Consider the following 72,089-nt stretch of genomic DNA (forward strand, 5'->3'; position numbering starts at 1 on the left):
AACCATATTATAAGCCTATATGAGCAATGAAAAATCAATTTCGGAGGGAAAAATGTTCATGGCTAAATGCATGATGTATAGGTCGAGTATGACTGGTTGATCAGCCTAAATTATGGCACAAAAACTACGTGCAAACCAATACCTTAAGTTGACTTTATAACCGGAGTGCATGCATCACAAGAAAAAATAATTCTGTCTTAGTTAGGATAAACGAATAATCATTATGGCTCAAATAGTTAAAAGCAAGGAATCTATGAATATATCTTAGGGTCGGCTTATAAACTAATAAGGCTTCGGAGGCCTTTGAATTGTAAGGCTGGGATATTGAGTTAGTCAAAGCTGAGTAAGCTAAGTCGGCATCAAAATCACTAGGTATCTTGAGTAAAGTCATATGGTACGTGTCAGTTTGAACATCGTCAAGGTCAGCAAAACTCATTGCTATGTTAAAATCTGAAATAGGCATACTAAATGTATTACCTATCGTCAGGGGAATTTCTCTAACTAAGTTTTGTCAAACTATGAAAGGTAGTTAATGCCATAGTCTTAAGACAATTTAAGGTAAGTTATGTCGAATTAAACATAATTTTTTTTATATTATTAAAATCATTTTGAGCTCTCGTACGCTACCCTACCCTAAGTCTGTTGATTACCTAAGAAGGGAAAATAATTGGGTGAGCTTACAAGCTCAATGTGTAACTTAACCCATACAAATAGAAAAGATTGCAAAGTCACAGAGAAATTAGAAATCAAATAGAATACACAACATGACATACTATGCAATGCAACATAATAATCATATCAGATACAGATAGCAGGACATATCATGTGATGCAACACTTAATACAGAACATATACAGATCCTAACCCCCCTTCGTTACACACCATATCTGTCCATCTCAACATATCATATAGGGTATTAAATACCTATCCAACCCTACGCACCAATAAGTGAGTGTTTGTCACTATATAGAAAAATGTAGTCAAAGTTACTAGAAATAATGCGATAATCCACCAGAATCAGGTAAGTGTGGTCAAGCCACCAAAATTGCAATCAAGTTGCTAGAACAAATATGTGGTCAAAACCACCAGACAAGGCATATCATTAAATTGCTAACACTTCCTTTGTCACATAATTATCCCACCCCAATGCACATGCAATAATAGCATAACCAGATATTCAGATGCACATAGATCAGACATGCATACATATTGGAATCATGCCAATGATATACTCAAAATTTTCATATCAAATACAAAATTACTTCAATTACCTTATTTTCATAAAGTACTCATACAAAGACAAAACCACATATTCATATACCAAAAACATGAATATCACTGAACAAAACCTATAATATTATTGACCTCAAAACACACTTTGAAACGTGACCCTAACTAAATTTTACAAAAAATGGACCCACACACCCGTGTGGCCTACACAGCCTACCTAGCCAAGCCCGTGTGGCCCACACAACCTGTCACGCGCCCGTATAGCGTACACAACCTACCTGACACAACCCATGTAGCCCACACAATCGTGTGGCTCACACAGCCTATCACATATTCATGTGGTGTCGACAAAATATTTTTTGACTTCGCGTCGTTTTCTATTTTTCTGGACTGAAGGTACACACTTGGCTGTTTCTGAAAAGCAACGCAACAGCACAAATCCAGACCCATAAAATCAACATTCAGAATGTACTAATTAGTGAATGTCATGCTAAATTTGACCACAAAATTGGTCGTAAACATTATACATTTGGTTTTAACACCAAGATATGGTCTTAACAAGACTCGATCACTCACCCTAATAGAAGAAGAATTCTTAACGCTTTTAATTTTCCAGCTGATTAGTCACTTCCAATTCTTCACCTAAATCTAGGATTTCCAACCATTAAAACTATTATCACACAAAATAAGAATAATATTCAAGCATGTGAAAAAAACTCCTTTACAAAATACAAGTCTTAAATCAACATCCTTACCACACACTGCCAGTAATCAAGATTAACAAGGATGTTGTTGCAAAGTAACTCAACAACAGAAGAGATGAAAAGTAAAGAGATGGTAAGAGAACAGAACAATAATCGATAACACAAGGAATTGGAAATGTGAGAATAATGTAGAGCAAACGTGGAAGAAAGAAAAAGTAAGAAAAAAGAAAAGAAAAGAAATTAATGTGAGCAAGAAGGGGAAATGGATGGTAGGAGTGGGAGAAAATTTAGGAGCACACTACTCAATTATTTTATTAAAAAAACTACCCACTAATTCCTAACTTATCAAATTTTTTAGAATTTGAATTTAACTCAAATTCTGACCATATGGGAAGCATGGACAGAGAATAGCACAAATATTTTTGTTTTGCATGCATAAGATTCAAACATAGAATATCTAGGTAAGCTAAAGCCTTATCACTGAACCAACAAACTCATTCTTGTTAGCAGTTGAGCAAAATTAATAGATAAGCTTAATATCAAAGACAGGGTTTGGAGAAAAAAATAATAAAAATTCAAGGGAAGGGATTTGAAGGGATTTGAACACAGAACCTCACATACAAAAACAAAACACTTAACTACTGAACCAAATTAACTCACTTGACATGTTTTAACAATTCAAATACAAGAATTTTGGGGCATTACACACATATGGTAAGAACACCCAGAATCTAGGATCCACTCAAATGTAAGGTTAGACCTTTCAATCATAGAAAATAGCAACAAATCATCACCCTTGTTTTCGGCTACACTAGCACCAGTTAGATCAACCTTCTATTTCCCTTTTCATCGCCCTCAGTAGTCTTTCTATTTTTATTTTACAGCTTATAACACTCCACCTTAATGTGACCGAACCTCTTGCAGTAGTCATATGTCTTGTCTTGATTCCTCGACTCAAATATCGACCTAGACTTGCCCTGACCTGAATCCTTAAACTGTTGTTTGCTTTTAGAAACCAAAATCGAGGCTTATTGATCCTATTTTCTACCTGAATCCAACTCATTATTGAGTTTTTCTTTTCTAAGCAAGTTACCCTTCACATCCTTAAATGAGAGCTTACCTCTACTGTAAATTAGAGTCTCCCCGAAAATCTTATATGAAGGGGGCAAAGAGCATAATAATAGCATAGTCTGATCTTCATCATCTATATTAACTTCTACATTCTTTAGGTCATTCAAGAGAGTAAAACATTCATTGAGATGGGCCCTAATGGACACACCTTCAGCCATACGGAATGTATACAGATGTTTTTTCAACACCAATTGATTAGCTAGAGACTTTGTAATAGCCCGTTTTTAGGTCAAATCGAAACAGTGGTTTCAGGACCATAATTTTAAATTCAAAATATTTATTTTATTATTTTAATAAGGTTTACAGCATGATATATTAATTATGTGAAAGTTTCATAAAGAAATTTTACTGTTTAAATGCTTAATTCAGTAAAAAAAATAAATCGTGTAACGCGTAAAATTAGAGTTCTGTTGTTTAAAAGCATTATATGGCTATAGCTTGAAATATGAGAGTCCTTACATGTCAATTAAACCTTAAATAGCATAGTGGAAGTTGTTGGCTTGGTATTTTTGATATTATCAAATGTTTTAAAGGTTAATTTGGTAAATAGGTAATTATGTTATAATAATAATAAAACAAAAACAAATTTTAGTGTTATCATCTTCACTTAGCCAAAATTTAGCAAGAAAAAAAGCCATTTTCATAGCTTCCATATTTGGCCATTGTGTTTTAAGTGCATATGTCCATTTTTTAAGTTAATTTTTAATGATTTTTATGTTTTTGAGCTCATTGCAGCTTAATCTAGCTAGCCCGTACCTTCGTTTTTGAAACTGTTATAGATTTTGAGATATGCCATTGTTGCAAAATTAGGTATTTTGAAGTCTCTTATATATTATTGATTGTTGTTAATAGATATACAAGTTTTATAAAGTGATTTTTGCCAAAAATGAGAATTAGGGATTAAATTGTGAAAGACAGAAATGTTGTGGTTGAAAATATGAATAAAATCAAAATATGGTTGTTAAGAGGTTATATGAAATTTGGTTATACATGGGCTATGGGTAAATTGCATAAATTTGCCATTTTGTGTAAAAAGGACTAAATTGCAAAGTAGTTAAAAGTCTAGGGGTAAATTTGTAATTTAGCCAAAATGAATGTTTTAGGCTAAATTGAATTGAATGAAAGTTTGAATGAGTTAATTTGATATCATATAGATCAAGATAAGCAAATATCAGAATTAGATCGAGGGAAACAAAAGGTAGACGAGTAGACGATAGTTATACGAGCAAATACGAGGTAAGTTCTTGTAATTAGAATCAAACTTTTCTATACTAGTAATTGTTGAATTGATTGTATTTAATTGAAATATTTGAAATACGAATGCCTTGATGATATATTGTATTCCTTATCGAGCCTTGTTTGAACTGTTTGAATTCATTGGATACGAGTGACATGTTACTGGAATTACTGTAATGGTCGAGCTCCTGCATTTGTTACGGACTCACCATAGCCCGTAAGAGCTTACTATTTCAGCTCATTGGAGCTTACCGATTCAGCTCGAAAGAGCTTACTGTTAGCTCAATAGAGCTTACTGTTTTCAGCTCAATAGAGCTTACTGTTTATCAGCTCAGTAAGAGCTTATCGACCATGACTCGAAAGAGTATGTATGATAATGAATTAATGGATTATTGACATTGTTCACTTGTTTATCCTTTGAAGTTCTAATAGATTCAGCCAGCCTAAACAATGTTATATGGACAAGTTACGGTCTATGTACTAGTTAAATGACTAACATGTGATGATTATGTGTGATTAGGTGATGGTTAAATTGAATTGTTGGCATTTTATTATTTCTTTGGTTACTTGAAATGGTAAGTTTAATTCTGACGTATGCGGGCTTACTAAGTTTAGAAGCTTACCCTATTTCTATTTCTATGTCTTATAGAGGTTTATTAGCTAGCTCGTTTCGAACAAGTCGGAGTTGCACGTCACACTATCCAAATTTCTGTTTGGTATTTTGAACTTATGAACTGATGTAAATATGGCATGTGTAGGCTAGTTTGATAGTAATGGTTATGTTTTGGTATCATGGTTTGAGAATGAAGTTGTATATAAGTTAAGCCATGTGATTTGGCTTATTTTGGTATCACATTTGGATTGCATATATGTGCTTAATGGTGGTATGTTTTGATATGGTAATATTTGAATGAAATTATGCAAAAAAATTCTTGATATATAGATGTTAGATGAATGAATTGTATATGTGGTTATATAGGTATATGGACATGTAAATGGTAAGTTTGGATATGGCTTATAATGTGTATGGAATTGATTAATTCAGTTGCCAATTGAGTTGCTTCATTGTGGTCAAATATGAATGTAAATGCATATGTTTCAAGGTGGCAATTTGGCTTTTTAAATGGCGCATTTTTGTCCTCATGGGCAGAGACACGGGTGTGTGTCTCAGCCGTGTACGACACACATTCATGTTGCACGGTCGTGTGTCCCCTGGGGTACCCTACAATTGTAAGTCAGCCTTAAGCACGGCCAAGACACATGGGCGTGTGGCTAGCCGTGTGACCCAAGTCAGTTTCGACTACGGCCAAGGCACGCGGGCGTGTCTTGTGGCCGTGTGAGCAAGTCAGTATGTATGCCATGTTTTGACACGGCTTAGACACACGGGCGTGTCTAATGCAGTGTGAGGTACACGGCCTGTTCACACGGGCGCGTGATACTTTAAAAGTTGAAAATTTTCTAAGTTTCTAAAACTTTTATATATTATCAATTTAGTCCCTAAATGCATGATTAAGACCCTGTATGATTGAATTAAGTACATTTTGAATGTGAATGAATGAAGGTTATTGAAATGAGAGATAATTGTTAAATGGTTATTTTGAATTGAGTTATAGGCCTGGCAACGCCTCTTAATCTATTCCGGCGACGGTTACGGGTTAGGGGTGTTACAGACTTTGTCATATAAAAGGATTCTAACTTCTTCCATAAGACAAATGTCAGTTTCTCCATAAGTGCAACATATTATTTGTGAGGCACAAGTGAATTGTAGACAGAGTCTTCTCATCAAGCTTATCCCATTTTGACGAATCTAAAATTTCGGGCTTTTGACCGGAAATGACCATCGTCAAGCCATTCTAAACTAGGATTATAGTAGTCCGAACATGTCACAAACTGAAATTTATGATCCCATTGAACTTCTCGAAATTGAATTTCGTTGTTGCCATCTCTAAATGAGTCGATTGTGGAGCCCTAACAAAGCTTTAATACCAATTTGTTGGGAATCAACCCAAATAAATAATAAAAAGAAATAGTGGAGAAGATCAAGCACACAAATTTATGTGAAAAACTCCTCTGATCGATACAACCAAGAGAATAAGAAACCACGAACAAAGTAGGCTTCAACTTTTCACTAATGATCAAAACAAACGAGAATACAAGATAGAGAGGAAATTGATCTCAATGTACAAATCCCTAATCCAAAAAATAAAACCCTCTCTCGAATATGAAGTTTTCTTTTTACTACCTCTATTAGGGTTATAATGGCCCTTTAAATAGGCTAAGATTAGAGGGCTAATATGATTAAAATATCCTTGGAGTAATCAGAGTTCGTATGGGAGAAAAAGTCTTGCTTGGCTGTCAAAACCCGACTACGTTATTTGAGGAATACGTCGCGTCGTTGTGACGTCACATGCTTCCTTGTCACGACATCGCCTCTGCTTTCAAAAGGATGCGTCTGTCCTCGATGTTGCAATACAGGCAACGACAAATGTCTGCAAAATGTTCGGAAAATGTGAGACACACTCCACAAATAATTTAAATTTTATAAATAAATAAATGAATCTTTTTACAAAATATCTAAATTGCCCTTATTAAGTTTTAATTCCTCAAATATCCTTATATATTTTTTATAAGACCTAAAATATCCCAAATACTTTTTATATTGTCTAAAACGCTCCTATTAACTCTTAAAGGGTCTTCTAGAAGCTGGTTTTATAATACTAGGACTTATTCTGCGGGTTGCGCATATCATGAATTAAAATAAAAATTAATTGATTTAATTATGTTTAAAATAAAATAATCATTTTAGCATTCTAAGAATTTTAGCATATATCATGATATTCTTATGAAGTTATTTTGTTTTTAAAGTACAAATACATTTCACAATTATAATTAATCTATCCCTATACAATGCACATATTTAGAATCAATAATTATGATGATAATCAAACTATTTGCATCTTACAAACTATAAGATTGTCTTTTTGTCTCTTGAGATACTTCAAACCAAATATCTTATAATATTTTTAATTGAGATTATAATTAAAAATGCTTTAAATTATATTTACCTTCTAACTTGTAAAATTTTAATTTCTCTTACGCTAAAAGGAATGGAAATCCAAATTTAAAAGATATAAATCCTAATTAGGTGTGATATTTGTAGGTTATTATTCTAATATTTATTATCAACATATATTATATTAACTTTATTTAGTATTTTTAAAATTTTAAGTTAATTATAATATATAGTAAAATTCAAAATAAATTTAATCAAATTAAACATGTAATAATAAATTTATAAAAACTATAATTAATTTTAACTTTTTCTAAAACTATTGAATTATCCACATTTAATCAATTTTTGACAAATATTATACAAATATATTTAGTAATTGTTATGCAAATAAAAACTGATAAATATAATTTTTTGAAACATTTATAAATATCCCATATAAAAACAATAATAGAAATATATATAAGAAGTAAATGTGTCATTTATAGTAACAATGAAAAAGTTTAATGTTGAGATAGAATATCAACCATTATGAAATTTCGTTAGTTAATATAGATTATGTTAAATTAATATTTTATTTGATTTTTAATGAGAATAAATAAAATGTTTTGAATTGAAATTGATTCTTGAATTTTTTTAAATAAATAAAAATAATTTAATATGACTGCACTCCCAATAAATGATTACAATAATCCTATTTATTCCTAATGATTCTGAAAGGAGGTAGTTTTATTATTTTAAAAATACCCATAAATTGATGAAAATAAATAAGCAAATTTCTTTGATAGTTCAGCCAAGTAAAAAAAGGGTAAGGGAAAAAGAGAAATTTTACCTAAAAGAGAAGAGTGAGTATCAAGTGGCGAAGGTCGAATTTATAGAATGAATATTTTTCAATTATAAAAATATTACTTAATTAATGACTTTTTTTAACATTTTTAAGCAAAAATAATAATTTAAAATCACAACAATATACTTATTTACTCTCAACAACTTATCACAATACCCTAGTTATTCTTACTGGGTTCTCAAACGAGTTGGTTTTATTATATCTAGATATATAAGATAACTATATTACATGTCCTTGGAATAATATTTGGTCCCTCTATTTAGACAACATCTGAAATTTAGTCATTATATTTAAATAGTTGAAAATTATATTCTTTTAATTTTTATTTAAAATTTTAATCCAATCATTAATATTATTATTATTTTCTATCAAAATTTGCAAACTCAGCATGCTAATTAGATTGCCCTCTTATGACATTGCACATGATGAAAAAAAATAAACATGTTAAGTTAACAAGTTTTTACAGAAATTACAAAAATATAATGGTTAGACTAAAATTTTTAAATTAAAAAGCAAGAGGCTTAAAATTTTAACTTTTAAAATACAGTAACTAAATCTCAAATTCTAGATAAATATAGGGACTACAAGCATATTTTAACAACAATATTATTATATAACCTTATTTTGCGAGGGAAAGACTCTCTACATGCAACTATGGAATTTATTCTTCATAAATTAAAGCCAAAAGACATACATCCCTCATTATGTAGAAGTAATATCTTTTGAAGTTTTGGAGAACAATTTAAATGTTAAACCTGAGTTATCCAATTTCTCTTGAATAAGTTTCTCTAGACGTACAACCATGGAGGGTGTGAGATAATTGCTCCAATCTCCCATTTTTGCTTTTCTAAAGAAAGCTTCACATGGAATCTCAAAAGTCATTGCTTTCCCTAAGAAAGTTTCTTGTGGATTCCCAAATGTTTGCACGCCCTTCATATTATTAGCATAACCTTACAATAAGATAATTATATTACATGTCCTTGGAATAATATTAGGTCCCTGTATTTAGATAAGATCTAAAATTTAGTCATTATATTTAAATAGTTGAAAGTGAAATTCTTTTAATTTTTTATGTAAAAATTTCAATCCAATCATTCATATTATTAGCATTTTTCATCAAAACTTGCCAACACGGCATGCTAATTAAATTGCCCTCTTATAACATTGCACATGATTGACAAAAAAATAAAAATGTTAAGTTGACAAGTCTTGACAGAAATTACAAACAATGATAATGATTAGATTAAAATCTTTAAATTGACAAAGCAAGAGTCTTAAAATTTTAACTTTTAAAATACAGTAACTAAATCTCAAATTCTGGATAAATATAGGGAATACAAGCATATCTTAACCTCAATATTATTATATAACCTTATTTTGCGAGGGAAAGACTCTCTACATGCAAATATGGAATTTATTCTTCATAAATTAAAGCCAATATACATACATCCCTCGTCATGTAGAAGTAATATCTTTTGAAGTTTTAGAGAACAATTTAAATGTTAAACCTGAGTTATCCAATTTCTCTTGAATAAGTTTCTCTAGACGATCAACCATGGAGGGTGTGAGATAATTGCTCCAATCTCCGTTTTGCTTTTCTAAAGAAAGCTTCCGTGGAATCACAAAAGTCTTTGTTTTCCCTGAGAAAGTTTCTTGTGGATACCCAAAAGTTTGCGCGCCCTTCTTATTCACTTCCAAGTCTTTCATGTTCTCAAAGCTGCAATTTTTCGCTATTTCTTCAACAACTCCTTGTTTCTCTTCTTCCTCAGTGAAAGGAACCCCCAAAAACATTGCCAACTTTTTTAGGTGAGAATTGATGTCTTCCTTGAGATCTTCATACTGTAAAAACAATATTTTGCTCGATTTTTCTTGGCTTGCCCTCCAATACCCTAGCACATGATCGAAAAATGGTCCAAATTCATTGATTCCTTGGCAGAACATCTCAAAAGCTTCATCTAGTGATACTGGCTCAAAGCCTTCGCCTCGAAGCCTGGAAAAGAAAGACCAAAAAGAAATGAGCGTGTCCATGGGGTTTCTACATAAGTAAACAATCTTACAGTTGGAATCTTTAATGGAAGTTGGCAAAGAAGCATAAGGCAAGTGGATAGAAAAAAGTCTTGGCTGATAAAGAGTACAATTTTCGAGATCAGGACAAGTATCGTTCAAATAAAAGTCATAATCAATGAAGCGAACCAGAGAGTGAGGGTTATAGGTGAGCAAGGGATTGTTTTCCCTTGCGAACTGACTGCGGTACAAAGTGGCGAAAGTCAAAGCTTTAAGCCAAGTAGTGCCACATTTTGGCAAAGTGGCGATGAGAATATCAGAATCAAATGCTTGGAAATGTTTCTGACAAGAAATCACTGCTTTTAAAACAATTGATGGGCACCAGAAACCTTGGAAGAAGTAAAGATTCATTCCTGTGAAGCTTTTATCTTTAGGGAGGGTTTGCACCAGTTGTTGGAATTCATCATCCCAAGACTCCTCAACATCATGGGATGTGGAAACCATGCTGGAGTTGCACATATCTGTTTTCTCCATGGTGAAACAAGCAGCTGGTCGAGAAAGGGATAAGAAAAACAACATTCAAAACTAGTTTTCTGTTATATATAGCAAGTTTTGTGGAGCAGAACAAAAAGAGACCATATCAAATATTTTATGTTTTAATCATTTATTTTAGGGTAAACGTCCCAATTTTCAAAAGTTTTATTATACGCATCCGAAAAAATAGGTACACGTGTTGGATTAGTTTAGTCACTCCGATTAAAATGGTAAACAGGGATCTAACCTGAAATTATTTGATTTTTCACGTATTTAAATAAAATAAAAATGTTGATTTTAGTTCCAATCTTTTTATACAAACGAGGTTTACCTCTCACCTTAACAAATTGAGAACAACAACCATATCCTCTGTGAAAAATTCACAGTAAATTCCAATGTCCTTAGGGCATAAATAACATGCTTTGCTTCCTTAACTAGTAATAATTGTAGCATATAATAGTTAGGGTTTTCATTGTTCTTATGCAAATATTAGAGGCATGGGGGAATTAGCAACCATTCAAAGCACTTAACAACAGTCTCCAGAAAAAATAACCCATGCCTAAAACTTAAATCCTCAAAGATATAAAAATCCTGAAATTTGTATAAAAATTCTAGCTTTACTATTACAGCTATTACAAAAAAAAAAAGAAAAAGCATAGATTTTAAAAGAAAATTATTTGTAAATCATCTTGAAGTGAAGAGGCGAATAGTAGATTTAAAATTTTCAACATTATCTTTAATATTTTCAATTTTTTCTTCTTTTGAATTTGATGTTTCCATGATTTTTTTTCGATCTTTTGTCACCTCTACTACCAAGAGTCAGCATCGACGGTGACGCATTGCTCTAATCAACGAAGCAGATGAAAGAGGAGGCCATTTTTCATAGATGATGTGGTTGTAATTCCTGATTTGTTAAGAAGAGGTTAAACCTCACTTATATTAAAGGATTAAAGATTAAAATGGTAAATTTTTTATTTTTATTTTTAAATTGTGTGAAAAATAAAAATTTTAAAAATAATTTCATATATATTGTCATTTACAATTTAAACGGAAGTAGTTAAAATAATCAAAAACTTTTTTTTTTTTATTACCTTAAATAAAAAGGTTTAAAAATTGGGTCATCATCTCCTTTATTTTATATTATCAAATGGGAGATGCAATCAAAATTTAATGCTGTGGGATACGGAAGATCTTGCACCACTGTAATTATCTTCATCTTTAGCCGAAAACGTTGCATTATTAAATTTTAATGCTGAAATTATCTTCATCTTTAGCCAAAAGGTTGCATTATTAAATTCATTTGTGCAATGATTGTGATATTATTTGTTTAATAAAATTTGTTTTATATTTTTAACTTTTAGATATTGACCTTAATTATTAATTAAAGTGTTTTAGTTAATTAATAAAATTTGTTTTTATATTTTTAACTTTTAGATATTGACCTTAATTATTAATTAAAGTGTTTTAGTTTATCATTCAAGTTTAAAAAATTATTTTTGTCACTAATGCTAACCTACCGCATTTAATATTTGGATTATTATTCTATTAAATCAATAATAGTGTGTAAAGTGTTTTTTTTATAAAAGGAAAAAATATTATAAACAAGTAAATGTGATGTATTGGAAGAAGGTGAAGAGAAAGACTAGAGTAAATCTAGTAACACTGAACATAACAGCAGGTGGTGGTTGGTAGAGTATAGAAAGGAAAATCGATTGATGATAAAGCTAAACAATATAACAATAAGTTGAGAGGATTTTAGATAGAGCTCGAGAGTCAAATTTCTAAAATATCCAAAGGTCTCTTCACTAGTTGTGGAGGACTCCTCTTTATAGATTTTAAAAAAATGAAGTTACAAAGTTGGATAATTAATATACACAACCAATTCAAGCATCACACGAAATACAAACTAATATATATATATATATATATATATATATATAAATGCAAGATTATATATATCCTTTTAACTTGCAAATCATTATGGCTTATGTATTATTATAGCATCTTTGCTAAAATAACAATGGGTAACGATGTAATGACTAAATTGTTATCAAACGATAATGTCTATGACTTTTATGTAGCACTTGAAAGATAAATGATCAAAACGTAAATTTAAACAAATATAAGAAATCTTTACACTAAATTTTAAAATTTTGATGAATAAATTAAAACATTAAGATGCATTGTTTAAAATATTTGATATCTATTTTCACCAAATTAAATTTAAATATTTATCATAGATTTCATCGATATATTAAAAAAAAACAAAGCATGAAAATTAATCAATGTCAAAAACATTTATAATCATTTTAGAGACTAATTTATCTATAAAGGCCCATTTCCAAGTATATTTACGAGAATGGGCCAATTTCATATATTTACCGGAAATGACCGATTTTGGTAAAATGCGTTCATGTAGGAGCATTTTAGGGTGAAATTTCAGCAAAACATGTCCCGAAGAGAGCAATTTTGCCATGTCAGCACAAAAAATTAATCATGAAAATTAATCAATGTACAAAAAATTTATAATCATTTTACAGATGACCAAATCGTAAACTTTCAAAGTTAAATAAGCTATATAAAAATTTCTGAAAAACTAAATGACTAAAAGGGTAATTTAATTTTTGATATTTTTAATAAAACTCATTATGATATTTTTGCAGTGATGTCAATCAATCATTATGACTATGACAATAACTTTAAATTTGATACTTAAATTGATTATTTCGATGATTTGATGGTGAAATCAATTTTGGTACAGAGTAAAGTGATCATACAGGTCATTTACCCTTTGTTGTCAATTATCATATACTGCAAACATATTAATGGCTTACCACCATTATTATTCACAATGAATTATCATTATATAATCATTGATTTCTAAATTAAAACCATTATCAATTTTTGCTATTATATTTTCAATTAATTGATACATATAAAAGAAATTGAACGAGTAAGTTTATCCTAAGATTTGAAATCATAGAACTAACTTGCCAAATTGATATAATTGTAAACCAAAATTGATGTTACAATAATGCTAACATTTGTAAATGTGTAAAAATTATGCAAAATTTTACATCTTATGATTAGTTTATAACTATTGTATTGTTTATCATAATTTATTAATTTGTTATAAATTGTTAACTACTATGTATAATTAATATGTCCTGCCGTCTTCTTAATTATTATTTATTAATTTCAAACTCTTGCTGATCGAGTCTTAATTCAATTGGTATAGGCATTGTTACCAATATAGGAGGAAATAGGTTCGAGTGTACTGAAGTACATTGTCCTCCTATTTATAAGTTTGAGAGATTATGTCAAAAAAAAAGAAAGATACGAAACTAATATTGGACTGGATAGTAAAATGTTCAACAGAAACTAAACAGATCCTAAGGGTGGCCTAAAAAAAAATAGAAACGGACCCAACCAATAAAACAAAAAAAAAAACCGAACAAACAAAACCTATCCAGTCAAAAGTGGTAACTGACATCATCATCAACCGCATTTATCGCCCATTACTATTCTTCCAACTTGTAACACCTCTAACTTTGAATTAAATGGCGGAACGAGTTAAGGAGCATTACTAGAGTTTACAAGTCAAATAGATAGCAAATGTAAACATTTCATATCATATAGCATTCATGTCAAAACCAATCAAAATTATACATATTGCCCCTTATACAAGTCCTCGAGGCCCAAAATGTGCATTAGAAACAAGTCAGAATAAATCGAATACTCAAGAAATTTTTGAAAAACATTGAAATTTTTCAAAGCTGTGGGGTCTGCAGTGGTGTGGCTGTCGTATGACTCACACGGCCAAGAGATACGTTCATGTCTTAGACGTGTGGACATTCGAAATAGGGACACACAACCGTGTCCCAGCCGATGTCCGTACCCTTGTAACTCCTTGACTTGGGCCACATGGCCAAGCCACACACCCGTGAGCTAGGTCGTGTGAGCATCTTGACTTCATAATTTAAAGATACAAGGGACACATAGCCATTTCACTGGTCATGTGTCACATACTACCGAGACACACACCGTGTCTCTACCAGTGTGGACGAAAATAGGCCATTTTCCAAGCCATATTTCTCACCCAATTTGTTACCAACCTAAACACAACAATTTGCACATCAACAAGCCATAACAGGCATTCAAAACAAGCCAAAATCACGTCTTAAACATGAAATATCACCAGTTACAACCAATACGCCCTTAGACACCTCAAATGACAACTTAAAGACATGTCAACAAGTATTTCAACTTACCTAAGTGACCAAATCCATAAATGCATATTCAAACCACATTTTACTTTCTTTCATTCTACCATATCAATCACACATCAAACATGATAAGGTCACTTTTATATATACATCAAAATATACCAAACACAAGCCATATAAGTGGCTAAACTCAACAAAACAATTATATGCCAACATTGGCCAAATTAACCTATACATGCCAATATAACCGGAATTAATTTACCGAAAGTACCAAAAAGACCAATGGATAGTGTGAAATAGCTTCGACTAGCATCCAACTCGTACAAGTTTCCGAATTACTATAAAACATGGAAAATAACACAGAGTAAAAGCCTAAACACATGATTTAGCTTAGTAAGTTCGTATAATGCAGAATTTAACTTAACATATATCCATAAAATAGGTAAGTAAAAAAAAACATATCTCAACCAATTTGACCAAAAGCCTAAACACATGAATACCAACATATTAGCCATGAAAATCACTTATAAGATCCAACACACATGGTTGAATTCATCAAATAATCATATTTCATGTAAATACTAGTAATAGTTCATATCGAACTCATATAATCTCATAATAGAACTATGCCCATTGAACCATTTAGAATATCATTGGATACACTGGTAGTACACACGAAGTGTACTTAACTGTAATCCGTCAATTCATGTACATGTATGCTCATACGAATTGTAAACGGTAAGCTCCTCTGAGCTAAATAATAGGAAGCTCATGTGAGCTGAGTATTGGGAATCTCATAAGAGCTGAAATTGGTAACCCTAATGACATGTCATTTGTATCCTACGGATTCCTAAGGTTCAAACGGCGCTCGGTAATTGTCGAATGCTAACCTACCCGCATTTAATATTTGGATTATTATTCTATTAAATCATTAATAGTGTGTAGAGTGTTTTTTTATAAAAAGAAAAAAAATATTATAAACAAGTAAATGAGATGTATTGGAAGAAGGTGAAGAGAAAGACTAGAGTAAATTTGGTAACACTGAACGTAACAGCAGGTGGTGGTTGGTAGAGTATAGAAAGGAAAATCTGATTGATGATAAAGCTAAACAATATAGCAACAAGTTGAGAGGATTTTAGATAGAGCTCGAGAGTCAAATTTCTAAAATATCCAAAGGTCTCTTCACTAGTTGTGAAGGACTCTTCTTTATAGATTTTTAAAATAATGAAGTTACAAAGCTGGATAATTAATATATACAACCAATTCAAGCATCACACGAAATACAAACTAATATATATATATATATATATATATATATATATATATATGCAAGATTATATATTTCCTTTGAACTTGCAAATCACTATGGATTATGCATTATTATAGCATCTTTGCTAAAATAACAATGGGTAACGATGTAGTGACTAAATTGTTATAAAACGATAATATCTATAACTTTTATGTAACACTTGAAAGATCGATGATCAAAACGTAAATTTAAACAAATATAAGAAATCTTTACACTAAATTTTAATTTTTGATGAATAAATTAAAATATTAAGATGCATTGTTTAAAATATTTGATATCTATTTCACCAAATTAAATTTAAATATTTATCATAGATTTCATCAATATATCAAAAAAAAAAACAAAGCATGAAAATTAATCAATGTCAATAAAATTATAATCATTTTAGAGACTAATTTATCTATAAAGGCCCATTTTCAAGTATATTTACGAAAATGGGTGAATTTCTGCATTATTTACTGGAAATGGCCGATTTTGGCAAAACGCGACCATGTAGGAGCGTTTTAGGGTGAAATTTCAGCAAAAAATACCTTGAGGAGAGCAATTTTTCCATGTCAGCACAAAACGCGCTAACATGGACACACTTTACCTTGTGTCAGCAAAAACACACTGATGTGGACGCACTTTTGCTCATTCTGGGATTAAATTTTCAAAAAATGTCATTTTTTTAAAAAAAATTATAAAATAGACCAAATTTTTTTTGAAAACTTATGAGAATAAGCCTTTATAAAGACCCAAAGTGGCAACACCAATTTTTTTTTATTTTAAGGTGTCACCAGTTAATATGAAAATAAAACTAACAAAACAGATCTTTATATAAACCTAAAGTCTCATTTCCCTTGTTTTCTTAAGCAAAGTGGGATATGAGACATGTGTATATATAGACTCATGAATAGGTTTGCAACTTATTCCTAAACAATATGGGATTGCTTTAACTTTTAACTAACAACATAAGTTTAAAGGCTACACTATATTATATTCTTTTAGTTATAGAGTTTAAATTTTTTACAAAAGTTAACATTTGTTATATTATAAATAAAACTTTTAAACTCTATAAGTAAAAAATTATAAAATATAAAATGAGTACGCTAAAATATTAAAAATAAATATTTAAAAATTAATAATAATTGAGTGATCATTTTGTAAGTTTTATAATTCAATAGCCAAAAATCATAGTTAAGTGACTACTAATGTAATTTAATCTAGATATAAAATTATGAAAATAATTATTATATTTTATGTACATTATATATTTCTATAAAAAAACTTATTTAACATAATTATATACTATGTTTAAATAGATTATCTATCTAGTCAAAATACATCTGAAATAAACTTATCAAGATTCATTAGGTGATGAAAATTAAATTAAAATTAGGATTAAAAATTAATGAGTATAGTAAAATAATAAAAACAAATAAATATTTAAAAAGATATATCAATTTTTAAAATTACAAAAGAAAATATATTATTTGAGTATCAAGTACTCACCATTTATTTATTAATCAAACATTCATAATATAAAATAAAAAAAAATAAAAAAAATTAAAAGTTTAACTTCTAAATTTAAATAATGAAAATTTATTTTTAAAACTAGAATTGCATGGATATTAACTTCTAAATGTAACATCACAAACCCGACCTAAACGTTATAGTCGAACCCGAAAGTGTCACATAAAATGGATTGAAAAGCTGTTGTTGTTATATTAAAAACCCCTTTCCAGTTCATTAGCCTTTATCGCTTTTATTAATTTCAAAGCTCTATTTCATTTGATCATTTAGAGACAAAACATATTTGAAGGATATAGTGATGATTTATTTATTTATTTATTTGCTTTTTTTTGAGTCCTTATTTGAGTAGAATTTTTTGCATGTTCTTTCAAGTTTTGACCTTCTAATTTCTAATTTTGTAGATTTTTATATTTATTTATTGGAGTAGGTGTGATTCTATTTTTTACTATTTTGATTGTATTGGTGTTGGAAAATAATTATTGAGTGATGAATGATAAATTGATTAAACAATTGTATTTCTTGGTTTAATATTGCCTTTTTTTCATATAGTTGTATCTTTCTAACAATTGTACCTCTTGGTTTAATATTGCATTTTTTTTCATTCATTTCCGCTCCTCTATATAAAGCCAAGTTAGGAGATTTCAAGAACACATCATTAAAAAACCATCAATATCAAAAAATTCCTTCTAAATTCACTTCTCTTGGTAATAGAGAAAGGCAAGATTGTGTTCGATTGATCACTGTTATTGTGCTACTACGGTGATCATTTGTTGTTGTATCCTAGGAGATAGACGTCCAACGTTACTCAAAGCATTGAGGAGAAGTCTAATCTATATTAAGGAAACTGTTCATATAGGCCTCAACAAAATTCTTCTTCTAATTTGTATTTGTGTTTTTTTTTTAAATTTAAAGGTATGTTTTGTTTAACGATAATCCGATGGAGCTCCGACACCAGTAAATTTAATGGTTATTTCAGATGCCAATTATTTATTTGGTAACGGGTTCAAATTGGTTATGTAAGTGTTTCCGTTGGTTGTGGTAAGATGGTAACGACTTCAAATTGGTTATGCAACCAATGTGTGGATTATTTGGGATTCCCTAAGTCAATGGAATGTTTGAAGGTTAAAAGGAATCCTAAATTGAACTGCACGGTTAAGATCATCAAGATCGACAGCATTCGAGCTACAATTTAATAACATCGAGAAAGTCGCTTTCGTTACGGTTAAACGATTTATTTTTCAATTTGTAAGATAGAATGATGTCAGTTTTGAACAAAATCGTTTAATTATGTTTTTTTTTTGTAAGACACAATACTGTCGGCTTTGAAAAAAATTATTTATTTATTTTTAGTATTAAGAAAATTGCTCGTGTTGTAAAACAATATATTGTAAGTTAAGTGAAACTATTTAGAATGTTTGAAATGTAAAATTATATTTTGTAAAATATATTTTTGAATAATGTAAATTGATAGTTATTTTGTGAAATATAATTTTCATGTAAATAATTTATGTAATATGAAATGAGGAAAATTAAAGGGACATTTTTAATAGAAATAAAAAACCGGAGAGCCAAAAATAAAAAAATTTAAAAGATGAGAAAAAAAGTAAAAGTTGAATTGATTGGGACAAAAATAAAAAGGATTTATTTGTTAAAAAACTATAGCTTTTAAATATATATATATTAAAGAATTAGAAAAACATATCATGATTGGTCACATTGTGTCGGTGACATCGTGATGAGACTGGTCAATGAGTTTATAATGTTAATAATTGTTAGTTAAAAAAATATATAGAAAAGGAGAAGAAAAACCAACGTCTCTATTTAAAAATGTGAGGTTTTAGTCCCCCTTCAAATATTTTGTATTTTGTAGAAGAAGAGAAGGAAGAAAAGAGAAAAAAAACTCGTAAGGAAATTATAGTTTGTATTTTGTATTTTGTATTTATAGTTATTGTAATATAATAAATTAATTATGTGTAATTTATGTAAATTTTTTTAAAAATTATGCAGATATCAAAATGTTTTCTAGAGTAAATACGGATCACACTCCATCAAGGATCAACGAAACGGTAAAATTAATTATAAATTAAATAAAAAAATTCGTTTTAATTTCTTGTTTTTTCTTGCTCAGCGTTACTTTACTCAACGTGTTTTGATTGCATAAAACTAATCTCTAGTCGGTTGTTATTAACCCTTTTAACTCCTTTTTGTATGAAATTGATCTCTATGTGTTAATAATATCTTTTTTAATTTACGACACATTTATAAATTTATATATTGATTTTTTTTTAATATGATGACCTTTCTGTTTAATTTTACATTGTTGTTGTCTTGGTTCCATTTGTGGGGTACAAAAAAGTTACATTTGTCTTCTACTAAATTGACATCACCTAAATAAAAACTAAAAATCGCATTCAAATGAGGAAACTTGGAATATATATTAATTTGACTTCAACTAATCTATATATCATATTATAAGTGTTCAAATCAGATTGAATTAAGCTTGAAATTATTAGAGTTACGATTAAATTTATCTTTAACGAGTGATTTTTTTTATAAAAGTTCTCGCTAAATTTTTGAGTTTGAATATGCTTGGTTTATATTATATGTAAAATCTATGTATTATTATAGATATTGATTCAATAAAATAAATCTTTTTTATTTTATATTTACCCATACCACCTATGTTTTTTAGGACATTATTATTTTTTGTTTGATGTACTTTTTTAGTTATATAGTTACCTTTTGTTTTAATGTTTAACTATGATTATTACATAATAATGAAAGAGAATTAATGGTGCTTAAGCTTTAAAGAGATTTGGAAATGACATTTGATCTTTACGTGTTATTATTAATATTTATGGTAAATCTTCATTCTTTTATTAATATTTTATTACTCATTTAATTTAACTTAAATAAAAAATACTTAGAATGATTACGTTGGTATAATATAAGTGTGATGTTTTTTTCTCAAGCTTTCAGTTTTACTTTTCAATATATAATTTTATGTTTTAATTATATAGATAATTGATTTATCAATTTTTTATAAAAAAATTTACCATACAGGATGGGTATTGGGTTTTGAGGTCGCGGTTTCATTTTCCCAAGTACGGTCCAGACGAGCAAATCATGTCACACTTACAGTTGGAGGGATCTGGGGACATCGCATTGATCCAAAGGTTTGACTTGAGGGAGAACTTAATATCTGTCTTGGTTGAGCAGTGGTGTACGAAGACCTACACCTTTATTATGTCGCACAGGGAGTGTACTACCACACTGGAAGACACTGCTATGAAACTTGGGTTACGAGTTGATGATGCTGTGGTCATGGGCCAAAGAAAAATGTTAGAACCTTCAGTACTATGCCACAGATTGCTTGGATGATCCCCTAGTGATGGGGAATAGAATTTCACAAGCTTGACATTGGCATGATTGAGAGCAAACTTTAAGGAGTTATCGAGTACCGCCATTGAGCACAAGGTGATATGTGCTACTCGAGCCTATACTTATGTTGAACAACACATCTAATAGGGTCCACTTCAAGCTCTTGGCTCTATTGGAGGATTTTTCTCGTGCCAGTACTTACAGCTGGGGATCAACAGTGTTGGCCATATTATACTGTGAGCTTTTCCAAGCAACAAAAAATGGGGTTAGTAACATGGCTGGTTGTGTGGGTCTACTGCAGTCCTAGGCTCTATACAGGATGTCGTTTCTAGTGGCTGTTAGGGACCAACCATATTCGTGGCCACTTGTAAATAGGTAAAAACAAAATTATACTTAACATTAACGACTCATAAGTGTCGATAATATTTTCCCAAGTTTAAGTGCTAACGTGTTTGTTTCAATTTCAGATGGGCCACATCTCTAGGAATTAGTGCGACCCAGACTCTAATCATTTACTGCCAAATGATAGTGGTGTCCACCAGAGAGAAAGTAATATATATTAATATGGTGTAAGTAATGTTGATTTAACTTATCCACTTGCAACATGTGATGTGACTTGACTCATTATGTTATATTGCGTAGTTCTTGTGGATACCATATTCTGCATCGAGCATTGCAACCCTTATTCCTTAGTGGGTTCACACCGAAGCCCATGTGTGGTGCATTAACACGTTGGTGTTCAACTTCTCAACCATTGAGTGGTACAATGTTGATTGAGTTATGCGATAGTTTGGGTGTAGACAATATCCACAACAATTTACTGATGTCCATGGTAAGACTATGAGAGGGGAAACATACAATAGATTGGAGCATGAAACATCAACGTTACGTAACACTATGGAATGCTCATTACGATAGGTGGCCTAAGATGCACTCTTGCATGTTTGACTTCAGTTCCTCGATTGAATACGTGTAGTGGTACATGACTCGATGACACGTTTATTTATATGGTGGGCAACTTATGATAGTACTGGATCATGGCTACAGACGTGGAAGTCAACCTATGGGGGAGCTTGGCCTAGAGGATCAACATATGGTGGAGGCCACCTCGGGGGACCAACCATTGAACACATAGAACCAATGGGTTGACCTTTTTTTGTGATGGGTAACAGAACAGTTCATATCACCCGAATATGGGCGGTTCGAGTTCATATCACCCAACGCAACCATCGATATCATTTAATATGTTTGGTAATAACATGTACTCTACCCTGCCTCAGGCCACATTTGATTTAGCTACTAATCCTCCTAATGTGAACAATACACCCCAACATCCACCCGGTCAACGGAGGCTCGTAAACTGCTATACCCCGAACGACGATACCACTTTCGATTCATTCCAATTTTGATACAAGTAAATTTCAAGTGTTATGTAATATTTGTTGTATTGGTTTATAATTCCACAACTTATGTATTAGTTTTTTTGTATAACTTATAATATCTTTTAAAGTATTAAAAGTTACAACAATTAATTTTAAATAAAATCTTAACACTAAACAATACAAACTTTATTTCTATAAGACCATAAAATGCAAATATCGAGTACAACATTTAGTTTTCTTCAGACCGTGAAGATTGACCAGTATAGACGTTTCTATGGGGACACTCGTTCCGATTGTGACCAACTATTCTACATATGGTACAATGCTTTAGATCAACCTATTTTCTAATATCCATGTCATTTTGAATCCTCGTTGTTGTCGTCGACCTTTGACTTTTCTATATAGCAATCTATCTGGCAACATTTTGAACACTTTGAGACTAGCAATTCGTATGAAAAAATTGGGAGGAATTTCCACTGAACCATAATGGGCCATAAGGGAAAAGGAAAGACCAGAACACTCCATCTCCTTAGGAAGCTCGACTATAATTTGAGGACAAGTTGAGCTTAAAACACTCTAGCTATTCATTTTCTCCTTGTTAGACCACTCTATTGGAACATGATCTCTCAAAACAAGCATATGGTAGTTCCTCGATGCAATAGCTAAAGAAGCATGTAACACCCTAAACCCAGCCTAGAAGTTATGAGGAAGTACATCAACTTGTTCAAAGTTTTTGTTTTAACCAAAATCAGTGCATGTTTCAAAAGCATAAAATTTTGGCAAACTCTCATAGATGTTTAGAAAATCAAAGTTTGAAAACACTTATTTAAAACCCAGAATTCAAATTTAGAGTTGCGTTTTAAAAGTACTTACATTGGAAAATCATTTCCAGTACTAACACAAAATTCATTAAAACCATATATTTATTTATAGAAAACACTTAAGTGATTACTTAATCTTTACAGCAGAAATTTCCAAAGTTTTAATTTTGAAAATCGAATTTGTAGTTTGATAGATCATACTGTAAGAACCCAAATTTACCCGGGCCCAAAACCATTAACTAGCCCAAACAAAAAAAACATAAAAACGAAAGCCTAAATACAAAAATTACCAGTCCAGAGTCCAAAACACAAGTCCAAATTTTTGCAGACCCAAAACTAAAAAACTTAGCCCAAAGATAACAAGCCCATGTATCTAAACATTTTTTACAGAAGCCTAAACCCTAATTTTATGTACGTCGCACCTATGCCCTCCTCGGCCACGTCGCCCGCACCTCGTCCCGAGGCACCTCGTCCTAAGGCTCGTCTGTAAACTTGCACCGAAATGGAAAAAGAAACCCTTCTCCCTTTCGTTAACTAAGCGCCGGCCTTACAAAAAGAGGAAAGAGAGATAGAAACAAGGATAATAGAAATAGTAGCATAAACAAAATCATGAACAGCACCAATAGTGAAATAAACAGTAGAATAGGAAGTTTTTATTCGGCTATAAAAGCCAGAAAGATGAATGTATTTTGGGGACATTTTTTTAAGCAATCAGAAAGCAAAAAAACAACAACAAAAAAGGTTGAATCTCATCTTTTTTCTGTTTTCTTATTTTTGTTTTCGGTTTCCAAATTCCTTTTTAAATATATAAAAGGGGGAAGAGAGAAGAAGACTTACCGTGATCCCGGAGTTGCTTCGTCGGAGTTCCTGCTCTGTCGTTGAAACCGACTTTAAAGTGGAAAACGGGGTCTCTGATCTCGAGCTCTAAGGCTAAGGAAATACGGCCTTCGTGTGCTTCAAAATTGGGGTTAAAAAACCCCTTTTCGCACAACCCCAACCACCACCCACGGTGGATCAACGGTGGCGGCGATGATGGTTTGGTACAAACCCTAGTAGAGGATAAATGAAATGGGGGGTGTTTTCAGATTTTTTTTTAAAAAAAAACAAAGAATGAAGCAAAAATTAAAAAAAAAAATCTGTAGGTTTATATACAGACACGAAACGGTGCCGTTTAGCACCTAGATCACCAGCGTCAAAATGACACCGTTTTAGGCGATCCGCGTGCAACCCGACCAGCTCTACGGGGGATCCGTGTGTTTCCCTAAAAAGGGTTATTTACAACCCAGGTCCCTCATTTGTTTCAGCATATTTCATTTAGACCCTCGACAGCCTATTCTCCGTTATTTATAATTTATACCTTGAATTTTACTGTTATTTCAACTCAATCCTTACTTTGTTTAATTGATTTATTTATTTGTTTTTTTTTCGTTATTATTATTCATCAAGTTTCCATATTATTTATTTCAAATCACTTTATCTTTAATTTTCCTTTTCACATATCATTACATTATTTATTTTAAACTATTATGTCTTATTTACTTTGAAATCATCTATATACTTTAAACTTATATATATATATACCTATATGTATATATTACTTTGGATTATATTTATATGTTTTCATTGAAACTGTTTGTATATTATTTATGTTAAAATTTTCTTTTAAGCTTCTTATATATGTCCTTTTAAAGGGTCTTTTTTGTTACTTTATACATTACCTTAAATTATTTTACATATTATTCGTTTTAAGCTCTTTTACATTATTTTGGACTTTTACATATTATATATTTTAAGTTTATACATTATGCGATCCAAATTATTTTACATGTTAGTTGTTTTAAACTTTTATATTAATTATTTTAAATTGTTTATACATTTTAATTTTAAATACTTTTATGTTATTTATTTCCATCCTTTTATATATATTCTCCATTTTAAATTTCTTATATGTTGCTTGGTTATATTACTTTACATGTAAACTATTTTAAACTCTTTTACTATTTATCGCAAATCTTTCGATTGTTATCTTAAGATGTCGTATGTTCTTGAACTATTTGGTGAATGTTTTTTATTGTCTTGTCATTTATTTTAAATTATTCGTATTATTTATTTCATTTTTCTCTAATTGTTGATATTGGTATTTAAATAATATTCATTTTATGTCGCCTTTGCATGCCTTAGAAATTTTTTGTTAGTATCTTCATTGACCTTCATTAACACAGCATCTAATTAATGTATTACTATTCCATGCTCTATATTGCCTTTCATTTTAACTAGTTTAAATCATATCGTGTGTGAAAAATTTCATTTTAGTTCAAACAAAATAACACTCATTGTTAAATGTCATGCCCGCTATATTTCAAAATAAATTTTCTAAATAAGGCAATATTTGGCGTTTGGAAATTTCGAGAAATCGTGCCCTACGTGCTAGGTTTCGATTTATCGTTTGACCGAACAACCGAATATCCTTTTTAAAATTTCAATGCATAAGTTTTGGGAATCATAAGATGATTTTGGTATTGAAGGTTTAAAATATCGTGTCCTACGTGCTGGATGTGATATTTTATTTCTTTGAAACAATATAATCTTAACTGTTTCAAACTATTGCATTTTTATTCGAGATTTTTAAACAAGGCAATATTTGGCGTTTGGAAATTTCAAGAAATTGTACCCTACGTGCTGGGTTTTGATTTATCGTTTGACTAAACAATCGAATATCCTTTATAAATTTTCAATGCATAAATTTTGGAAATTATGAGACGATTTTGGTATCGAAGGTTTGAAATGTCGTGTCCTACCTGTTGGATGTGATATTGTATTTCTTCGAAACAAGAGAATCTTAATATCCACTTCAAGTTTTCCAAACATTTGTAAAAAGGGATCATATTTCAAAATTTATTTTAAATCTTTTCAATTTTTGACATTAGGACATTAATTAATCAATTAGGTACCAATTTTGGGCGTTACGAGGGTGCTAATCCTTCCTCGTACGTAACCGACTCCCGAACCTGTTTTCTCAAATTTCATAGACCAAAATCGTTGTTTTAGTAAACCAAAATGTTTTATTAAAATGACCAAACTTCTTGGTGATCCAATCGCACCTAAACAAAAAAGTATTAGTGGCGACTCCCAATTTTCGTTGTCTTTTCAAAATATAAAGTCGATCCCCGTTTTCAAAAAAAATAGTTTCAACAGCTTGACGACTCCACTGGGGACTTCGAGAGTCGAGCCATAAATTGATTGATTTTTGTCCTTTGTTGAAATTTAAAAATTCATTTTGAACTTGATCCCTTCATTGCATTTCATCCGTTCCCCTACAGTTTTCATTATTTTATTCCTATTTTCTTTATTGCTTCGAGTTTTTCTTATGCATATATCTTCGCACATTGCATTGCATGACCATTGTGGTCACACCTCTTAAGTGGGAGTGAGAAACTATTCCTTCATGAGGTTTTCACCTTCGTGTAGGATAGCGGATCGCTTTCGGGATACATCCGTACCAATGTCTTCATGAGATTTTCATCTCCGTCTAGCCATAGAGAAATGTGTTCCCCTAAACTAAACTCAGTCTATATGAGCCTATAATGGGTGAGGATCGATGAATCTGCTAGTTCGGGTACCCTTACTCTAGAACCAAGCCACATATAATGAACCCTAAGAGCCTACCCTAGGTAGAACCACACCAGACCCTAGTGATTATCCGAATAGGTGCTTGATATTTCCTGTTTGCTTTGAGTTCTATTACATAATACTGGCTTGCTGTGTTTTGCTATTATTGTATGGCATTTCATCATAAAAAGGTGTTGATTCTTGTTCGGTTACTAAGTAGAAGAGCTTAGGATGGAAAAGGGGTTTCTTGATAGAGTGGAGGATAATGCGGCGGTCCGAGTCTGGTCCGAGACGACACAACAAGAGAAAGGTGATAGTTTGATCGAAGGATATGAATCAGAATTGTGAGATTTCACTCACATCGGTGTGACTCAAAGTGACCTAGAAGAATTAAAAGAGATATGGAGTCAATGAAATGATGAGGTCAAACAACTCTTTTATTGTAATTACAGTGACCTACCCTATTTGCTCAATGCAAATGTGGACAAGCATCTGTTTCGAGCCCTCGTGCAGTTTTGGAATCCCGCCTACAGTTGCTTCACTTTCAGAAGAATCAATTTGGTACCTATTGTGGAGGAGTACATAGCTTTACTTCGTTGCCCGAAGATTCAGGTCGACAAAGCCTATTCAAGAGCTACTAATGTCACGGCTTTCGTGAAAAATTTAGTGAGTATCACGAGGATGAGCGAACAGTGGGTTACAAGTCGAATTAAGCATAAAGGAGACAGTAAATGTATTCCTTGGAAGAACTTAAAGGATTTAATTCTAGCACATTCGGATATGAAGAAGAGGGTTGACATTTTTGCTCTGAGCATCTACGGTTTGGTTGTCTTTCCTAAGGCTTTAGGATATGTAGATGAAACGGTCTTAGACCTTTTCGATCGACTTGATAAAGGGATCACACCCATCCTAGAAATTTTAGCAGAAACTTTCAGATCCTTGAACGCATGTCGGAGGGCAGGTGAAGGAAGATTCATATGGTGTGCTCAGTTATTGTTGGCTTGGTTTCATAGCCACTTTTGGAGAGTAAAAAAGGTCTCCTATCGAGTTTTCTCTGAGAACTACTCCTCACTGAAAGAATTAGTGGGTACGCCAAGACGGGATGACCTTTCTGAAGAGAAGTAGATGGCGATTGTCCAGAATCTACAAGTTGAAGATATCGAGTGGAGGGCCCCATGGATGATCCCTGGTGAGATTTTATATCGGTATGGGGACTTTGACTAGGTCCCCTTACTTGGGATATGGGAAGCCGTTGGGTATGCTCCACTACTTGTTTTAAGACAGTATTGATCAAGACAGTTCATACAGCGACACAGGGGTTAGCTCAATGTGAGTTCTCTTATAAGGGCAACAATTATAGGAAAAAAGTTTGTGAGATGTCAAATGCTTGGAAACAAACCCGAAGAATGAAAGGATTCACGGCAGGTCCAATGACGACCCTCGAGTATGATCGGCGGTGGAGCAAAAAAGTCAACGACAACATCCCAATGCCAAGTCAGAAAAATGCCCGACCGATAGAAGAGCATTTACAAGTAGTCCCATCCTAGTTAGAAATCATCAAGCAAGACTTTGAGAAAAAGAGCTCAAAATTGGGAAAGAAGATAGAGCAATTAGAGGAAGAAAATATGTGGCTAGGATTAAATGTCGACATCTACAAGCTAGAGGCTAAGAAGCTAAGGAAATTGAAGAATAAAGATAAAGAGGACTTGGATAATCTGAAGACTAATTATAAGAAGCTGCGTATGTCAATAAGAACTGCCGGTTTGGGTAAAACGTCGGATCAGTGGCGTCAAGAAATTGAAAAAGAAAAGGCTAGAGCCGATCACTGGGAGAAGAAGTTTCAAGATGTTCGAGTGCGGGAAAATGTTTTGAAAAAGAGTTTGTCGGAAAGCTAAAGTGAAAAAAAGAGGTTAAAAGCTCGAATAGCCAAATTGGAAAAATAGCTACATCTGCATCGTAGTCGTAACTCTGTAACTGAGTTGAAGGCCAGATTAAGCCAGATCGAGGAGTTAAAAAGGAAAATTGAGGAACTCGAGACCGCACTACGAGATAGCGAAATTCGGGTGGAACTCCTTGAGGCAAACAATGAACATTACAAAACACAACTTTACCACTCTCAAGATCAGATTAGAAATAGAGATTATGTCATGGGTGAAGCCATGGCTCAAGTTAAAGAGATAGCCAATAATTTGCAAACCTTAGCAGTTCAAGCTGATGTATTAAGCCTAAAATACGAGTCAGAATTAGATCGAGGCCGAGACTTAGCTTAGCTTCTTAGAAAAGTTAAGGTTTTGGGAATTAGGGCAAAGTCGTACATATAATTATCCGTTCTATGTAAATAAATTTTGCTTCTAACAAAGTTGTTCTAATGAAATTGAATCAGAATCAACGCCTTTTTTTGCATTCATCCATTTGCATTACATTACATCATATGCATTAAAGGCCATAAAAAGATTCTAATTAATTGAAAATGTTTCAGTAATCTGAAAACCTACAAAAATCTTCCAAATACACATCCCTACGGTACAAGAAGAAAAACTAAAGCGATGGATAAAAAACTAGAAAGACTGGAGCAAATACAGAAAGAGATGCAAACACAAGTACAAGAATAGTTAGCTAAAATCCAGCAGGAAATAAGGGACGAGATGCTAGAATCACAAAGAAATTTGATGTAAGAGCTAACCCGACTACTGACTAGTAGGCCGGACAAAGAAAAGGGCCCTATGGCCGATATGGGAAATAATAATGGAGATTCCCTTTACCCCCCTGGTTTTACCCCTGCAAACGCTCAAATGCAATATGAGACACACACACAGAGGCCATCCATTACTGAAGATCCCGTCTACCCCTCTGGTTTCACCTCGACGAATGCTCAAACGTAACCCGAGCTGCACACACGAAGGCCGTCCGTTACAATCAGGCCTCAGCAACTTCAGGCCGATATCTCGATGCCAATAACTATCAAACAGGTTCAGCTCTAATCCAGGGGATAACCCTATTAACCCTATAATCCCTGATTTGGATAACATGGCTGAAGAAGAGAGAGTGAGAATGGGATTCTCGAAAGAATTGGAAGACCGATGCAAGTGGTTAGAGGAAAAGTTCAGAGTGATGGAAAGTGCAGACTATCATTGTAGGATCGATGCTAAAGATATGAGCTTGGTTCCAGACCTAATCCTTCCCCTTAATTTCAAAATGCCAGAATTTGAAAAATACAATGGAACTAGTTGCCCAGAGGCTCACATCACCATGTTTTGTCGAAGAATGGCAGGGTACGTTCACAATGATCAACTATTGATCTACTGCTTTTAAGACAGTTTGGTCGGGTCTGCGGCCAAATGGTACAACTAACTAAGTCGCGCTCAAATCCATTCATGGAAAGATTTGGCACAAGCTTTCATGAAGCAATACGGCCATATAACAGACATAGCACCTAATCGAATCACATTACAAAACATGGAAAAGAAACAAAATGAGAGCTTTATGCAGTACGCCCAAAGATGGAGAGAGGTGGCGACGCAAGTCCAACCACCTCTTCTGGAGAAAGAAAAGACTATGCTCTTTATCAACACTCTAAAAGCTCCATTTATCAACCACATGCTGGGAAACACTACTAAGAGTTTCTCAAACATAGTAATGTGAGGGGAGATGATAGAGAACGCGTTAAGATGTGGGAAGATCGAAATAGGGGAAAGTGCCAAGAAATTAGCTCCAAAAAGGAAAAAAAATGAGGTGAACAATACGAGCATATGCAATAAGAGTTATTCCAAGCCAGTCACTGTGAGCCAATCGAAGATAGTGACTACCAGCCATTAAGGCTCTGCAAGACAAGATTCAAACCTGAGGCCTAACACGGAAAGAGTCTAGTTTATGGCTATCCCAATGTCATACAGGGAGTTGTATCAGAGTTTATTCGATGCCCATGTGGTGTCACCTTACTACTTGAAACCCTTGCAGCCTCCAGTCCCTAAGTGGTATGATGCAAACGCTCAATGTGAATACTATGCAGGAATCTCGGGACACACAATTGAGAACTGCACTGCCTTTAAAAAGGTAGTCAAATGGCTTATAAACATGGGCGTTGTGAAGTTCGATGAGCCCACAAGACCTAATGTGGCAGGGAATCTGCTACCTAGTTATTCAAACAAAGGGGTAAACGCGATAATTGGAAATAGAAGGAGGAGATGGAATTTTACGAAGAAATCGAAGGATCAGAAGAAGGAGAGGTTTACGCCTCAGAAGAAGGAACAACAGAAAGGGTCCAAAGAGTTAATCATCCTGTGGTTATAATTTTGCGACCAAAGAACAATGAAGTAGGAGTACAAATAGTGCTGAGAGTCATAATCCAAAAGCCGGTATCCTTCCCTTACAAGGATAGTAAAAGGGTTCCCTGGAATTATGACTGCAACGTGACGATCCCAGGTGGGGAAAACCCGGCTAGCACTTCAAGGAAGAACCAATATATAGGTTTCTATACATACAGCGGGAGACGTTATGATTCTGCGGGTACAGGAACTGAAACTGTTAAAGGAAAGACCCCAATAGACGAGCGAATGAAGGAAAGGACAACCAGATTTGAATCACCAGTCAATGAGCCGGAGACTGAAAAGGAGGCTAAATAATTTTTAAAGTTCTTAAAGCACAATGAATATAGCGTTGTAGAATAGCTACATAAGCAGCTGGCTCATATCTCAGTGCTAGCCTTACTGTTAAGCTCGGAGACATATCAGAGCGCGTTAATGAAGGTACTAAACGAAACCTACGTTGCGGATGATATCTCTGTCAGCAAGCTGGACCGTCTCGTTAATAATATAAGCACCAGTAATTTCATATTTTTCAATGATGATAAAATACCGCTGGAGGGAAGGGGTCATCAAAGGTGTTACACATCACCACCGCTGTAAAGGACATACACTACCGGGAGTATTGATTGACAATGGGTCTGCACTAAATGTCCTACCCCTATCCACACTGAATAGGTTGCCAGTGAATAGTTCCCACATGAAGACGTGACAAAATATAGTAAGGGCATTTGGCAGCACCGAGAGAAAAGTAATGAGAAAGATTGAAATACCTCTTTTAATCGGTCCAAGCACGTACAAGATAGATTTCTTGGTAATTGTCATTAAGCCCTCTTATAATTGCTTATTGGGAAGGCCATAGATTCATTCAGCGGGGGCAATTCCGTAATCACTGCATCAAAAGCTCAAATTGGTAATGGAAGGCCGATTGGTGACCATAAACGTAGAAGAAGATATTATTGCATTCGCTACCAGCGACGTACCATATGTGGGGATAGATGATGAAGCAATAGAATGCTCTTTTCGATCACTAGAATTTGTGAATGCAACCTTCATCGTCGAAGGGAACAAGGTCCCGGTGCCCAAAATCTCCAAAACTACTAGGATGGGCGTACAACTGATGGTTGGGAAAGGAGCTTTGCCCGAAAAGGGGCTTGGAAGAAGCTTACAAGGAAGGATCGAGGCACCCATGCTCACAGACAAACGAGACCGTTTTGGCTTAGGGTACAAACCAGATGCAAGGCAAAAAAAAAAAGGAGATAGAGAAGAGGCAAGAAAGGAGAAGAGCGCGTTTAAATGGAGAAGAGGTCAAATGGGAGCCAATGACCTTTCCTCATATATCCAGAACATTCGTGTCGGGAGGGACCATTTACTCTCAAGGAAAATCAACAAAGAAAGGGTCTGCTTTGAGTGGTAACGCCATATCTGAGGAAGAGATGAGAGAAGAGAATCAAGTAGGCATTTGCCCATACGTGCCTAGGAGCGTCTTGAACAATTGGACCGCGGAGAAGATCCCTGTAACTTTTAAAATTAATTCAGAGTAATGTCCAAAACAAGCTTATTGCTCTAAGCCTAGGGGCAATAAGAATCTTTTTGTAAAATAGGCTCTTATCCAATATTGTTATTTCACTAAAAATGCATATTTGCGTATCATCTTAAGCAAATATTCTTTTATTCTTTCCATTTCATTCATAATCATACTACCAATAAATATTCTTAGATTCTTTTGTTCTTTGGACCTTTCTTTATCCCTATAACAAGTCTCCAGATATCAACGATATGAGCAACGTTGCCACTGACTCAGAGTCTCCTTTTGAGCAAGATATGTGTACGAAAGATTCTCAGGATTTTGGAGATGACCGAAACTGTAACTTATCTCCAGATTTGTTAAGAATGATAGAACAAGATGAGAAACAAATCCTACCTCACAAGGAGTCAGTGGAAATCGTGAGCTTAGGGGAGGGAAAAGATGTGAAGATTGGAATTTGTATTGCAGAGAAACAAGGCGAGACCTCGTCGAGTTACTACAAGAATTCAAGGATGTCTTCACATGGTCATATCAAGACATGCCTGGGTTGAATACTGATACCGTGGTACACCGACTCCCCATAAAGGAAGGGTGCAAGCCAGTGCAGCAAAAGCTCTAAAGGATGAGACCTGATGTTCTGTTGAAAATAAAAGAAGAGGTCAAGAAGTAATTCGATGCCAGTTTCTTACAAGTGGTTAAGTATTCAGAATGGGTAGCTAATATAGTCTCTGTCCCTAAGAAAGATGGGAAGGTGCGAATGTGTGTGGACTATCGAGATCTAAACAAAGCCAGCCCAAAAGACAATTTTACGTTGCCTCACATTGATACATTAGTGGATAACACGGTAGGTTACTCACTTTTCTCCTTCATGGATTGCTTCTCGGGATACAGCCAGATAAAGATGCACTCTGGAGACATGGAAAAAACCACATTCGTGACCATGTGGGGAACGTTTTGTTATAAGGTGATGCCATTCGGACTGAAGAATGCAGGAGCGACATATTAGAGAGCCATGGTAAATCTGTTTCATGATATGATGTACAAGGAGATCGAAGTTTACGTCGATGACATGATTGCGAAATCCAGGACAAAAAAAGAGCACATACAAGTCTTGAAGAAATTGTTCTTAAGGTTAAGAAAGTTTCAATTAAAGCTCAATACCGCAAAATGTACCTTCGGGCCAGGTCAGGAAACTTGTTAGGATTCATAGTCAGTGAAAAGGGGATCGAGATCGACCCAGATAAAGTCAAAACCATACAAGAGTTACCTCTGCCGCGTACTCAAAAAGAAGTTCGAGGCTTCTTAGGAAGGCTAAACTATATCACCCAGTTCATTTCACAACTAACGGAGAAGTGTATGGGATGAGGAGTGCCAAAGAACTTTTGATAAGGTCAAGCATTACCTGTCCAATGCCCCAGTACTAATGCCACCTTGCCCAAATAAGGTACTGATATTGTATTTGGCAGTGTTCGAAAACTCCATGGGATGCGTGTTAGGCCAACATGATGAGTCTGGAAGAAAAGAGAAAGCGATATATTATCTCAGTAAGAAATTCACTAAATGTGAGACAAGATATTCTCCAATCGAGAAATTGTGTTGTGCTTTGATTTGGACAACCCGGAGACTGAGACAGTATATGATGTACCACACAATTTGGCTCATCTCGAAACTAGACCCTCTGAAGTACATGATGGAGTCAAACGCTTTGAATGGAAGAATGGCTTGTTGGCAAATTTTGCTCTCTAAGTTCGACATAGTCTACGTAAACCAGAAGGCTATAAAAGGGAGTGCAATAGCAGATTTTCTTGCCAATAGAGCTCTAGAAGATTATGAACCTTTGAGCTTCGATTTCCCAAACGAAGATCTAATGTATGTTGCAACCACTGAAAAGGACTCTCAAGAAGATCATCCTTGGAGGCTGAATTTTGACGGAGCCTCAAATGCTGTGGGTAACGGAATCGGGACAGTTCTGGTATCCCCGAATGTAGATCATTATCCCTTTACTAGTAAATTGGATTTTGATTGCACAAATATCATGGCAGAGTACGAGGCGTGCATCATGGGAATCTGTGCGACCATTGAACATAAAATCAAGATGTTAGAAGCATACGGGGATTCGACATTAGTGATCTATCAGCTCAAAGGTGAATGGGAGACCAGAGACCCTAATCTGATCAATTACCAAAGGCTGGTTCTAGAGTTAATTGAGGAGTTTGACGATATCACTTTCTGTTACCTCCTACGAGATGAAAACTAGATGGCTGATGCCTATGCAACTTTAGCTTCAATGATCAAAATAAACAAGCAGGAGGATATAAAGCCTATCCAAATAAGTATCTATGAGACTCCGGCTCATTGTTACAACATTGAAGAAGAAAAAGAAAAGAACGATCACCCTTGGTATCAGGATATATTGCGATACGTAAGGAATCGTGAATACCTAGACCAAACGACAAAAAATGATAAAAGGACATTGAGAAGGCTAGCTAGTGACTATGTCTTGGATGGAGAGATCCTATATAAAAGAAGGAAGGATCAGGTACTCTTAAGATGTGTGGACGTTGTCGAAGCTAAGCAGATATTGGAAGAGGTCCATGAGGGTGTCTGCAGAACACACGCTAACAGTTTCACAATGGCCAGACAAATCATGAGATTCGGATATTATTGGTCCACTATGGAGGGAGATTGCATCAACTATGCCAAGAAGTGTCATAAATGTTAAATTTATGGAGATAATATTCATGTACCACCTTCACCTCTTCATGTCATGACTTCTCCATGGCCTTTTTCTATGTGGGGCATGGATGTCATAGGGCCGATCTCGCCAAAAGTAGCTAACGGGCACCGATTCATCTTTGTGGTCATTGATTACTTCACCAAGTGGGTAGAAGCCAGTTCTTATGCCAATGTCACGAAATCAGTAGTCAGCAATTTCTTAAAGAAAGAGATCATATGTCGATATGGAATGCCTGAGAGGATCATATCAGACAATACGCTGAACTTGAATAACAGTATGATAGCAGGAGTCTGTAGCCAATTCAAGATCAAACACCATAACTCGTCACTATATTGCCCAAAAATGAATGGCATGGTGGAAGCGGTCAATAAGAACATCAAGAAAATCGTGGGAAAAATGACTGAGACTTATAAAGACTGGCATGAGAAGTTACCATTCGCCCTTTACGCCTACCAAACATCAGTCAGAACCTCTACCAGGGCAACACCTTTCCCTTTGGTTTATGGAATGGAGGCGGTCCTACCTATCGAGGTTGAAATTCCTTCTCTACGAGTGTTGTCAGAATTAAAGTTAGATGAAACAGAATGGATCCAGTCACGGTATGATCAGTTAAACTTAATTGAAGAAAAGAGGCTGAAAGCTATTCGTCATGGTCAAATGTACCAAAAGCGAATGATGCGGGCCTATAACAAGAAGGTCTGCCCTAGAGAATTACATGAAGAAGACCTTGTTTTGAAAAAGATCCTCCCCATACAAAAGGATTTTAGAGGAAAATGGATGCCAAATTGGGAAGGACCATATGTGGTGAAGAAAACTTTCTCTGGAGGAGCTCTAATTTTGATCGAAATGGACGGAAAAAGCATGCCTAATCCCATAAATTAGGATTCGATCAAGAGGTATTTTACCTAAAAAAAAAAGGAGAGGCCAAGGCGAAAACCTGTAAAAGGGCGCTTTGAGACTAAAGGGGTTTTGAGTTGAAAACCCAAGAATGGGCAATTCAAATTTTTATCGAAGATGGGGCATGCAGTAATTTTGTCTTTTCTGAATTAACAAGAAGGTTGGATGCTACATCTTGGGGCATCAACAAAGTACTATTGGTCTTCTAAACGCATATCAAGTTCAAAGGGTCCTTAAGAGGTTTTGGGCAGAGAAGCTCATGCTATGATATCTGGGGCACCTATTTTTATTTTTTATTTTATTCATTTTGTATCTTAGCAAAAGTTGCTATCTTCATTATCTTATTCATTTCGAGCTTTTTCTCAATAATATTCCATCCTGTCCATTGCGATAATCTTTTTCAAGCATTTTTCATTGAAATAACGATTAACAGACTAATGACATTCAAAAGGAGTTCTGCATATTACTCTGAAATGATTTTAAATTATACAAAGACCTAAAACGGGACTAATTAGTTTGAACTACCAAAATTCAAGGAAACATTGGGAAAAGAATAGCCTAAATTGTGATTGTTCTTCAAAAGATACCAGCTGAAGGAAAATGGGAGAGTAATACGTCAATGATAAAACCTCGATGAACAGCAAGTAATATCAAATTAGGCATTAAAAATAACATTTTTGCATTGACGCCAACATCATCCATGCACATCTAGTTAGGAGCATTTGATTCATTCATGACATCCTAATCATTTGGCATATGCATAGGCTCAAGAAATTGATTCTACAGGTCATGTCCCTCAAAGGAAGATGTAGCAAGATCGATTGTAATTACGAATTTTGGAAAATCTTATCTTCCTGAAGTTGCAGTGAAGCAGATCGAAGCCACTAACCTTATCTCTCTGAAGATGCAATAGAGTAAGTTGAAGTTGCAAGTCTTATCTCCTTGAAGTTGCAGTGGAGTAGACTGAAGATGGCGAATCTTGTCTTTTTTAAGTTGCAGTAAAGCAGATCGAAGCCACTAACCTTATCTTCCTGAATATAAGGTGGAGTAGGTTGAAGTTACAAGTGGTATCTCCCTGAGGTTGCAGTGGAGCAGGCTGAAGATAGCAAGTCTTATTTCCCTGGAATTGCAGTGGAACAGATTGAAGCTATAAATTGCAGATCTTATCTCTCTGAAGTTACAGTAGAGCAGATCAAAACAAGTCTTATCTCCTTAAAGTTGCAGAGGAGCGGACTGAAGATAGCAAATCTTATTTCCCTGGAGTTGCAGTGGAACAGATTGAAGCTATAAATTGCAGATCTTATCTCTCTGAAGTTGCAGTAGAGCAGATCAAAATAAGTCTTATTTCTCTGAAGTTGCAGCGGAGCGGGCTGAAGATAGCAAGTCTTATTTCCCTGGAATTGTAGTGGAACAGATTGAAGCTATAAATTACAGATCTTATCTCTCTGAAGTTGCAGTAGAGTAGATCAAAACAAGTCTTATCTCTTTGAAGTTGCAGCGGAGCGGACTGGAGATAGCAAGTCTTATTTCCCTGGAGTTGTAGTGAAACAGATTGAATCTATAAATCACAAATCTTATCTCTCTGAAGATACAGTAGAGTGGATTAAAGCTATAAACCTTATCTCTCTGAAGTTGCAGTGGAGCACATTGAAGATACTTGAAGAAAAGAAACGCCAAGAGAAGTCGAGACTAGGCAGGTCCCGGCAAATTTGGCCCTTTTTATAGTCTTTGCTGTATTCTTGTTGCACGAAAATGAGCAAAGAGGGGCAGTTGTAAGAACCCAAATTTACCCGGGCCCAAAACCATTAACCAGCTCAAATAAAAAAAAAACATAAAAATGAAAGCCCAAATACAAAAATTACAAGTCCAGAGTCCAAAACACAAGTCCAAATTTTTGCAGACCCAAAACTAAAAAACTTAGCCCAAAGATAACAAGCCCATGTACCTAAACATTTTTTAGAGAAGCCTAAACCCTAATTTTATGTGCGCCGCACCTATGCCCTCCTCGGCCACGTCACCCGCACCTCGTCCTAAGGCTCGTCTGCAAGCTTGCACCGAAATGGAAAAAGAAACCCTTCTCCCTTCCGTTGACTAAGCACCGACCCTGCAAAAAGAGGAAAGAGAGACAAAAACAAGGATAATAGAAATAATAGCAGAAATGAAATCATGAATAACACCAATAGTGAAATAAACAGTACAATAGGAAGTTTTTATTCAGCTATAAAAGCCAGAAAGATAAATGTATTTTGGGGACTTTTTTTTTAAGCAATCAGAAAGCAAAAAAACAACAACAAAAAAGGTTGAATCTCATCTTTTTTCTGTTTTCTTATTTTTGTTTTTGGTTTCCAAATTTTTTTTTAAATATATAAAAGGGGGAAGAGAGAAGAAGACTTACCGTGATCCCAGAGTTGCTTCGTCGGAGTTCCTGCTCCGTCGTTGAAACTGACTCTAAAGTGGAAAACGGGGTCTTTGATCTCGGGCTTTAAGGCTAAGGAAATACGACCTTCGGGCGCTTCAAAACTGGGGTTAAAAAACCCCTTTTCGCACAACCCCAACCACCACCCACGGTGGACCAACGGCGGCAGCGATGATGGGTTGGTACAAACCCTAGCAGAGGATAAATGAAATGGGGGGTGTTTTTAGATTTTTTTTTTAAAAAAAAACAAAGAATGAAGCAAAAAAAGAAAAGAAAATGAAGTCTGTAGGTTTATATATAGACACAAAACGGTGCCATTTAGCACCTAGATCACCAGCGTCAAAATGATGCCGTTTTAGGTGACCCTCGTGCAACCCGACCCGCTCCAGGGGGGATCCGTGTGTTTCCCTAAAAAGAGTTATTTACAACTCAGGTCCCTCATTTGTTTCAGCATATTTCATTTAGACCCTCGACAGCCTATTCTCCGTTATTTATAATTTATACCTTGAATTTTATTGTTATTTCAACTCAATCCTTACTTTGTTTAATTGATTTATTTATTTGTTTTTTTTCGTTATTATTATTCATCAAGTTTCCATATTATTTATTTCAAATCACTTTATCTTTAATTTTCCTTTTCACATATCATTACATTATTTATTTTAAACTATTATGTCTTATTTACTTTGAAATCATCTATATATGTAAACTTATATATATATACCTATATGTATATATTACTTTGGATTATATTTATATGCTTTCATTGAAACTGTTTGTATATTATTTATGTTAAATTTTTCTTTTAAGCTTCTTATATATGTCCTTTTAAAGGGTCTTTTTTTTGTTACTTTATACATTGCTTTAAATTATTTTACATATTATTCGTTTTAAGCTCTTTTACATTATTTTGGTCTTTTATATATTATATATTTTAAGTTTATATATTATGCGATCCAAATTATTTTACATGTTAGTTGTTTTAAACTTTTATATTAATTATTTTAAATTGTTTATACATTTTAATTTTAAATACTTTTATGTTATTTATTTCCATCCTTTTATATATATTCTCCATTTTAAATTTCTTATATGTTGCTTGGTTATATTACTTTACATGTAAACTATTTTAAGCTCTTTTATTATTTATAGTAAATCTTTTGATTATTATCTTAAGATGTCATATGTTCTTGAACTATTTGGTAAATGTTTTTATTGTCTTGTCATTTATTTTAAATTATTCATATTATTTATTTCATTTTTACGTAATTGTTGATATTGGTATTTAAATAATATTCATTTTATGTCGCCTTTGCATGCCTTAGAAATTATTTGTTAGTATCTTCATTGATCTTCATTAACATAGCATCTAATTCATGTATTACTATTCCATTCTCTATATTGCCTTTCATTTTAACTAGTTTAAATCATATCTGTGTGAAACGTTTCATTTTAATTCAAAAAAAATAACACTCATCGTTAAATGTCATACCCGTTATATTTCAAAATAAATTTTCTAAATAAGGCAATATTTGGCGTTTGGAAATTTCGAGAAATCGTGCCCTACGTGCTGGGTTTCGATTTATCATTTGACCGAACAACCGAATATCCTTTTTAAAATTTCAATGCATAAGTTTTGGGAATCATGAGATGATTTTGGTATTGAAGGTTTAAATTATCGTGTCCTACGTGCTGGATGTGATATTTTATTTCTTTGAAACAAGATAATCTTAATTGTTTCAAACTATTGCATTTTTATTCGAGATTTTTAAACAAGGCAATATTTGGCGTTTGGAAATTTCGAGAAATTGTGCCCTACATGCTGTGTTTCGATTTATCTTTTAACTGACCGAAGATCCTTTTTAAATTTTCAAGGCATAAATTTTGGAAATTATGAGACGATTTTGGTATCAAAGGTCTGAAATGTCGTGTCCTGCGTGTTGGATGTGATATTGTATTTCTTCGAAACAAGAGAATCTTAATATCCACTTCAAGTTTTCCAAACATTTATAAAAAGGGATCATATTTCAAAATTTATTTTAAATCTTTTTAATTTTTGACATTAAGACATTAATTAATCAATTAGGTACCAATTTTGGGCGTTACAAGGGTGCTAATCCTTACTCATACGTAACTGACTCCCGAACCTATTTTCTCAAAATTCGTTGACGAAAATTGTTGTTTTGGTAAACCAAAATGTTTTATTAAAATGACCAAACTTCTTAGTGATCCGATCACACCTAAAGAAAAAAAGATTGGTGGCGACTCCCAATTTTCGTTCTCTTTTCAAAATATAAAGTCAATCCCCGTTTTCAAAAAAATGGTTTCGACACATACGATTTTTTTTAATGCTAAAATACCAAAATCCAACAAACAACGTAAAAACCAAAGAACAACTTATAGTCCCAAAAGTCCAGAAAAATTATTAACGTAAATCACCATATTTAATTAGCTAATAAACTAATCTGAGCTCATGCACACAGTCAATTTCTCGTTGAATTTCTCGGAATCTCGATGGATATCCCATTCACTGTCAATTTATACAAGTGATCATTTCATGTGCGCACTCCCACGAACCTCACATCTTACAGTGGGATTACCAGTCCAGGCTAAATCCCTTGTAACGACAAGCATTCTCAATGAGTGCGGATCTGAATTACCAGTTCAGGCTAAATTTAGACCCCAATTGGATTACCCGTCCAGGCTAAATCCTTAATGCACACATATTCTTTGAGAGGCTCGATCACTTAAGGAACACCCATCCGGGCTAGATCCTTTCTATATTTGAGATCAACGGATTACCCGTCCTGGCTAAATCCTTTTCTGCAACACATACAGGATCTCAAGTCATGTAAGCCATGGTTTATCCATTGAATTTCTCTTTTATTCAACTGAGATTTTCTCTTTTCATCAAGTATCTCATTATGCATAGCCGCTCATGCAACATCCAATTCAACACATTTTCATGTTTATTTAGACATTAGTCCATAAGATAAACATGGTATTGCATATAATTATAATTTGACATTTGTTACAATATATAATCTTCATATCAACTAAATAAATATCCATCACACAATGTTAACACATCAATTTAAGTTCAAGTATGAACAATAATAATATCATTGCATTATCATTGACATATGAACTTCCTCGATTTCGAGTACGACTATTTATTTCGAGTTTGTGCTTAACCTTGTTCAACCTCGTTCTAAGCCCAAATATTGTTTTCCTTAATCTATAATATCATATTTAGCCTACTAATTAGTCACATTATTCATAGGGGTCCAAAATCATATTTTTACAAATTTGCATTTTGACCCTAAACTTTACATATTTTCACTTTTGCCCCAATGCTCGAAAATTAAATTTCATCCTATTTTCTTATGTTTTATGACATGCTGATCATTTTTCCTTCTATGGAAACATCAAATTCTCACTCTAACATGTACTTATGAACATTAGGTATTTTTACCGATTATGCCGTTTTACTCGTTTTCATGTAAAATTGCTTAGTAAAAGTTATTTAACACAATTTCAAGCTTCATATTCTACCATTAAACATCAAAATATATGTATATCATTCATGGTTAAATTTTTAAACATAAAACCTAGCTCAAAATAATGGTAGAAATAGTTAGAACATGTTATCGGGATTTCAAAAATGTAAAGAACTTTAAAAACAGGGCTCGGGATCACTTACAAATGAGCTTGGAAGCTTGGGAAAACCCTAACCATGGCTGATCTAGGTAAATTCGTCTGAAGCAAGAAGAAAGGGACACATTTGGGTTTTAAATTTTGTCTTTTAATGTATTTTACCCCTAAATGACCAAAATGCCCTTTTTTCCTTTCTTTGAAATTTTATCCATCCAATGCCATTTTTGTCCAACAAGTTATAAAATGGTTTAATTACCATTTAAGGGCCTCTCATTTAAAATTTCATAACAATTTGATACCTCTAACATGTAGAACTCAACTTTTGCACTTTTTACAATTTAGTCCTTTTGACCAAATTGAGTGTCCAAACGTCGAAATTTTCAAACGAAATTTTAACGAAATCATTCCGTGAAATTGTAGACTATAAAAATATAATAAAAATAAATTTTCTTACATCAAATTTGTGGTCCCAAAACCACTGTTCCGACTAGGCCCTAATTAGGGATGTTACATTTCTCCCCCCTTTAAGGATTTTCGTCCCCGAAAATCTTACTAGAAAAGTGGTTTAGTTCCTCATAATCTTTACTATCTCATAATTAGTGTTAAAGAACCTATTACTTTAGCCTTCATTAAAATCCAGGGTCTTATTTAGCTTTCTCAATAACTCATGATATATGAAAGTCTGTATCCCAATCCAATTAACCAGGACTAGCTTCCCAAGAAATCTGATACTCTCATCAATACATGTTTCCATTAACCCGTTGGGTAGATTTAACATTTACCAAGACAATTTGCGAATTTCATCATATGTCAACCAAAAATTCAGACATCATTTTTCTCTTTCAAATATAAGAATAATCCTGACAAGAAATCCATAATCATCTCGTCCTCCTTTCCATTCTAATTTCACTACTGACTAAGATCATTCTAATATCACCCGATGTTCAGCAGTAGTCCTGATAACCTTTCATGTATTCAATTACAAAGATTAGAAATGTCGAGTTCTAAACTCGATCATCAATATATTACTCCTGTGATTTTTCTTGCAAACTCTTTGCATAAGCCCAAAATTTTTATTTCAAGTACTTGTAACCGCATTCTTCCCTTCTCAGAAATCAAGCAATAATCGACTTAAGTCAATTGCATAATCTCACACTCAATTCCCTTTAGGACAGTAGATACATTAGCCATCCCATTGCTTTACTAACTTAAGACACATCACAATTTATTCAATAACACATTATTGAAATTCAAGAAATTTTTATTCAGCACATACCCCATCGGTTCAAAGACTATTGTCAATAACATTCTCGCTCATTCAAAGCTTTAATAACATGTAATAGACCATTCAAATTTCACAAGATGGAAACTTTATCATTCAGAGCAGCTTTAAATCGTATCAGGGTCTTCTAAGATATATATATATATGCACTTTCATTCAGACTATCTATCCTTTACCCAAAGAGAGGTAAAATCTTGTTTCCAGACATGAATAATTTATTTGATCTTTCAAATAATAATAAATACCACTTGAACCACTGAGTCGATATTAATCATCAATAAATGACATTTTAAAAGATCCTCTTTTTCAGTTGATAGGACAGTTTGACATGAAACCATTCAAACTCACTTATCATACTAACCAAAGTCCATTTCAATTGCATTAGCTCAAGATAACAAAAATGCCTCAATTGAATGCATTAACTTGGATTAACTTACTCGAGGAAAGGAACCTACCAAACAAACTGAAACTGCAATTTTCATCATGTATGCCATTATTGATAACAGTTCTTTACATGAAGATTTAGAGAAATCCAGATACGGAGGTCATCACGTTACTATAATCAAACTAAGAACACGTTTATAATCGACATAGCCATCATAGGTTGAAGAACATACCTTGGATACAAGTGATCATTGGTAATTTTACGAGATGAAGATAACAAGAAAACCAGAATAAAGAAATCCATGACAGAGGAATCCAAGATAAAGACATCCAATGAGCAGAAATCCATGATACTGTATCACAGTGAAAGACCCAGAAAAATGTTCATAAGAAAGATGTGAAGGATCTTGATACTTCTTCAAAGAAAAGAAGTCTAGAAGATTACATCAATCCAACCCACTGGGATTAAATACAATAAGGATAATTTATCTTCCCATATAAGTATATTGAATAGAGTATCAATTTGGAGAACCAGATTTATATCATCGTGCGTATTATTTCATAAAGTCCCATTAGATGGAATGTAATGATATGCTAGAGAGACATAGAGCAATATAGATTATGTACCAGTCAGGCCATCAATATTTTCGTCTATGCATCGTGATTACGAAGCACTCCCATAAATCAAGGATTTTATCAATAGTAACTGTAAAAATATTTTCGAGAACAATTAAACATACAGAATATCTCGAAAAAGACTGCAATAATCTGGTATCTTACCTTTCAACATTATTCCTTCAGTTATTTCTGCCATCGTAAATCTCACATTAAGTTTCTCATTAAAGAAGTTCAGTTCTGAAGAAATTTCCAGTTAATACATTTCCCAACATCTTACCTTACTAGTCCTGTCGTTACTTATCAACCCGATTTAATCTCTGATCGTGTTCATAACCATTTAATAGCTGAACCCTTTGGTATCATATTTGTGGACTTATTCAATATGATTCTTGTAAAATTCCTTAACAAAACACCACTCTGATAAGGGGGTCGGGTTGTAAGATCCCTAACTCATTTCTCATACTCATATACATATATCACTAGTTCATTATCAAAATAACATTTTCATAAACATATCATTCACTTCAGGAAAACTTTTATTCACGTTCATATGACAAGAACTTTTTATTTATCTTATTTAAACAAGTATATTTAGGTATGCATTCTATGGATTTTGGATAGCCTACTAATCCCATTCATTCAATCCAACAAATCAGGCATATAACCTTTTATAAAGGCTAAACAAATATGGACAAATACATCACAGTTTAAACTTTCATCTTATATGTTATCGTGTACATATCATGAACTTTTATTCATACTATTCAAATTTTAAGCTCATCATAACTGTACTTTACCCGAATGCCTTAGCTTCTCATCAAACATGGTCAGTATAGCTCGGTTGGAGGGCACCATTGTCTAAACAAAATGGCTCTCATGCACATCAGGAGACATCACACTATCACAGATCGGTGGCATGTATAGCTGAACTCTCATACATATGCTAGGTTAATCTGAGAACCGACTAAACCATAGCTCTGATATCACTAAATGTAACACCCATCACCCGTATCCAACACCAGGATAGGGTTCGAGGCATTACCAGACTTAAACATTCATAAACATACAAAATCGGGTCACCAAATTTTGACCAAAATTAAAACTTTCAGAACGTATGCATATCGTTCCTTATACAGGCCATCGAGGCCTATAATCTACATTAAGGCGGTTCGGGACAAAATCGAAAACATTTGGTAAACTTTGGGCTCCTCAAAAAATTTTCCTTATCACAAAGTGACACACGCCCGTATAGATGGGTCGTGTAGACTCACACGCCCGCGTGGCTTGGGGTACGCCCATGCCTTTAGTCTATGGGCAACACTGACTTTTAAACACGGCCATGGCACACACCCGTGTGGCCTGCCCGTGTTCAATACTGACTTTAAGACAACTAACTTAAAATTAAACATCCATGTTCAGGGCACTAACAACTTATTACCATATTACACATTTATTCCATGGCCGTGACCACCTCAAATGGTCCTAAGGCATTCACCATATACATATGTCATATACTTCTTATACATAGTGAACAAGCATAATCATATACCCACATCACAAGACATTTACACATATCATGGATGAATAGGCTTACATGCCAAAATCATTATAAGCCACATCTGATGGCTACATACAACAAATCATTATAAGCCAATACATTTGGCTAATCACAACAACATCGATCACAGAAAAACTAAGTCCCTATACATGCCACTCACTTGAACACGTTTAACATATACATGGCTCGATAGTGTGATGCTGCCTTCAACGATCTCCAACCCCAAGTTGACCTATCAAAACTTAAAAAATGGAAAAGGGGAGTAAAGCCTTTACGCTTAGTAAGTCCATATGAAAATAATAAGCATTATAATAACATGTTTCCTTAGGTAAAACAACTATAATTATGCTTTTATTCATATTCTAGTCAAGCTATCTACTCGAGTCATAGTTGATAAATTATTTATAACTCGAGTTACGGAACTCCAAATTAATATCCTTTAATTTTCCCAGAAACTAGACTCATATCTCTTCTTATCATAAAATTTTTAGAATTTTTGGTTTAGCCAATAAGTACAGTTTATTACTCAAAGTCTCCCCTGTTTTGCTGTTTGACAGCTTCGACCTTTCTTCACTAAAATTTTAACTCATAATTATTTTTGTACAATTTCTAGTTATTTTCCAAAGTTGAGATAGGGGAGACTGGAATCACTCCGACTCTATCTCACAAGAATTTAAATATCTCATTGCTTACACCGTTTCCTTTATGTGAAACTAGACTCAGTAAGATTTAATTTCATATTTTATTTAATCTTTAATTCAATTTCCACAATTTTTTGTGGATTTTCAAAGTCAGACCAATGCTGTTGTACCAAATCTGTCTTAGTGCAACAAGATAATAACCATCACAAATTTGTCATAAAAATTATTTTCATAAATATCATTCATTCATTTGCATCATCGTCATAAGTCCATTTCATTTCATATGTCAAACATGTGCTCATGGGTTTCGAGTACTTACCTGTGCTATCATTTAGCAGTGCACTCATCCAAACATGACAACTCACATGCATCATAATATTATCATATAACATACATTATGTATCATGGCAAGAACCTTTTATTTCATTTATCATATTAATCTCGTTGAATTTCTCGGAATCTCGATGGATATCCCATTCACCGTCAATTCATACAAGTGATCATTTTATGTGCGCACTCCCGCGAACCTCACATCTTACGGTGGGATTACCAGTCCAGGCTAAATCCCCCGTAATATAAACTCATGGAGTGATGTCGGGATTACCAGTTCAGGCTAAATCCCTTGTAACGATAAGCACTCTCAATGAGCTCGGATCTGAATTACCAGTCCAGGCTAAATTCAGACCCCAATCAAATTACCCGTCTGAGCTAAATCTTTAATGCACACATATTCTTTGGGAGGCTAGATAACTTAAGGAACACCCGTTCGGGAAAGATCCTTTCTATATTTGAGGTCAACGGATTACCCGTCCTGGCTAAATCCTTTTCTGCAACACATGCAGGATCTCAAGTCATGTAAGCCATGGTTTATCCATCGAATTTCCCTTTTTATTCAACCAAGATTTTTCTATTTTCATCAAGTATCTCATTATGCATAGCCGCTCATGCAATGTACATCCAATTCAACACATTTCCATGTTTATTTAGACATTAGTCCATAAGATAAACATGGTATTGCATACAATTATAATTTGGCATTTGTTACAATATATAATCTTCATATCAACTAAATAAATATCCATCACACAATGTTAACACATCAATTTAAGTTCAAGTATGAACAATAATAATATCATTGCATTATCATTGACATATGAACTTACTTCGGTTTCGAGTACGACTATTTATTTCGAGTTTGTGCTTAACCTTGTTTAACCTCGTTCTAAGCCCGACTCTTGTTTTCCTTGATCTGTAATATCACATTTAGCCTACTAATTAGTCACATTATTCATAGGGGTCCAAAAATCATATTTTTACAAATTTGCATTTTGACCCCTACACTTTTGCACATTTGCACTTTTGCCCCAATGCTCGGAAATTAAATTTCATCCTATTTTCTTATGTTTTATGACATGCTGATCATTTTTTCCTTCTATGGCAACATCAAATTCTCACTCTAACATGTACTTATGAACATTAGGTATTTTTACCGATTATGCCGTTTTACTCGTTTTCACGTAAAATCGCTTAGCAAAAGTTGTTTAACACAATTTCAAGCTTCATATTCTACCATTAAGCATCAAAATACATGCATATCATTCATGGGTAAATTTTTAAACATAAACCCTAGCTCAAAATAATGGTAGAAATAGTTAGAACATGTTACCAGGATTTCAAAAATGTAAAGAACTTTAAAAATGGGGCTCGAGATCACTTACAAATGAGCTTGGAAGCTTGGGAAAACCCTAACCATGGCTACTCTAGGTAAATTTGGAAAAATCAAGAAGAAAGGGACACATTTGAATTACCAGTTCAGGCTAAATTTAGACCCTAATTGGATTACCCGTCCAGGCTAAATCCTTAATGCACACATATTCTTTGAGAGGCTCGATCACTTAAGGAACACCCATCCGGGCTAGATCCTTTCTATATTTGAGATCAACGGATTACCCGTCCTGGCTAAATCCTTTTCTGCAACACATACAGGATCTCAAGTCATGTAAGCCATGGTTTATCCATTGAATTTCTCTTTTTATTCAACTGAGATTTTTCTCTTTTCATCAAGTATCTCATTATGCATAGCCGCTCATGCAACATCCAATTCAACACATTTTCATGTTTATTTAGACATTAGTCCATAAGATAAACATGGTATTGCATATAATTATAATTTGACATTTGTTACAATATATAATCTTCATATCAACTAAATAAATATCCATCACACAATGTTAACACATCAATTTAAGTTCAAGTATGAACAATAATAATATCATTGCATTATCATTGACATATGAACTTCCCTCGATTTCGAGTACGACTATTTATTTCGAGTTTGTGCTTAACCTTGTTCAACCTCGTTCTAAGCCCAAATATTGTTTTCCTTAATCTATAATATCATATTTAGCCTACTAATTAGTCACATTATTCATAGGGGTCCAAAAATCATATTTTTACAAATTTGCATTTTGACCCCTAAACTTTTGCATATTTTCACTTTTGCCCCAATGCTCGAAAATTAAATTTCATCCTATTTTCTTATGTTTTATGACATGCTGATCATTTTTCCCTTCTATGGAAACATCAAATTCTCACTCTAACATGTACTTATGAACATTAGGTATTTTTACCGATTATGCCGTTTTACTCGTTTTCATGTAAAATTGCTTAGTAAAAGTTATTTAACACAATTTCAAGCTTCATATTCTACCATTAAACATCAAAATATATGTATATCATTCATGGTTAAATTTTTAAACATAAAACCTAGCTCAAAATAATGGTAGAAATAGTTAGAACATGTTATCGGGATTTCAAAAATGTAAAGAACTTTAAAAATGGGGCTCGGGATCACTTACAAATGAGCTTGGAAGCTTGGGAAAACCCTAACCATGGCTGATCTAGGTAAATTCGTCTGAAGCAAGAAGAAAGGGACACATTTGGGTTTTAAAATTTGTCTTTTAATGTATTTTACCCCTAAATGACCAAAATGCCCTTTTTTCCTTTCTTTGAAATTTTATCCATCCAAGGTCATTTTTGTCCAACAAGTTATACAATGGTGTAATTACCATTTAAGGACCTCCCATTTAAAATTTCATAACAATTTGATACCTCTAACATGTAGAACTCAACTTTTGCACTTTTTACAATTTAGTCCTTTTGACCAAATTGAGTGTCCAAACGTCGAAGTTTTCAAACAAAATTTTCATGAAATCATTCCGTGAAATCGTAGACCATAAAAATATAATAAAAATAAATTTTCTTACATCGAATTTGTGGTCTCGAAACCACTATTCTGGCTAGGCCCTAATTCGGGATGTTACACACCTTAAGTAACATATTAAAAACACATACACAAACATATAAGTTTTCAGATACAGATTCAAACATGTTCCCATATACGGAATCAAATGTATTCTCATAATCAAATACAAATGCATATATAGATTAGATACAGATGCAGACATATATCCTACCCCCATCCGCTACACACTAACTTCGTCCAACCAATCACAATAATTAGGAATCCAAGAGTCCATCCATCCAATCATATTGGATCATAGTAGTATGCCACTCATATAAGTGCAGCTAAGTTGCCAGACAAAAATGTTGTGGTAACCTGCCAAAATCATATATATGTGGTCGAGCCACTATAATTACAATCAAGGTGCTAGAACAAATATTGCGGATACATTATCAGAAGGTGATGTAATACTGTCAGAATCATAATTCCTCCATCACATATCGTATTCCACTCCAATGCACATGCAAATACTAACAAACATCATATACACATATGTCATGCATGTTTTTTACATAAGAACATGCTAACAAAATTATCAGATCACAAATAATATACGAATTTCACAATTAAGACATTCTTGTAATTGATACACATACAATATCTCTATCACATACAATAGCAAAATAAAAAATTTCATAACGAATCATAACTTATAACATACCAGATCACATTATTATACTTATCAGAACTTACTTAGCATGCTTCCTACATACCTACATGTGTATACTAAAACTTACACTTTTTTAAGCTTACATAATGCCCACATACCCAATTTTTGAGTCTTTTAATCAACCCCTAATCAGGCCTCAAAATTGGCCCAAAAGGCCCACACAGCCCAACAAACCAGCCTATGTGGTCCACACATTTTACCAATCTAAACCGTGTAATCACACACGGCCGTGTGCTTCACGCAGCTTGACACACGATCGTGTGGTGCACACGGTCCACCACACGGCTTGGCGCATGGCCATATAGGGCTGGGCGGTTTCAAAAACAACCTTTATTTCATAATTTTTTCAAGTTTCGAGTGATGTTTCAAGTTAGTTTCACACACCTGATTGTTGGTACGACAAATCACATGTCTGGAACTCACGAAACCTACATACGACACCAAAATGTATCAATTAATAAACACGAACTAACCTAATATTTCACTTTAAATCCAGTCCTTCACCAGAAGAAAACCATCCTTTAAACGATAGACAAGCACTTACCCCAAAAATAGTGACTTAACAACAGCCATTAGTGCCTAACTTGCCTGAGAGATGCCATACACACCACCCTACCTCCTATTGAAAACCAAAACTATTAACAGTCGAATATTTACAAAAGAACCAACCTCAATTGACAAGCAGAAACTTACCATCGAAAAAGAAAATTACAAGACTTACCTGTTAGAAAATCAATAACAAAGGAACGATAAAATATAAAATAAAGAACGATGTTAGAGAAAACTTTAACAGACCAAAATTTTCTAGAAAAGAAAGAAAAAGAAAAATAGAAGAATGAGAGGAACTTGAGATGTAAAATAGGGAGATTGGAAGAGTGGGAGAGATATTTTGGCAAATCTAAACTACCTATATCCTATTGACTAACCACCTATCAGATTCCTCATAGTTTAAAACAAAAATAATTTTCACTTTGTACATACAGGGATTCGAACTCAAGACTAAAAAAATAAGCTAAAGACTTATCATTAAACTAACAAGCTCATTTTTGTCATTAGTTAAGTGAAAATAATTTATAAATAAGATGTTTAAAGATAGGGGTTTAGGCAAAAATAATAATTTTAAAAAAAAAAAATAGGATTCACCTAGAACCTCACACACACTACTCACATATCTTAACTACTAAACCAGAAAAAATTACTTAACATAATTTTTACAACCTTAATTCAAAACAGAACGTGACCACTCTTAATTTCTCCAACCCAATTTTTTCTAACCCAATTTTCAAGATGTGACACAACATCCTAAACAACATCATAGATATCAAAGTGCTCATCATCATCACTATCAAGCAGCAAGGAAGACACTTTGAGATTAGCTATAACTGTCAATACTTTATTTCTAGCTTCTTCCATAGTGTTGACGCCACCAAATAAACCCAAACCCACAATATATCTCATCAACTTCTCAATGAGACCATTATGGCCTATTACATAGCAAAGCAAGAAAGTCAGCTTAACTTCCTCGCTTTCTAAATAATTAAACTCCACCCAATAGCTGAATATGCTGCAGTTATCCCCGTAAAGTTGCTTGATGAAGGCTTCTCTAGTTCTCGTTAAGCATTTTCTACTCAAACAATCTTTTGTTTCTTAAAGCCTCTGCAACTGTTGCAATGGCTATCGGCAATCTTGCACATTTTTTGGCAACCTCCGTAGCTATAGGCTTCAAACTGAAACTTTCAACACAATCGCCAGCCTTCTTGAACAGGTCCCAGGCCTCCTTTTCATTTAGAAGCCTAATGGAAAAATGTTTTTTAGCATCCATCCCATTTGTTAAAACACTGAGCTCTCTAGAAGTTAATAGTAATTCGCAGCTTTTGTGTTCATTTCCAAAAGGAATCCCTACTTCCTCAATATCAATCTTTGCCCAAATGTCATCCAACACAACCAGAATTCTCTCCTATTTCTTCAATCTTTCTCGTAGTCGAAGTGCCTTTACATGGGCACTCTGTTCCTCAAATTTCAAGCCCAACAACTCTGCAATTCTATTCTGAATTTTCTCAATATCAATGGCTTGAGTTAATGTTGCTATGAAAACTGAATCAAACAACTTGCCCTTGACCTTTCTAGTGATTTTTTTTACTAGCGTTGTTTTTCCAATCCCGTCCATAGCGTGCACCCCAATAACGCTGACGCTGTTATCTATTAGTGCCTCAATTATTTCATTCAAAACTGATGTTCTTGACTCGAATTCCTCGTACCCTTTAGCTGGGGGGACCATGATACCCTGAAAATAATTTCCCATTATTTCATGCATGTATTTTGTTTGCTCGAATTCCTTGTACCCTTCACTTAATTGTGAATTATTTATTAAATTATCATAATTTAAAACTTAAGACATTTAATAATAGTTGTATAATAAATATTTATTTTAATAAAATTTACTAAAGATGATTATGTTGATAAAAGGGTAACCTTTTATTTATATAGTATGCTTATGTAAAAATTTAAAATTATATAACTATTCTATGATGCATCCATTTATTATAATTTTATACATAAATTGTGTATCAAATTGTATATTAAAAAGCAATCTAAAAGATTAGAATCAGGGATGAAGTCTGATATTTATTTTTGTGAGGCTAAAATTGAATTATAAATTTTAAGGGATTAAAATATAATAATATTATTATATTAACTTATTATTTCAGAATTTTTAGTGGGACTAAAATTAAATTTTTATCTTCTTAAAAATCTGAAGTACAATTTTACTATTACATTAATTTATGATTTCAAAATTTTATAGGGATTAAACGAAAATTTTCATTTTAAGGGTAGAACCACGCTTATCCCTTTAGTGTTATCCTGTTCAAAATTTAATCACTTAATTGTATGTTAACTTAATATATTTTAATTAATATAATGGATTTTATTTATATATTTAATTCATTTAAATTCAAATAAATTAAAAAAATTACATACTTAAATGAAAAAGTGTTTAATTATTCAAATAAGATAACGAAGCTATATATTTAAAATTTTATTATTAATTTTAATATAGCTTGATATTATGTGATCTCTATTTTTAAATATTTATTAATTTAAGTTTAAATAAAAATAAAATTTCAAACTTAATGGTGAATTATGTAACACCTCTAACCACATCTGTAGCTAAAACAGGGTTTCGGAGCATTACCAAAACGTTCAGAATATTTTCCAATTAATTTACGTAAATTACTATTCAATCACCAAGATCATTCATAACGTCCCTTGATTGGGCCCTCGAGGTCCAATAGGAGCATTAGAATCAAGTTGGGACTTAATTGAGACCTCTAAGAATTTTTCGCGACTTTTCAAAATTTTTCCAAAGTGTACAGCTCACACGCCCGTGTGGTCTAAGGGACACGCCCGTATTGGAGGTCGTGTTCGACCCCATGTAACTCTCTGACTTGCACATATGTCCATGCCACACGCCCGTGTTCTAGGCCATGTGGCACACACAACTGAGACACACGCTCGTGTCTCTACCCATATGCTCAATTCTAAGCATTTTATTTCTCAAAATTAAGGTGCAGGGGGCACACGGCCTAACCACATGCCCATGTTACCAGGCTATGTGTCACACACGGTCTAGACACACGCCCGTGTGGACAAAATGAAGCCATTTCTAGCTCCATTTCTCACCCAAATTATCACCCAAGACCTGCACTTGAAACACACATCCAAAACCAACCCATTCAAGGATTCAAATTGGGCAATCCTTTTCATTCAACAAGGCATATCACTACATGCATATGTGTTTATAAACTTACCTTGGAATAACTTAGGCATTAGCATCATTTGATCACATTTACATAGCATATCATATATGAATATAATAACACCATAACCTATCTAATAATGCCAAAATAAACCATTACAAGCCATTCCAATGGTTAGGTTACAAAATAACATTTTCAAGCCACTATTGGCCAAGTTGTCCTATACATGCCATTATACCAAAGTGATTTCACTAAATATACCCAAAATGCTAGTTGATAGTGTGACAATACTCCAATGATCTTCCAACCTTCATGAGCTTACGAACACTATAAAACAAGGGAAAATAAAACGGAGTAAGCATTATATGCTTAGTAAGTTCGTATAACGGAAACTAAACTTACCAATCTTTTTTATTAAAATCTAGGCATACAAAGTTATGTTTCCATCCATTTGGCTAAATTGCCTAACCACATACATTCAATCAAACATGTTAGTCACCAAAATATTCATATCAATCAAGTAACATAGATGATCTCACCAAGCAATATTCTTCCAAGTCATTATTATTTCATCTTAAGGTTCTCATGCCATGTCAAGAGTTTTGTGTCCGTTGAATCATTGAATTTCAATGGAGTCTTAAGTGGTACACTCGAAGTGTATGATTCAGTAATCCGTCAATTTCTTATTTAAGGGTACCCATTAGGGCACTTAACCAAGAAACACTCTCTCGAGTCACATATTGTATAACAAGATTACCAGTCTAGGCTAAATCCTTTATATAACGTAAGCTTAGAAGAGCTAAATTAAGATTACCAGTTCAGGCTAAACCCTAATCATAACGTATGCTCAAGAGATATTATATCGGAATTACCCGTCTGGGCTGAATCCTTTCTATATCAAGGTCAATGGGATTACTCGTCCGAGCTAAATCCCGTCCGCAACAAATGCAGGACCTCATTAGTTTCAGGAAAGTGCATATAATCATCGGAATTCAACATTCAATTGGGACTTAACCCTTTATCACCATTTCAAGTATGTATCAAATTCTCCATCAAAGAATACAAGTAAAGCACATCAATATAACTCACATTACATACAAATACAACATTCAATTAACATAATTACATGCCCGATTAAGCTACACAAACTTACTTTGACACTTGTTCGCGTAAAAGTCTACTAATCCTAAACCTTTTCTTTTCCTCGATCTAACCTCGAATTAGTGTTTTCTAGATCTATATAAATGAATTTAACCATCAAATTCAAGCATTTCATATTCAAAGGGACTCAATTTATGTCCTAGGCTAAATTACCATTTTGCCCCTAACTTTTCCATAAATTTCGATTTCGTCCCTAGGCCCGGAAAATGAAACTTGTGCAAATTACTCCCTATTCCAAGCCTAACCAAAGCCCCATTACAAATTTTCCAGCACAAGTATTCATAAAATTTTAGAATTTTTCATCAAATTTTACAACTTTTCATTTTAGTCCCTAAATCATGTTTCCATAAAATATCATTTTGTAAAATTTGTTTATCTATCAATAATCTTTTATTTTCTACCATAAATTTCTAATTTCCAGCATGATACATCCATGATCCATTTTCATACCTTAATAACTTTTCAAATTAATCCTTCAAATAGAGAGATTAAGCTATCCCGGTTTCAAAAATACCAAAATTACTAAAAACTGGACAAGAGAACTTACCCAATTAAGCATTGAAAGTTTCCCCTCTCTCTCCTAGGGTTTCCATAAAATTTCAGGTTGAAGATGACAATAATAAGATGAAATTTTCTTTTATCATCTTTTAATTAATTTAATTTAATCGAATTCCAATTTAGTCCGTACCCTTTTTCTATAATTCCATGGATGAGTCACCAAGAAAAATCTACATACTTTTCTTAATGGTCTAATTGCCATATAAGAACATTAATTTTTGAATTCCATAGCTATTTGATCCTTATAGCTACTAGAATTCAACTTTCACATTTTATGCAATTTAGTCCTTCTCGTAATTAAGTACTAAATCGATAAAATTTTCTTATTAGAATTTTCACACGACATATCTACCATATTACTAACCATATAGTAAAGTAAAATTTAATTATATTTTTGGGTCGGATTTGTGGTCTCGAAACCAACGTTCGATTTCAATTGAAAAATGGGTCATTACAAATTATCTACTAAGTTATTATAATTTAAAACTTATATGTTTAATGATAGTTGTTAACAAAAGATGATTATACAATATGTTTAATGATACTTGTTAACAAAAGATGATTATACAACCAACCTTTTGTATAATATTTTCGTTTGTTTGTCAAAATTTAGATGTTATAGAGAAGTGACTATTATACATTTATAAAAACATTTAACTTCTCTATAATAGTATTTAATATTTAGATTATATTTGATTTTTCAATTTTCAAATAAAAATTATAATATATTAATAATATTGATTAGTGAAATTTAGATAATATTTTTAAAAAAATTACAAATGTAATTTCATTTATTAAGGATTGTTTTCATGTAATTAAATACAACTAATATATTTTATGTGTAAAAGTTAAAATTTATTGAAATAATATCTAAACTAAACTTTATTATTTTTATTTACACTCAAGACTAAAATTAATTTTACTAAAATTTGAGACAAGTGGTTGTTATAGAGAATTAATTTAATAAAAAGTGTACTTTATAATTTAGGGTTGTTGTTGTTAGAGATGAAAAGTTATTATAGAGGTAAAAATAAGATATAAAAATCAATTCTACAACAATAAACTTGGTTATTATGGTAAAATATTGTTATAGACAATTTTTATTTATATCTATGGCTTATGTAAAATTTAAAATTATATAAATCTTCTATTATGCATCCATTTACTATAATTTCATCCATAAATTGGTAAATATTCAAAATTTATGGAAACAAATTGCATTTAAAATTTTCAATTTAAAAGTTTGAAATTTAATGATTTATTTGTAAGTTAACCTAATATGTTTTAATTAAAATAATGAAATTTATTTTTATATGTTTAGTTCATTTGATTTTAAAAATAAAATAAAAGATAGAAACTTAAATAAAAGGTTTAATTAACTTTAAATTAAAATAAATTAGTGAAATTAATATTTAAAATTATTATCAATTTTAATGTAAATCATTATTAAATACAAGAATTTATTTTAAATACTTATTAATTTAGTTTTAAACAAAATAATGAATTTACATTTTAGATATGTTGATACAATGTACAAGAAAAGAGGTAAAGAGTAGTACGTGGTGGTGTTAAGGAGACCGATTCACCTAAAGAGTCTAAAAGTAAAAAATGGACAAAATGACAAATTGATTGTTGGAAGAGAGTGATTGCTCGAAGTATATTCAAGGCTTAAAAGGTCAATCATTTATTCATCGTTGGGTAAGTATTTATAAGAGAAATCCTTTTGTCTTGTAGTGTAATGTGGCATGCCGTTACATAGTGTACGTGAGGTGCGAACATAGTGGTTCTAGACAGCACAAGGTTGTTATAGTTCTCAAACGAGGCTCATTTGTCGCTAGATGTGTGTTCACACTTAGAAGCATTCATACCTAAAAACCAAGTGTCTGATGAGGTAGTTTGTTAGGCAGGTGGCCTTGTCATAGGAGTAGGTGGACAAGGCCACCTTCGAGGAGGAATGAGCAGTCCAAGTTCTTAACCAAGAACACGAGGAGGGTTAGGTGGAAAGAGCAAGCAGTCTGACTTGGGAAAATGTTTGGGTGAGGGGGACCTAATGATGCAGTGGTGAATCCGACTCTTACTTGCCCTAAAATGGAAAATTTTACATTTAGACCCTTTATAGTTTATAAAATTTTAAATTAATAATGGTAAAATTACACTTTATCCCCAAAATGATAAAAAATGATTTAATCTTTTAAAATTATAAAAATATATAGGCTATTAAAATGGTAAAATTGCATTTTTACTATCGTAAAAATATACAATTTAATTCAGGTCTCACAAAATTTTTTTGACTTCACCCCTATAATGATGAGTAGGGAGGCTGATTTTGATCGTTCATTGTGATGATATGTGTTTGAGCTCTAAAGGTATATCAAGATAATAAAAGTGTTAATTTTAAAAGGTAATTAGGGATTGAGTTGCTCACCAAATGTATTATAAATTATAGATCAAATATACAATATTTTATTTTTACATGTTAAATAGAATAGAAAAAAGAAAGTGGGAAAAGAAAATGAAAATCTATGAAGCTCACTTGTGAAAGAGACCCGGGAATAAAATTTCAAGTACTACCCAAGCTTCTGTTCCATTAGCCCATGTTAACTGCTAATATCGTTCCAGCAGATGTGTTCTCTTTTTACAAATTTCATGAATCCCAGGAAAATCCCATATTTGTTAAACCAAATACTTGTAGCACACGCAAGGGTTGGTATCCCAGTTCGGATGAATCAACGCAATCAAAACTTCCAAGTCTTTGTTTTAAGTCTTAATGGATTCAAATGTTGTAATTTTAAGATATTTAATTGGTTTATTCACTTTTTTTACTTCTTTTTGAAGCTTTGGCATTGGGAAATTTCCTTGCCATCGTACATATTACATTAGAGGTACAAGCCATAAAATGGTTCCAACTTCGTAATCAATAAACAAGCCATTAAAGGTTTGCCTTTCCAGAATATTAAAACAAACACACAGAAATTGAGACTTCACTAGTTTTATTTACATATTCTCTTGAAGGACCTGAAACAATGAACAGAAAAAATAGACATATCTTCTCCCACTTTCTCATCTTTCAAACATTACTTGAATGGTGTAGAATTGGACGCTTTAAAACACTTGTGTAAAAAGCCCAAGCTAAAATCCAGATTTATATGTGTTTTGGATTTTGCTTTACTGCTGGAAAATGATATGATTTAAGCCTTGACTGGTACATTTTAATATGCTATTTGTTGAGTAAATGCAACAGTTGTGTTCATTATTCACTGTTAGTCTTATTACTTTGAACAAAACTTGCTTCTTGGATAATATCCCCCACCTCTCCATATAACACAGCTTGAAAGAAAACCCATCACTTACCCGCCAAGAATGAACCCTCAGAAACCATGAACTCCACATCTCAACATCCACACCCTTAACATCATTTCTTGCAAAGCTTCTGGTTCTATCATCTGTGAATGGCAACTTCATTGTTTCTGGTTAAGAAGCTCCCTCTTTTGCTTAATGTATCCTTTGTTTTCCTCCTCTTCTTCTTTACCATAACTTATGATTTTCTTGGTCAATCGAATAATGAGCAAATTCCCATCATTAATAGCCACTCTTTGATCCCCCATGGAAGCAACAATGATAGCTGCGCCAGTCTCCATGACTTCACTGATTATAAGCATAAGTGCTTGTATGTTAAGTCTGAAATCGGGTGCAGGCCTAAGGGATACATAAACTATCTCCAGATTTTTTATTGCACTTGTGGCAGATTTCCGATCCTTGGCCATCTTGTACTCTTTATTTGGCTTTTTGTTTTGTTCTACTTATTGGGTGATACTGCTGCAAAGTACTTTTGCACTTCCTTGGAGAGTTTGTCTAAAATCCTGAGGCTTTCCCCTGCAATTGCTGGAGTCACCCTCCTTTCACTTGGCAACGGTGCTTCTGATGTTTTTGCCAGTATAGTTTCCTTCACAAGATCTGGAAATGCAGGTGTTGGCCTAAATAGTGTCTTGGGTGGTGCCTTCTTTGTGTCTAGTGCTGTTGTTGGGGTTATTAGCATAACAATTAGCCATCATCGGATTCCGATCGATGAGCCGAGCTTCATTAGAGACATCCTCTTCTTCCTTTTAGCACTTTCTACCCTCGTGTTCATCATTTTTATTGGTAAAATCACTTTGTGGGGAGCTATTTCTTTCCTCTCCATCTACTTCCTGTATGTTTGTGCTGTTTCTGCATCACATTTCTTCAACAAAAAGAAGGAAAGGAACATGGAATCCGTACCAGTTTCTTCTGTTTCAAACAGCAATGATAACATTGGAGAGGTTGGTATACCGTTACTTGGTTATGCAAGTGATGAAAAATCTGTCATGGTGGATAAAGGAGCTCATGAAAACCAAGATGAAACCACAAAGTTTTTCAACTTTGATTCACCAAGTTTTTACTACTTTGGTAAGTTTCTGGATCTTTTGGAGTTACCTTTATACTTGCCAAGGAGATTGACCGTTCCAGTTGTCGATGAGGAGAGATGGTCCAAGCCATATGCAGTCATTTCAGTGACTTTAGCACCATTAATGTTGGCCGAACTATGCAATTCTCAAAGGGAAAAAACCATGGGTTCCAAAACCAGTTTGGTGACCTATATGATTGCAGGATTGGTTGGAATGGTGCTGGGGAACCTTGCCTTTGTGACCACCAAGAAGTCTAGCCCACCAAAGAGGTGCCAATTACCATGGCTTATTGGAGGATTTCTAATGAGTGTGACCTGGACGTATTTTACAGCTGAGGAACTAGTATCTTTATTGGTTTCTTTTGGGAATATCTTGGGGATAAGTCCTTCAGTTCTGGGGCTCACTGTCCTTGCTTGGGGAAATTCACTTGGAGACTTAATATCTAATTCAGCAATGGCAGTTAATGGTGGGGCAGATGGAGTTCAAACTGCAATCTCTGGGTGCTATGCTGGGCCCATGTTTAACACATTGGTGGGTCTGGGGGTATCATTTGTTTGGTCATCATGGTCTCAATACCCTTCTTCATTTGAAATTCCTAGGGACCCTTCTCTGTATGAAACACTGGGATTTCTAATGGCAGGCTTGCTTTGGGCACTGGTAATTTTGCCAAGAAAAAATATGAGATTGGATAGGTCCCTTGGGGGTGGTCTCTTAGTCATTTACTTTTGCTTTCTCTCTCTCAGACTAGCCAGAGCTCTTGGTTTACTCAAACTTTATGAGGCTTTCCCACCTCACAGCCTAAACTGGTGGTCTTCTTCATTGTAATTTCTGATAGATACAGATAGCAGTAAACTAAAATATATATATACAAATATATGGGAATCATTATGTATATTATGAATCAAAAATCAAAGCTGCTTTTCCATTTCACTTTCTTATTTTAAGCCAGAAAAATCAGGATCCATCGATAGCAAAAGGTTGGTTTCGAACTTTAAAATGAAAATTCAGGGATGAGATAAGAAGAAAATATTTATCCTTTCTTTGTCATTGTCACCTGGTTTTTTTTTTTTTTGCTTAAGCAATGTTGGTTTCATATGAAGTTCTCTTGTTCCTCTTTCTTCCTTGTTTAGTTTCAAAACAAGAGAGCAACTACCATGTCATGTGATTGTTTTAGTCCGCACATAATTGCTATTAATCTGATAGGAAATTTAATGGAGATTAGATAAACTGGTCCTTTTATAAAAACATTTTCATTCATCGTGTTGCTTTTGGCAATGGATTCTTCAGGATATATTTTCCCACCAAGTAGAAGTATTACTTTTCTTCTTTGATTCTAGTCTCAAATGTAAGCATAAAAAATCGTGATTTAGATACGATCTTAATTAGAAATTTCAATCAATAGGAAAGGCTTCACACGATTTGTAGTCTTCAATTTCATTATCGCACTTCCAATTATATATTACTTACATGTATGGGTTGTAATTTGACAAGAAACAGGAGATGGCAAATGTTGAGAATTTGGAATTTATTGGATATCATCTTCTAAAACTAAAGATAAATTTTAAAGGAGCCGCACAATCGGCCTTAAACTTGTGGCTTCTCCAACCTAATAATTCAATTAAATCTTTTTGTGATTCAATAAATTTTCAGCTTAAAAATACTTAAAATAAAATTATTGTGCCGACTATTTGGTACACCTGGTATACTCCGAGACATGTGTTTTTTTTTTTTTTTAATATTTTACCATATTCCTTTAAGACATTTGTCAACCCCTTTACTTTACTTGTGGAATGTAAAAACTTCAAAGGTTTTATATCAAATATTTTTTTCCAAAATTATTTTCAGACCTTAAAATTTTTTAATTTTTTTCTTTTTTTATCTCTCACTAACATAAAATTTCCGACTTTATTTTTATATCAACCCAGGGACAAAACTAGAATTATTTTTTAAGGGGGGCCAAATGAAATTTTAATTTTTATAGTTTATATCTTTATAATTTTTAAAGGATTAAATTGTATTTTTATAATTTTAGGGGCCAAACTATAATTTTATCTTTATTAATTTAAAATTTAAAAAATATTAAGGGCTTAAATGATAATTTTACATTTTAGGGAGGATTGGGCCTACCAACCCTCTTAGATTTGCCACTATACCAACCCATGATAATAGACTAAGATTTACACAATCACTTGACCCAACAAGTCTAGTCCCTTAACAACCACTGTACCAACCCCTGATAATGGACTAAGATTTACACAATCACTTGACCCAACAAGTCTAGTCCCTTAACAAAGAACAGATGGCAACAAACAAAAGTCCAAGCTATATCTTTTAGGCAAAGAACTGAACAACCAACAAAACATGGCATAATTAGAATTTGTACTCTGCCACTGATAATTAGTCGGTGCGAGATAGTGAGAGTGGACCAATCCCAAAAAACCTTGGGCTACAATCTGCTCATGAATAAAGATATAATATGAGTATAACGTAAGGTTTTATATATTCTACATACCATATTCATTACCATTATCATTTACATTTCATTTTTCTAAAAACTTTGTTCCTTAATTATTCTCTTCTTAAATATCTTCACTGGCTTAGGCATTAGAAAACATTTAGAGTGTCCAACTTTGACACCCATTAGTAACCTTTTTTTATAGATCCCATCAAAATTTGTGACCTAATACTTGATGTACCTCTTAGCGAGTTATAAAAAAAAATGTAAGGATTTGTCAAACACAACTTTTCACAAGTACACAAGTCAAGTTATATAAAACAAATTACAATGAAATACTTGTTAAATGCATCTTGAGAATCATAACCATAAATAAACTTTGATAGAGTGAACCTTTCAAAGATGAATACTCAGTTTACTATATTAGCAACTTACCAACTTAAACATAAAACATGATTATTGGCACGATCAATAAAGAACTAAGTAAACTAATTAACTAAAATACTGTATGATAATTTCTACCTCAAAACTTTCAACTAATCACCTTCCTTAACAAGGTATGGCATCAGTTGATTGTTCACCTAATTGCTAATGAACAGAAGAGCTAAACTGAATCCATCTACAATTTATTAACATAAAGTCCTTCCATAGATCTTGCTTGCAGGTTGAATCTAAAGACAACTCTCACTTGTAAATCTAGGATATATAACATCTCTCACTTATAGGTACTCAATAATGTTACTTGTCTTAATTTCAACTATGATCATTTTTCATTTCCCCTTGTCTATGATCATGCTTAAGGTCTTCAATCTCAAACATTCATGATCTTAACAAATAACATAAATAAACTATTTATTTTATCCATCTAACATAAGATCCAATCACATAATAATATTACACAATCAACCACAATTGAGATCTACAAATTCATGGACCTAATCTCTAAAATAAAACAACTGTAAAATAAAAGTTGAATGATGGAAACGCTCATTTAAGATATAGAACTTTTTAAAAGCTTTTAATCTCTACAAAGCTTGATAATAGAATCTATCAACAATTGCAATTTCAACTCTTGATTGAGAATTTGAAGAAAAAATTAAAAAAAACTATCTAACTTTTATTAAAAAAAAAAGAAGTAGAAGTTACAAATCTGCAAAATCTAATTACAAAAGAAATGGAAAAATGAAGTAAAACTTACAAAAAAAAAAAAAAAGAGAGAGAGAGAGAGGGAGTAGAATCTCTACTCTAACTCTTTAGCTCTCTCCTTTGAAAAACTTATATAAAGTCAACATTTATATTGCAAGGCTTAGAAAGAAGAAAAGACAATCATGCCCTTCATTAAATTCAGAAATGTAACATGATGTTGCAATAGTTTTCCATATTTTACCACTACAAAAAAATTGTTTATTAGTAGTGCCTTGTAACCTTTCCAATCCGGCCTAAATGTTATGGTCGGATCGTAAAGATTATATTAGCCATTGAAATGACCAAAAATCTCTAATTAAATTCATTTTAGAAAAAAATCGCGGTTTGCACTTGAATTGATTTGTAAAAAATTAATTTGTTAGGTCGTTTATTCTTAATTCAGATTTTTATTGTTGATAGTGACGTTTTTAGAAATCAGTTGTTTGTCACTTTATTTTGCAAAATTTCGCTATCTTTCAATGCACCGAAAAACTCTATTTATGTCAAATTTTAATTAGGTCTAGTAACATGCATTTTTCAGTTATCATATATATAGTCACCATGTTTGAATAACGCATGCATAAAACGCAAACCCAAATCCAAAACCACAAACCACAATCCAAAATAAACTTTTACAATCCAAAAACCAAATAAAAACTTATTAAAAATATTAAAATCAAAGAATAATCTGAAGTCCATGAAACGTTCGCATGTCGAGTCCAATCCTAATGTTGATCATTATCTGAGAAGTTAAGAGTAGAGGGTGAGCTTAAAATAGCTCAATGTGAGTCACAACAATAATAACATACAATCAATCACATGAGAAACAATCATCATTCACATAACTGAATGGTACATGACATATTTCATTAAACATTTGAGCATGTCATGAGCATGATACAATGCAAAAAGGTTCATGCCCATCCATCCACTACATACCACGAGTTTCCCATAACTCATCTACCAAACACCAAACAATGCAAGCCAAAGCTCAAGTAGATAAAGCACCAGTAAAATAGTACAAATATATTGCCAATCAATATCCAGAAAAGCTGCCAATAACGTGGTCAAACCACCAATTACAGTAAATTCAGTTTAAACTCTAATAATGTGATAAAATCTCCAATCTCCTCGTACACCCGGTGTAGTGCACTGACAACAATAATGCAGACTGGATCTGCCGCCGATACTCCATGGAACTCCTCTATCATCCACAATAACCCACCCCATCCATATGCATTAATGTCATACAATCATTGAGCAAATTCATGCTTCTAGTTCGGCTTCAGTGCAATGGCATATCTTACATGTTTATGATAACATATTCAACTCAATGGCATGCTTAACATGCTTATCAATAATCAATGTCGGTGTATGCCTTGCATACTTTCTGTTTATCAATATCTTTGGCATTTCCAAAATATGCTTTCAGTACATGTTTGATTTTAGATTTGCAAAAAATCCAATCAATCAATTCATCAGTTTTACTGGTATACATGTGATACAATTTTTGTCATACTTAGCATGCAATTTTAACATTATACATGCATCCCATTATCAATGAACATGATATATCATTATTTTAAAACATGTCACAACTAGCATCCAACAACCCACAACATGGCAATCAATCACACAGTCAGATTCAACAAATATGCAAACAAACAATCCCGATAAAGCCTTAATCACTCAATCATTAATTTACAAGCCACATACCTTCTTCGACAACCTTTATTTCGCTTATTAAGACAATAAAACATGCCTGGCCAACAAGCATTAATATCAATTTAAAAACTATATTATGAATTAACAACCATTTCAACAAAGTTAGGACCCACACCTTACAATAGCAAGTCCATAGCTCTAATCCGCAAAGTTCGCGCTTCCACCCTTAAACCTTAAACGTGACTAAAACCAAATTACAGTATTTGACACATTGAAATACTGTTAAACCAACCTTGAAACACCCTCCTAAGGGTTCAGCCAAATCAATATTACAGCAACAAATTTTCAGATTCAATTCGGCAAGACAACTTACACTGATTTGATGTGAAACGAGGGTGCGTACGAAATTCGACTTCACTACTAGTCTGGGATGTTCAAATTAGTACCTAGAATCAAAATACTACTTAAAAATCAATAAAGAATAACCAATCAAAGGCCCTATAGCATTTGGCCAAACTAGAATTTTTAACGGAATTACTATAGCATAATTAAATCCACACTTCATGTTAACTAGATATGAGATACCAGATGAATAAGATCAAATATGCCCCTAATTAAGGATGTTAAGGTCTGATTATAATAAAACATAACTACTACTATATATACTTGTTATAAGATCAAATATGCTGCTACTGTAATAATCTACTATAAGCATGATAATTTCTACTATATATACTTGTTATAAACATGTTATTACTACCATACTAATCTGTTACAGCATGTCATGTTGCATTACATGGGGTGGGACGATATGAACGGAGGAAGTGTTAGCAGCTTTCTACATTATTTATTGGTTAATCAACACTGTATTAGCAGCTTTTATCTATACCAATTAGTGGTTTATCCACACCATACCAGCAGTTCATCTGCAATGTTTAGTGGTTCATCCACACATTGGTGTAAAAGTAGAGGAGTTCTGAGGAATTCCTATTGTGGAATGTAGCGAAGTTGGGTAGGACATTTTCTGTTAAATTGAAACTATATTGCATTCATCAGCATGTACATGCAAAACTAAGAATTTTGAGATAATCTTGTGTTGAATTGATTTGAAATAATGATACACTAAATTATTATTCAATGATGATTATTTTTACGCGTTATTATTTAGTATATTATATCAGTTTTTTGCATTGATTTATCTTGTGATGGGACTTACACTAAAATTCATAGTTCTGTCCCCTTTTCACCTCCATCTCTATAAATAACCCACCAAGTTTGAATGCGAACACGACATCCGGAGGGTCTTGGCTTGGAATATTTTACTTTTATTAAATTATTTTAGGATTATTATTTGATATTTTTATTCAAAACTATATTATTTTATTATTAAAAATGGCATGAGACTTTGTTTATGGTTTTTATATAGCATGCATGACATTTAATTTGATTTTAAGACATTGAAGTATGAACATTAATTCATTATGCATGAACTTGGTTTTATTAAAATAGAAACTCTTATAAATTTTCCATTGTTAAATTTTATTTAAAATTTTGAGTAACGAATAAATAAGAAATTAAATAATTTTTTTAAATAATAGTAGACATAGTTACATAGTTAATCTAAATTGATTTTTAGATAACTCGCGAGCTTTTATGTAAATAATTTAACTTTTCTTCCTAAATAAACAGATGTTTTAAAATGAGTATTTTATAAACTCTGTGTAACACCCCTAACCCGTATCCATCGTCGGAATAGGGTTACGAGGCATTACCGGATAATACACATCATTCACATACATTTATGCATTCATAATCAATATCTATTCAACTCATACACATTGTCCCTTATAAGGTCCTACGAGACCTTAAAACATGCTTAAAAGTGGTTCAAGACTAAACCAGTAAAATTTACAAACTTTGAGAAACTTATAAAATTTTCAAACATTAAAGCGTCACACGCCTGTGTAAACAGGCCGTGTGCCTCACACAGCCACCTAACATGCCCGTGTCACAAGCCGAGTGAAAACAAGGCATACAATCTGACTTGCACCACACTTCCGGAGACACGCCAGTGTGCCTTGGCCGTGGGAAAACTAGAAGGGTTACTGACTTGGGTCACACAGCCTGCCACACGCCCATGAGCCAGCTCGTGTGACACACACAGCCAATAGACACGTCTGTGTGTCTAGACCGTGTCAAACTTATAAGGTATACTGATTTTAATTCGAAGCGTTACCTTAGGGGACACACGGCTGTGTAGCATGACCGTGTGTCGCACATGGCTGAGACATATGCCCATGTCTCTGCTCGTATGGACAAAAATAGGTCATTTGTAAAGCCAAATTGCCACCCTTCTTTCATGCACACAAAGTAACCAAAATAGTACTAATTCATTACATATATAGGCAGCCAAAACATGCCAATTCATACACATATCATGCCATCTATCCACAACCATTTCAACTACTCAATTCCATATTAAAAAACATACCAAATCAATATACCAAAATCATCAAGACTTACATAAGTTCTAAATACATTTCCTTATCAACTTATCATCTATTTCATGTCACCAAAACACACTATATCATCACCTCAAAATCAAACCACAATATACCAACTTCCAAGCATTAATACACCAACTTACAACTATTTAAAATAGCGAACACATAATCATACCAAACAAGCCAACACATAAGGCATTATATATATCACTTATCAAACACAATTCAAGCCAACTTAAATGGCCATACATACGAACATTTACAAGCCAAATTTCATGGCTAATATCATAACTCAAAACATATTAAGATGACACTAGCCTATACATGTTATATACCATATATACAAAGCTCTAAAAGTACCAACGAGATGATCGATAGTGTGATGACGTTTCCCGAAGATCCCCGAGTTTGAGCTAGCTTTGATAATCTATAAAATAAGGAAAGAACACACAAAGTAAGCTTCAAAAGCTTAGTAAGCCATATACAAATAAAGTCAACACATGAATATTTGCATATCAATTCAAATATGCTAAACATAGCTAATCACATTCAAATTCACAAACCTTTCTTATTAAACATATATTCAATGTCTTAATCGAGTTCATCAAATATTTCCCATTTTTAATACTCGTATGAATTTCGTACGTACCTGAGTCACTTAGCTCATTCACATATTCTTTCTCGACTTGACTTTGCCCGTTGAACCATTCCGAATCGTTAAGGATACTCGACAATCACATATAACTCGTACAATGCCATATCCCAGATATGGTCTTACATGTTATCACATATCGATGCCACTGTCCTAGACAGAGTCTTATACGTAATCGATTAACGATGCCAATGTCCCAAACATGGTCTTACATGTAATCACAATACAACGCCAATATCCCAGACATGTTCTTACATGTAATCACATCTCAGTAACCTAATGTCATGACATTCGTATCTTATACTATTCCTAATATTTGTATGGGACTTTCAGATGTCGTAACTTTGTCGATTCTTGCTTGTAATTGCTCGTTCGACATTCATAACATTTCAATGACAAATAAATACATATAATTCAATTTAAAGACATTTATTTGCATATGAACTTACCTTGTAGTCAGAATAGAGGGACTTGATTGACTATTTGTTAACCTTTGATTTCCCCCCATTTAAATCCGATGTCTTTCATTCTTGATCTAAGCACATTCAAAATTAACTCATTTATTCACCAAACCATTCAATCTAGTCCACAAACACATATTTGGGCATTTTTTCACTTTATCCCTAAAGTTCCACATTTATTCAGTTTAGTCCCTATTTCACAAAAACACAAATTACATAAAATTTAATAAAAGCCATTCTTAGCTGAATTCTGTATAGGTCCCTAGTAGTCCATATTTTTCATCTATTTCACAATTTAACCCCTCAATTTACACTTTTTTCAATTTACTCCCTAATATGTGTTTTTGCTAAAAATCACTTTACAAAACAATGTATATCAAACACCAAGCTTTCATATTTCATCATCAAACATCCAAAACACATGAATTTATCAATGGAAACTTTCAAAATCATCAACACTTTCAAAAATTGAGCATGGGCTAGCTAGAACACGAAGCAACAATCACAAAAACATAGAAATCATCAAAAATAGAACAAATTTTATACATCAATCAAGATGAACAAGGGCCGAATGGATGAAAGCTCAAACCCTATTTCTTTTTGCTGATTTTCGACTATGAATGATGATAATATGGTTTATTTTAACTTTATTATTATTATTAATAACCTTATTAACCAATTTACCAATTTGACCTTAATTAAACCATTTAAAAACAACTTAATGGATGTCCATTTATGACAATTTCCATTTTCAATGGTCTAATAACAACATAAGGACCTTTCATTTAATAAACCATAGCAATTAAACACCTTTATCAAAGAGAATGCAACTTTTGCATTTTACGTGATTTAGTCCTTTTCTCAAATTAACCACTTAAACGATAAAATTAACACACGAAAATTTCACACATATCTAATTTCATGCTGTAAACATAAAAAATAATATTAAAATAATTTTTTAACCTCATATTTTTTGTCCTAAAACTACTATTCTAATTTAGCTAAAATTGGGCTATTACACTCTGATATCTTAATGGGCCATCTCGACAACCAATGTAATCTCTCGAATTTTGGCCTAATGTCTAGGTTGGGTTAGGTAGGTTACATTTAGTTGCATCAAAGTCAAATTTTCTAAACTCGAACTATGAAAACTGAATGAGTCTGTATGCATGCATTAAAAAAAAAGGTATTTTAGGAAAAACCATGCCACAAGTTTTTGAAAACGTTGATTTTTTATAGGAAAATTAAATCTAAGACTTCGATGTCGGTCATACTATAGCTATAGTTACTTCTAAAACTTTAGATAAACTACAAATCATAATCATTAGATTATAAATACTCAGAAAGTAGCTAATGCATGAAAATTTTGTTTGAAAACTGTATATATACCTTAGATATTAGATTTTCGAAAGTACACTATGAATAATAAAGGTAGACGTGGTAGGCGTAGGCCATGTAGAGCAGCGCCAATTAAGCCATCCACTGTTTAGGGCAAAAACCCAATCCCTGGGAAGGAGTATGTAGAGAATTCTACCACCAATAATGGTGGAGGTTACGAAAACGGAGATGATGTACTGTCACTAGTGATGCTGAAAGTGCTACAAAAGGTTACTGGATCCCAAACAGGATTGGGTAGTCTTGAATCCGTTACGGAAAGGCTTTGATAAAATAGGGTGAAAATATTCAAAAACGTTGCTGGAACAACTCCTACCGTGGCAAAATACTGGATAGAGTCAACGGAAAGGATTTTGGATATTCTAGACTGTACTTTGGAGCAAAAATTAAAGTGCACTATGTCTTTGTTAAAGGAAGAAGCTTATTCTTGGTGATAGTCTATTGTAAAGGGTACACAGGCTCGGTAGTATGTTGTAAGGGTAAGCATGCTAAACGAATAACTTGGGAATATTTTCAAGAATCTTTTTAAAAGAAATATGTAGGCACTAGGTATGTGGAGGCTAGTAGAATCGAATTCATCGAGTTAAAGTAGGAAGATAAGACTGTGTCAGGATATGAGGCTTAGTTTTTTATGATCAGCCGTTATGCCCAAGGAATGATCACCATAAAGCAAGATAAGTGTGTGAGTTCAAAAATGGGCGCTATGTTACAATCTCAAAATATAGGTTGCTCCATACTAGGTACGAGTATTTAAGGCCCTAGTGGAGAAAACCAAAATTGTGAAAGAGATCAAACAGGTGGAATGAGAGAAACAAGAGTAAAGTAAATTCCTAGCTAAAAAAGACTCTAGCTCCAATGGGTCAAATTTTTGTCCCTCGAAATGAGCCAAAGAGGGCAAACTGCAACAAGAAGTTACTGTAACTAACCTTAGGGGTTTGTTTC

General features: G+C 33.2%; 3 protein-coding genes across 3 annotated transcripts; 1 reads left to right on the forward strand and 2 right to left on the reverse strand.

The window, feature by feature from the left end:
- Positions 1 to 9,613: 9,613 nt before the first annotated feature.
- Positions 9,614 to 10,099, reverse strand: LOC128283925 (cytosolic sulfotransferase 15-like). The gene has a single exon (XM_053021336.1). The coding sequence runs from the start codon at positions 10,097 to 10,099 to the stop codon at positions 9,614 to 9,616; it is 486 nt and encodes a 161-aa protein (XP_052877296.1).
- Positions 9,834 to 10,832, reverse strand: LOC128284341 (cytosolic sulfotransferase 15-like). Its single transcript, XM_053022356.1, has 2 exons — positions 10,352 to 10,832; positions 9,834 to 10,148 (listed from the first exon to the last, which is right to left on the reverse strand). The coding sequence occupies exons 1-2, from the start codon at positions 10,739 to 10,741 to the stop codon at positions 10,128 to 10,130; spliced, it is 411 nt and encodes a 136-aa protein (XP_052878316.1). The 5' UTR covers positions 10,742 to 10,832; the 3' UTR covers positions 9,834 to 10,127.
- Positions 10,833 to 59,648: 48,816 nt separating this feature from the next.
- Positions 59,649 to 61,857, forward strand: LOC108472729 (cation/calcium exchanger 1). The gene has a single exon (XM_017774284.2). The coding sequence runs from the start codon at positions 59,856 to 59,858 to the stop codon at positions 61,653 to 61,655; it is 1,800 nt and encodes a 599-aa protein (XP_017629773.1). The 5' UTR covers positions 59,649 to 59,855; the 3' UTR covers positions 61,656 to 61,857.
- Positions 61,858 to 72,089: the final 10,232 nt, after the last annotated feature.

The sequence above is a fragment of the Gossypium arboreum genome, chromosome 11 (genome assembly GCF_025698485.1).
Source record: "Gossypium arboreum isolate Shixiya-1 chromosome 11, ASM2569848v2, whole genome shotgun sequence".
In the NCBI taxonomy this organism is placed as follows: Eukaryota; Viridiplantae; Streptophyta; class Magnoliopsida; order Malvales; family Malvaceae; genus Gossypium; species Gossypium arboreum.

Excerpts from the sequence above, each read along its gene's own strand:
- LOC128283925 (XM_053021336.1), bottom strand. The coding sequence starts at position 10,099 with ATGTTCTGCCAAGGAATCAATGAATTTGGACCATTTTTCGATCATGTG.
- LOC128284341 (XM_053022356.1), bottom strand. The coding sequence starts at position 10,741 with ATGTTGTTTTTCTTATCCCTTTCTCGACCAGCTGCTTGTTTCACCATG. Across the intron at positions 10,149-10,351 it reads CCTATAACCCTCACTCTCTG|GCTTCGAGGCGAAGGCTTTG; the intron begins GTTCGCTTCATT and ends TTTCTTTTCCAG.
- LOC108472729 (XM_017774284.2), top strand. The coding sequence starts at position 59,856 with ATGGCAACTTCATTGTTTCTGGTTAAGAAGCTCCCTCTTTTGCTTAAT.